General features: G+C 38.6%; 1 protein-coding gene across 1 annotated transcript; it reads left to right on the plus strand.

Moving 5' to 3' along the window:
- Positions 1-31,217: 31,217 nt before the first annotated feature.
- Positions 31,218-36,187, plus strand: LOC104899213 (phosphatidylinositol:ceramide inositolphosphotransferase 1). Its single transcript, XM_010686364.4, has 12 exons — positions 31,218-31,824; positions 31,942-32,031; positions 32,970-33,056; positions 33,137-33,205; positions 33,769-33,849; positions 34,428-34,499; positions 34,670-34,730; positions 34,827-34,929; positions 35,340-35,435; positions 35,531-35,577; positions 35,668-35,795; positions 35,885-36,187. The coding sequence occupies exons 1-12, from the start codon at positions 31,747-31,749 to the stop codon at positions 35,969-35,971; spliced, it is 999 nt and encodes a 332-aa protein (XP_010684666.1). The 5' UTR covers positions 31,218-31,746; the 3' UTR covers positions 35,972-36,187.
- The last annotated feature ends 24,761 nt before the right edge of the window (positions 36,188-60,948 follow it).

Below are 60,948 nucleotides of genomic sequence, written 5' to 3' on the forward strand. Positions count from 1 at the left end.
ATCTTTATTATTATTAGAGTTTTAGGTGCACCCAAAGTGAGTGAGTCGTTCCGTTATTATTCGCAAGTATCAAGAGCACGAGTTTTATTCAAAATGCTTTTCTTCATGGTGATTTAGTCGATGAAGTTTACATGAAACAACCTTATAGCTTTGTTCATCCTGATCTTTCCAATTTTATTTGCAAACTCACCAAAGCTATTTAAGGTCTGAACACGCTCCCCGAGACTGGTATCATCGGTTCAGTAGCTTTTAACTTTAGCAGGGCTTTTGATCTCTTGCTAGTCCGACACTTCCATGTTTATTTACCGTGGGAAAATTATTGTTTATCTTTTGTTATATGTTGATGGTATTATTGTCACTAGCAAATCCTCTTTTGTGATCACCAAAGTTATTTCTCTTCTTGTTACTCGATTTATTATGATAAACTTAATTAGGTGATCTTAATTATGTTTCGGGAGTTCGGGCCATAATGTAACACCCCTAGGTGTGTAGGAGTCCACTAGTAGATATTGTCCTATTTGGGCCCTAACCCGTAAGGATTTGCTTTGGTGCAGAACCAAAGTGCACCTTTATTATCGATATGCCCTTGTCGAGCCTAACAAAGATAATCCTTACTCGGTATCTCTAATTAAATAGAAGGGGCAAGCAAGGGTCGAATCCATAGAGAGACAAGATTAAACACCAATAAGCCAAAGTTAAATAAGCTAAGCAAGGGCATGATGATTAAAATTTGAGTCTATTATGTAATGAAAAGATTAACTAAAAAGACAAATAAATTAGACAATAAACAAGGGTTTAGGACAATATCAGGAGGACTAACATATGGGATTCATCGCTCAAATCAATCATAGAAGTCAACAAGCAAATAAGGGGAATCAAATAGCAATGGATTAAAAGGGTCATCTAATAAAACCCTAATTGCTCTTTTAAGCTTATAAGGGTTAATGTAGACACATAATCATGTCTCCCCATATAAGGACCCGATGATGAAATATATCTTCGACTTAATTGGTCCGGCACAAGGGCAGAGCAGTCTAAAAAGTCATTCAAAACCATTTCGAAAAGTGTTAAAGTCCTATTTTAAAGCCCAATTAATTATTCATGATATTAATTGTATTTTGAGCCTAGTTCTTTGAAAAGCCCAATTAATTGTTTAATAATAATTAATTGATTTATCCTGTAAAATCAATTTTCGAAATTAAAGGATACAAAAAATCTTTCACAACGCGTTTTCTAAAAAGCTGGAAAAGGCGCATCAAGAGCCAAGTGCAGGACCTTGCGCCCGGTGCACGTCTGTGCGTCAAGCACAGCTCTGTCCACCTATGTCATGTGCACTAATCTGCACTTGACACGTGGATTCATGACTCATTCAGAGTCCTGCGTCAAGCGCAGGTCTCTGCATGAAATGCGGAGTTTCTTTTTTATCTTTTTCAAAATCGCGTGCCACGTGTACGCTTTCTACTGGGCATGCCGCGTCATGCGCATGACACGTCAACCCGCGCCAGACGCAGCTGACGCGTGAGACGCAGTGTCTTTTCCCTATAAATAGGCCTGATTTCCGTACAGATTGAAGAACAGATTTTCATATAAACTCACTTCGAACTCGACGAACATATTACGAACCTCTCTATGAATTATACAACCTCCCTAAAAAACTCGTACGTTCAAATACAAACACATTCAAATCTACACTTTCAGACATTCAAATTTTCAGGCTTTGCGGTTGCTCGTCCTGAAGGTTATGAATCTCATAGACCCAAGACAGGGTATAATCTTGAGGGTCCTTGAATAAATTCTTTATTTTTATATTGAAGTTACTAACAGTTTTCTTTCATGATGTAGATCTTTAATATAGAATCGTTCTATTGTATATTCTAAACCTTTTTGCTTTCTTTTCATGCATTATTATATGTCTGCCTGATTATTCTATGCATATTATATGATTGTCCTGCTTTATTGCTTTTATCACCCACATGTTATTTATTGTTAATCAAGACCTAAAGAACTGTCTAATATTAATCAGATTAATTTGGACAACCCGCTAAGTTTTATGTAATAGTGATTGCATAATAACATATGACTAAAAATAGTTTTTTATGTGTTTCCTGAACCAACCTAGCCTAATTATTTTTAGGGTGCTTAAAACATTATTTGGTTATTTTATTGCGTAAAACTTGACATGAATCGGTATTAATTAGAAGCCATCAATGGGAAACACAGTTCCATATTGTGTTGTACCCTGACCCCCGAACTCAATCTTTGGTTCATTATGACCATTTATGGAGTCTAGACGGAAAAATCTACATTGAATAAGTCCCTAATTTGTCCCTCCGGTTTCCTATATCCAATGAGGTTTATGACTCTTCCTTTAAAGAATTGTTGGCCACTTCAAAATGTTTTCAATACAAAAACTTTTACAAAGTGGTAGTCAAATCTAATACGCGCTCATCTCGCTTAGGCGAAAAAAAACACGCCTACAGTTACATAAATTGATAATTATGGATTATTTTCATGCACCAAAACTCCAACTCAAGAACGTGAATAACAAGATGACTAATTAAACCTCTTAGCAAAAACCCCTATTTTCATGCAAGTTTAGCTAAGTGAACATATAGGGCATCAACTCTTGAATTTCATCATTCAATCCTTCATTAAAGCGACTAGTAGCATTTAAGTCTCTATGGAGGCCAATCCCAAAAGCTAACCATTAAAACTTCTATAAATCATTTAATTCCATTAACCAAAATAAATCCCGAAATGAAACTAAGAATTCATGACAATTATGAGGGTTTCACCCAGTATCCTAGGAAAAAACTACTCACTATTCATGAGATTCACAACACACAATAAATAGTTCAAAGTCATAAATGAGATAGAAATAGTAGAAATTCAAGCCAAACAAATAGAAAAGTATAAACAACAAGTATTGAAAGCTAGCAACAAAGTAGGAAAGAGAAAAGACAAGAGTGAGATAAAGAATCATACTAGAGATCCCCAATCTTCATGAGCATCCAATTTCAAACTTCAAGTTCCCAAATATTCTCTTCCAAAAGCTTCCAAATCTACTAAATAAGAGTAAAATAATCATAAAATTTAAGCAAAGTGGTGGGTTTTTAGTTAATGTCCTAAATCGGGTAAGAATGGGGCATCTACATGCTTTTATTTCCGTATGTAAAAAAATCTAGAAATAGCAGAAAAAATTAATGGAGCACCACTAGTGGAAAAATAAGGAAGGGCTGCGCTAAAAAAGGCCCTTAGGGCTGCGCTTTTTGACAGCAGCCCTTTCAATAGCAGCCCTTCACTTTTTAAGTAGGGTTGTGCTTTTCAAACGCAGCCCTTCACAACGGAGGAATGCGTTTTTAACAACAAATGCAGCCCTTCATGCTTAAAAGGGCTGCGTTTTTGGTCTAAAAATGCAGCCCTTTTGGACCCAAAAAATATAAAAAAAAAATATTTTTTTGCATTTTTTATGTCAAATTGACACAAAATCAATTCCAAACTGATAAAATTATAACAAAATCAGTACTCCTTGACACAAAATATATTATAAACAGTAAATATTATAAGTAAACAAATAAATTACAAAAAGAAAAATTGACACTGATAAAAACTAAATCTTGACAAATCATATAATGAACTTTAGATTCCAACAACAATAATAAATTTACAACCTTAAAAAAGAAATTTCATCTAAACTAAAAAATGAAAATAAATTAAATCTTGAAATGAAAATCGAAAGCTTTTAATTCCTTCAACTTCTTGACCTACACAGAAGAAGAATCAGCCATTGTTAGAACAAGCAAATTACAATACCACAGTTGAATAAACTTTGTACTCCTTAAACCTATGATTGGAGAGGAGCGAAAATATTCAAGAGAGAAATGAGAATATGATTGAAAAAATTTACAAAGCCTAAATCTAAACAAAAATCAACCAAAAATTAAAATTGAACGAAAAATCAAGAAGACAAAAATATAAATCGTTTCAGTCTAATTACACAGAAATAAAAATGCAAATAGATATGCGAATTAAAAATGAAAATAAAAATGCAAAAGGTTTTAACTCAGATATGGAACTAACGAGTTAAAAATGAAAAAAAATCGGTAATTAGTAAGAAAAAAAAAACTCAATTAAAATCGAGATCTTGAATTATCATAGAGGAAAAGCGCCACTCGCCTTTTCCTTCTTCGTATCTTCGTCTTCATTGCTTCACCTTCTTCATCTCTTTTCTTTATCTCTTCCTATTCATAGTCCCTTAGTTTCTTCCTTCTTCGTTTCGTCTTTTTCTCATGAGTTTCAGTAGATCTCGAAATTTCAGACGATGGTGGTTGTCAGTTTGCCGCTTTCAAAGAGAGGGGATGAGGGCTAAAAAAATGGGGAGAGGCAGGCGAACGCCGTTGTGAGAGAGGAGAGAGAGAATGAGATTGTGAGAGACGAGAGAGATTGAGAGAATGAGGGAGGGAGGGTTGGAGAAATGAACCCTAGCGCGCTTCTTTTAAGCCCAATGCGCTTCTTTTAAAAATAAAATAAAAAAAAGCCCATAAAGGGTTGCGCTTGTCCCAAAAAACGCAGCGCTTCTCTTTACAGTAGGGCTACGTTTTTTAGTCAAGCACAACCCTTTTTGTAAAAGGCTGCGCTTTTCTATAAAAACGCAGCCCTACAAGAAAGAAGGGCTGCGTTTTATTTAAAAGCGCAGCCCTATTGTATAGAAGGGCTGCGTAATGAAAGTGCAACCCTTCCAGCGCAGCCCTTCCTTTTTTTTCCCCTAGTGCACTCACTCCATGCAGAAATATGTCAGAGCTCGGGTGTAGGGGAATTGATTGTAGCACCGGCTCCATATAATCTAGAGTGCCCACTCCATAAAATTGATCCAACTTCTTGAGCTTCTACCTCCTTGGAAATAAACAGAGCGTCCGCTCCATACATAAATATGCTAGAACTGGGGTGTAGGGGAATGGATAGGAGCGCCCACTCCATATAGTCTAGAGCGCCCGCTCCATAAGAAATGCTCCAACTTTTTGAGCTTCTACCTCCATGAAAATAAAGGGGGTGCCCGCTCCATGTACTTGGTTTGATTCTCCTCTTAGGCTCTCAAATGACTTCTCCAAACGAGTTAGGGACGTAAGCTCTTCCTCAAATTCAGCTTTCCAATCTCTTTCTCTTTTAAGTCTTCTATGAAGCGTTAAAAATATTTGCAAGAAAGAGGGAACCATAACAAGGAGCAAAGTAGGGCCAAAATAGTTGGAAAAAGACCCTAAGTAAAAGTGTTGGCAAAATGAAGGAAAAATAATGAAAATAAAGAAATATATGTGCACAAAAATATGGTGGAAAATAGGCGCTAAAGTTATCAAACTCTCCCGAACTAATCACTTGCTTGTTCTCAAGCAAGGAAGCAATGATTAACTAAGAACTAAAACAATAAAAAAAATTATGGGAGAATATACGCCACCAACCAATTAAACTCAAAACAAGTCTGCAAAGCAAATATAACAAGCCGATTTTCATGAGCAAGGAAGGGGGTCGGGTTATGACATATTCTAAACTAAGGTGCGATCTCAATAATAGTCCAAACTCTTCTAATAGCATTAATGAGCTTCTCTAAAAACCACACAATTCAAAACCCTGGCCTCCCAATTATAGAATGAAAAATCATCATCCAAATCACCTTTCTAGCCTGTCACACTGAAGGGGTTCTCCTAATGTCGACACAAAATTATGTCTTCCTTTGAGTGCCCAATGATGAAACATACCATCGTCCTAATTGGTCCGGTTCAAAGGATGAGCAATCAAACAAGTTAAGCCCAAAAGCATTTTGGAAATATAAAGACAATTTATTAAATCCAAGCCCAATTTTAAAGGCCCAATTAATTATTCTTGATAATTAATTGTATTTTTAATATTTTAATATTTTAATATTTTAATATTTTAATATTTTAATATTTTAATATTTTAATATTTTAATATCTTAATATGAATTATTCTCGATAACTAATTTTTAAAGGATATTTCCAAAATCAGATTTTTATTCCTAAAGATAGTTGATTTCGAATTTCAAAGGATAAATTTCATCAAAAATAAAAAAGAATATTAAAACGATAAAAAATCGTCCACATCTAAGTTGCGTTTACGCAACATATTGCACGCGGAACGTCGATATCGTAAACAAAAAGGGAAAATGTTAAGCCAATGTGCGAGATGACATGTCGTGCGCCTAGTGCATAGCATGTGCTCCAGCGCACATATTTTTCTTATCTCTTTTAGTCGTTTTCGGTTTCCTTTACATATAAATAGATACTTATCTCTACAAAAAAAAAATCATTCTTTTTACATACGACTTCATCCATTTATAATACACAATTCAAAACATACCAACACTTACAACACTCATTCAAACACTTTGATATACATACAAACACATTAATACATTAAATCTCCACTCAAGTTTCAAGATTGTTGCTCTTGTAGATCGTTACATAAGACTTATGCGACAAAGGTATTATTCCGAAGGGTGAATTCCAATTCAATTCCTTTGTTACTAACAATTTACTTGTCACAATTAGAGGTGAACATGGGCCGCACCCGGCAATAGTGTCCCATTTCGGGCCAAATCCGCGGGCGGGTCTGGGGCTGAAAATTCGTGCCGGAAACCCGTAAATTCGCCGAGCCAAAATTTAGACTAGTTTTGTATATTTAAGTTGCCCATGGCCCAAAATTTTTACCCAAAAAATCAGGCCAGGTCCGATCGCGGGCTGAAAATTCATGTCAAAACCCTCCCATTTTCGGATCGGGTGCCATGTTGATCACCTCTAGTCACAATGTAGATCTTGTAGGAACTAACACCATTTTGTAAATTCTTCTCAAATATTCTCAAATATTATTACTTCTTTTCTATATATTATTCATATCCATATGCATGCCTATATGATTTAATGCTTTCATCAACACACATGTTTATTTTTGTTAATCAAAGACCTAAATAAATATTTCAATGCTAAATTCAGATAATTTGGACCATTGGATTATGTTCTTGATAATTTGATTGCATAATAACATATCACCCAGAAATTAGTCTGCTGTGAGTTTAAGAAATCGAAATAGATTAATTTATACATTGCATTAACATATTACTTAGTTGTCTAATTGCATAAATCTTGAAATGCATATGTATTAAGTAGAGGCCATCAATATATGGGTAAATTTGATTTCTCACCATATTCGTACCATCACCATCGAACTCAATTTTGGTTCATTGACCATTCATGGAGTCATGATGAGTAAATCTAAATTTGGATAAGAAACTAAATTGTTCGTACTATTTTTCAATATCCAATTAGGTTTATGAATCTTCCTTAAAAAACTTTGTGAATTTAACACTTTTGAACAAAACATTTACAATGAGGTTGTTCAATACACACTCATCCCACTTAATTAGGTGACATAAACACGCCTACGCCCATGCTAAGCATTTTGATTGAAAACAACAAATTATGTTTTTTTTGCTTAGTAATTTTTTTGAGAGAATGAAACAAGAGATAGCGGGTTAAGCCCTTGCTCTCTTCATGCGGTCAGGGTACCGACGAGATAGTCATGTTTCCGAGGCACAGTTTATGTTCACAGTGGGAAAAGCGTTAAGAGTTGGTACATTCATACCTAAGCTGCGATAATCCAAATCGCTACTAGGAGTTCTAATTCTATTTTCGAACTCCCACTTAAGCATGGGAATGCGCTAGATTTCGCGGTTACTAACCACCTTTATTTTGTATATCTCAACATTTCTCCCTCCCTATATATATATATATATATATATATATATATATATATATATATATATATTATATATATATATATATATATATATATATATATAATTATAATATATATATATATATATTATATAATATTATATATATATATATATATATATATCAAAACGATGCAAGGGAATTCTAGTGAGAGAAAGAGAAAGAAAAAGCGAAAAGGCAGTGCCCTCCGCAATTCATCTCCCTCCTGTCCCTTCTTCTTCCTTGTTACTTCCTTCATACGACCATAAAAATTGTTTTACCCCTTAAGTATTTTTCCTAATGATGGCCTTTTTTATTCTTCCAAGACTATTTCTCTTTTTTATTTTTACTTCCCTCCAATCCATTGTAAGTTCTATTGACTATCAATCTAGAAATAATATCAAACAATAATAGAATATCAAATAAGAAAGCAGGAAAGAACGCACTAGAACTTTTACGTGGAAACCCAAGAACTGGGAGAAAAACCACGAATATGCACTAGGAATCGATGAATTATCAAGAAAGATTACAAAAGCACTCAAGAACTCTCTCTAAAACTTTTTCTCTCTCAAATATGTGTTTAAAGATGAAGAATACATTAATGACGCAATTAGGGCACCTATTTATACCCCCACTAAAGAAAACCGCAAAAAAACGCGTTCTCGACAGGTGCGGGCGCACCAGTACTTGGTGCGAGCGCACCAGTAATTGGTGCGGGCGCACCAGGCCTCATATGCCGTCAGTTTCGTCAGTTCTTCGTAAAACAGTCATAACTTTCTTGTTTCTTACCGGAATTGGACATATGACCTGTCGTTAGAAAGCTCTCGGAACAAGCTATCACCTCCAATTTGAATCAGCTCAAAATCATTTATATATTGAAAGATATGTGCATTCAAAGTCAGCCTTATGTCCCAAATGACGTTTTCCTTCTACGCAACCTCATCTCCACACCCATACACCTCCATGAGCTCCATATCACGCCATATACCCAACAATCTCCCACTTGGAGATAGGTGTAAGTGAAGAAAATTTCATACCTTCATCATCCTCTCATTCATCTCAACTCCTACACACAACTCCTACACACAACTCCCACTGCAAAAGCAATCTCTAGTCGTGTCCAAATCATGTCATACCTCAAGCATTCCATGACATCACATCTCCTCTACACCAAGGAAAATAACATTGAAGTTTGCACTAACTCCAATACAAAAGATATCAAAGTCTACACCGACTTTAATTCTTAATAACTAACCTCCAAATCATTGCACCATCACTCCATGAACCTACACACCCTCCTACCCCGGAGGTCGGATCACCTTAGAGACAAGCACAACCAAATGAAGATCCCTTCCTACAACTAAGAAGATAACCACTTCCTCTCCAACCAAAGAAGCACATTGAAGTCTCATAAACTTCAATAAAACCAATTACCACCTAAGCCAAAGAAGCTTCTCATTGTTCTAAAAGCAAACTCACATTGCTCCCACTCGAACAATACATACACCCTTTGTTCCACTTAGGGTTTCCGGCACAACATGCTTGTGTGTCGTCCTTCACCTTTGTACGCTTAGCGGTCAATTTGCCATCGGGATACCGCTTCACCACGGTTCTCATCCCTTGGCCCACTATCGATAGTTTTCCGACCAAACGACACTTACATGAAGTTCTCATCCCAATCCGGACCCCTTTATTGTGCTCCCCATGGTGTAAAGTGTTCCACTCCTTGTCCCACGAGCTATGATCATGCTCCCTTGACAATCTTCCAAGAACCACCATCAAACACAACCTTGTAACCCGATGTAGCAAGTTGGGCTACGATATCAAGTTTTCTTCAACCTTGGGATAAACTTGACATTCTTCAACTCCAACGAGCCACCATGAGTGAGTTTCACACTCACATCACCTTTCCCCATGACTTCCACTCCTTGCCATCCGCAAGGTAGACCTTTTCAAGTTTTCCGGATTTGAAATTCCGAAACAACTCCTTGCATGGTGAGAAATGATGAGAAGAACTCGAATCCAAGACCCATGATCCTGAGCACCCAACCAACTATTCCTGATCATCCATGCTTACCATCAAAGCATCAGAATCGTATTCCGAAATCAAGTTAGTTGATGCATTTTCTTCGTCATCACTTTCTTGAACCTTCTTAATTCTTCCCTTTCCCATTCTCTTTCTTAGGAGAATCTCGCTTTAAATGTCCTTCATTACCACACCCCCAGCAAGTAACACTAGCCCTGCCTTTTGACTTACTCCGGTCCCCCTTTGACTCCGATTTTCCCTGAAAGTTCCTCCCTTTTCCCCTCCCTCTACCTTCTGCACTGTATGCTCCAGATGATTCTCCACTCTCCTTCCTTCGAATGCTCTCACTCAAAATCAGATCACGGACAACATCATAAACCAATTTTCTTTTACCAGAGAATTACTAACAGCAGTTACAACAGTTTCCCAAGCAGTAGGTAAAGAGGACAACAAAATTAGGGCTTTCACTTCATCCTCAAAGACAATATTAACCGAAGATAACTGACTTATTAATGAATTAAATTCATTAATATGTTCAGCAGCAGAACTACCATTATTCATCTCTAAATCAAACAAACAGCGCATCAGATATACCTTATTCATAGCCGAGGGCTTCTCATACATATCTGACAGTGCTTTGATAATCCGCCGTTGTTTTGATATCCTTGACATTGAACGCCACAGTCCGAGCCAATGTCAAACGCACCACCGCTAGTGCCTGCCTATCCAGTACTTCCACTTAGCCTCCTATCTCAGCAGGCTTTTCAGACAAAGGTTGATACAGATTTTTCTGATATAAGATGTCTTCTATTTGCATCTTCCAATATCCAAAATCTGTCCCATCAAACTTCTCAATTCTTATTTGAATCCTCCATTGTTAATTATTCTAGATCTAGACAATAATCAAACCTAGCTCTTGATACCACTTGTAAGTTCTATTGACTATCAATCTAGAAATAATAGCAAACAATAATAGAATATCAAATAAAAAGCAGGAAAGAACACACCAGAACTTTTACGTGGAAACCCAAGAACTGGGAGAAAAACCACGAATATGCACTAGGAATCGATGAATATTCAAGAAAGATTCAAAAAGCACTCAAGAACTCTCTCTAAGCTTTTTCTCTCTCAATATGTGTTTAAAGATGAAGAATACATTAATGACGCAATTAGGGCACCTATTTATACCCCCACTAAAGAAAACCACAAAAAAACGCGTTCTCGGCAGGTGCAGGCGCACCAGCCCCTGGTGCGGGCGCACCAGTACTTGGTGCGGGCGCACCAGGCCTCAGGTGCGGGCGCACCTGAGTCTTCTGCCGCCAGTTTCGTCAGTTCTTCGTAAAACAGTCATAACTTTCTCGTTTCTCACCGGAATTGGACATATGACCTATCGTTGGAAAGCTCTCGGAACAAGCTATCACCTCCAATTTGAATCACCTCAAAATCATTTATAGATTGAAAGATATGTGCATTCAAAGTCAGCCTTATGTCCCAAATGACGTTTTCCTTCTACGCAACCTCATCTCCACACCCATACACCTCCATGAGCTCCATATCACGCCATATACCCAACAATCCGCACTCTACCATTGTTATGGTGTGTTGATAGCTCAAGGAGTAATGATTTCACTTCAAGGGTTAAGATCCTGGCCTGCAGCGGATTCCTCGAGATAAGTGCAATTAAGAGTGTTTATGTGGCAAATTGGGCTGTTTCTCACCAAATTAACATTATGAAGTCTACAGCTATGGCCTACTGCTTTGCGTGGCCTTTGCCCTTCTCTGCTATCTTCTCACTCCTTCATCCGGCCAATCCAGGGAAGTTTCCTGCTTTTTCACACTTTTATTTTTATTTTTGCCTTAATGAACTTGGTTAACCCCCCCCCTTATTTGCTTAACTCTCCGGAGTTTAATTTGGCTTTTTCGTTTGTATGTTCCTCCCTCTCTGTTCTCTCTCTCCTTTCTCTCTATGGCCTTTCGTCTCCCTTACACTCACTCCCCTTGCCCCTCAGTACCCACTCTGGGTGGTGTGCCTTACCTTTTTTGCCATAGATATGTGGACTATAAATACCCACCCCTTGTAACTGTTCCGACCATCTACACCATCTTCCCCCAGGATTCCCTCTTGCATCTACCCTCCTCTTATTGCTTTCCTTTTTTCTACTCCCCTCTTGGTGTCCTCTCCCTCATGTCAGACGTGCCCCCTACTGATTCATACGCAAATGCCCTCAAATCCCCTCGTCACTGTAGAAGCCCCTACCTTAGATGAATCTACCCGCATTGCTCTCGAGGCATCTTGCCTCTTTGGGAAAATTTAGGGTGACCCAATCCCTTCTGCTGCCATTATTACCCGTCTTAGGCGTGATTGGTCCTTTATTACGGGAGATGTTTCTATCGTTACATCTCTAATGGTTGGTTTCTCATTAAGTTTGTTGATCCCATGGACAAAAATGAGGTCTGGGACAGGCGTCCTTGGTTAGTCCTCCTCCCTTGGAGACCTATGTTTCAACCCTTCCTTTGCTCTGTCACGTGTGTCGACCAATGAGTTAGGATTCCCTTCCTCCCTAACGAATATTGGTCTTGGCCTCACCTAGCTCAACCCTACCCATAAAATTGGATAGGTTTACTCTCCAAAATGATGATAAGGCCCAGTATGCAAGAGTTTGCCTTAATATCAGTATCTCTTCGCCTGTTCCTAGGTCCATCTCTATGGTCAGTGAGCATGGTTGCTCCAAGTTCTTCCTCACTTACAAGGGTATTCATGAAGTATGCCCACTATGTGGAGTCAAGGACCATGTTTTGTCTATGCCCCAAAAAACCTGTTGCTTGCTTGGGTTTCGTGGTTGCCAAGCTAGAAGCTAGCTCCTTAGACCCTCCCTCCCACTACTACATTTTGAAGCAATTGCAACGGTCAAATGCAACGCTTAATCATAATGCAACGGTCTATTGCAATGATGCATGCTAATGTAACGGTCTTTAAATCTATTGCAACGGTTTCTTAGTAACTGTTGCAATAGGGTATATATCGTGTTGCATAAGAGTATGAAATGAAACCCCTATTTATCTATTTTCCTTATCGTGAGATTGAATACCTAAGAAACCCAAACCCTTATTGTTTCATCCCTTTTCTCTCTCCTGGTGGCTCTCACTCCCCCCCTCCCCGTGTGATTATCTCTCTCGCCTGAGTTGCCACTTCGCCGGACCCATCTCAGAGCCACTTCACCTGCGCTCTTTGTCTTCTGCTTACCGGTGCTACTCGTGCGCTGCCACCGCCATAACTGTTGTTGTCGCCACTGCTCTACTGTAAGTTACGAATTTCTTAGTTTTCAGCTTAATTTTCTTGTTTTATTAGTTTCATCTGGTTTACTCCGATTTGAAAGGTTAGAAATTTTGCATTTTTTGTCATTGAATCATATAATTGTTGTAATTTAGGTATCTCAAGTCGGACAAGGCCATAAGTCTACCTTCATTCTCCTCTGTGCAAGGAACGGGTGACGCGTCCACGCTTGACGCCACCTCCACCTAGTCAGCCACCAATACTTTGGCTTTATCCGCTGGATGTCACCACTCATCTTCACAAGCCACAAACTACTCCAGAATTTTAAATTTAGGTAATCTAATTTTAACCGAAGTTAATTTCTTGTTGTTGAGTTGTTTTTTCTTTTAACTAGTTGTTAATTTGTTATCCTTAATCTTTATATATCAAGTTTTCAATCTCTAAAAAAGTGATTGTAATGTATCAATTCAGATTTATATATAATTAGTTCCTGCCAAAAAAAAAAAAAGAATTGATAATTAAGGGTTCAATTCTAATTGGTTGCCAAATGAGACTTGATGATGAAAATGTAGGATGTCTCACTTAGTTCAAGACCTTGTCTCTTGAGTCTTGACGATGTGCCCAGATGCCATCTTATTCACACTATGGAATGAGTCCAGAACTTTGTGTGTTAAAAGCTTAAGATGTTCTTGTTATATAAGAACTGAAGTATGTATAGACGTGGAAAAAATCAGTGATCATATATGGCTCACTGTTTAGTGAGAGATAATAGATCTTTCCATGAACCTATTTTATAAGTTCGTTAACTGTTTCTGCTATATTCTGTAGTTGGAGATTAAATGTGGCATCTATGCTTTTGATCTTGTACTAGTTTCTATTTCTAATTCATTCTTAGCTAACAAATACATATGGATATATTCAGGTGGTTATTGGTGTACTACTTCCAACTAGCATTCCACTTTGATATATCTTAGAAAATGTAGGCCAAAGATGTCACCAGCTTATTAATATATACTTCAAATTTCCTGGCAGCCATTAAGTTTGATTACAGTGTATAATGCTTTGTTTTGGATAAGTTGAAGAGTTAAAATAGATGCCTAAATCATTTACTAATTTTCTTGTTTTTTAATACGTTTAAGAACTTGGCCACCTAAATATGCTACTAAGTTACACTCCATCCAAAATATTTATGAGCTTAATTTTAGTCATGTTCCAGCAAGAAACTAAGAAATATCAGGCTAATGAGAAACTAGTCAAAATTATTAAAATAAAATAGCACCCCTTCCTTGAAATTAAAAAAAGAATCATGTTTAGTCTCCTAAAAATAATCACCAGGTCGCATCACTGATTGATTATGAAGTGTATTCTAAAAGAAGGTGATACAAGCTGTTAATTTGTTCCAAAAACTTAGTTTTATAAATTTATACTTAATTTTATTTTTAGGTGAATACATAACTTTATGCAACCTTTTGAGAACAACCCTCTCATCTTTCATATATTTTGCCTATGTTAGTGAATTATATGCTTTAGGTTTCTAGCATGATTAAAAAATAACAAACAAACGATTGATAGAAATTTTTGTTATACTTAAATAACTTTGACACCTTTTTTTTTAAAGAACGCTTTATCTAAGACAATCTCCATTTGATTTGGCACCTTTATGTTTCTTGAAGATTTGATTTTGGTTTTATAATAGGACAACTATGTTTAAAGAACTTAATCACAAGCGTTTGATTTTTACTAATTTGATTAAATTTAAATTTGCAGGTCGACATAAATGAACAAATGGAACGCCACATTCAAGAAAACTAGTTACTTGTAGGAAGGCATGGAAGCACTTTAGATGGAGAGTGATTTATTGGAGCATTTTACATGTAGAAGTTCTCTTGAAGAGAATTGAGGAAACCATAAATTTTATATAGTTTTTAGTTAATTGACTTTTGTAATAATGTATTTCGTAAATTTGTTCATGGGCTCATGATTATTGTATACACAATTCCTCTTCAGTGTATAAAATTTCAAAATAAATTTATGAATATATAATTTTATGTACATATCAATGTATTACTACTAGTCTACTATGGTGTTGGAGTTGCATTAGCTACGGAGGCATTGCGATAGGTGTCACGATGAGGCATATTATTAGTATTAGAGGCGTTGTAATAGCTATACGATGATGTTGCAATATATATGGAGGTGTTGAATTAGATGCCAAAATGGGACACAATATGAGTACTAGGGCGTTGCAATAGCTATTGGAGGGCGTTGCCATAGGCATAGAGGCGTTGTATTAGGCTCTGTAGCTAATGCAACATATATTTACACCTATTGCAACAAGTTTTTGGTAGCCGTTACAATAGGCCTAAAATCCGTTGCAATAGGTCTAATGCAACGGCAGCAACAGCAACGGTTGTTCAACCGTTGCAATAGCTCTATTGCAATGGTTTTGGGCTCTATTGCAACGATTTTCAGGGGTTGCATTAGGTCATTTATGTAGTAGTGTCCCCTTCCACCGTGGACTCTAATTGGCTTTTTGTTAAGCCTCAAAGACATGGTGAACCTCGAATACAGTCTTTCAGGGGTCGTCGCCCTTACCGACGCTTCTCGGGTACCCCTCGCCTGACTCCCCATGGTATTGCCCATGTAGATGATGCAAATTTCCCTCAGCTTTCCTCCCCCCTACCGCTCCTTTGCTCCATCTAGCTAATGCTTTCGACTCCTTAGCCGAGTTCCAAATTTCTGGTGACAATGCCATTCACCTAAATCCTCCTGTAACATCTCTCTCTCCTGCAAATGTTGATACCTCCACCCTCCCTGAGTTCTTGGAGGATGATGATGACGAGCTGGATGATGACTTCATTAAAGCTCTTGCAGCAATTCACCAATCGCCGTCTGTTGGGTTTGATGTGGACATGACGGAGATCCTCTCTTCGTGTTGTAGCCCTACCGCCGATGATAGCCCCGGTTCTTTTAAAGACAGCCTCAAGCGCAGGAGAAAGCAGGATTCTGATGCCCCCTCCTCTCCCTAATTATCTCTTTTATGATAAGTGTTTCTTTTTATTTCAGTAATTAACTCTCTGCCTTTGCTCACTGTCCTAATGAATATGGGCCCTTTGAGCTCCCTCCTCATTCCCACTGTAAGTACTGACTGGGCTTTTACGCCCCGGATGTTAAGCGTCTGCTATGAAAGTTTGTGTTGGGCCTTTCCCATCAAAAAGTCGGACCCCTATGGTCACTATTTTTGCTGTAAATGTTGGGCTTCCCGAAGCTTTGTTATGCTACACCATTCATTTTATGAAGATACTTAGTATTGGATCATGCCCCAATTATTTACGACTCCAAGGTCACTCACAATAATTCTCTCGACCATTTAAATTTCAAAATTATTGGTCTCTAGATAAAACCTCGCATAATATTGTGCGCAAAGAATGGGCACAACGCATTAGAGGCTCCCGTATTTTCGCATACAACATAAACTATAAGTCGTATTAAGGAGCACCTCAAACGATGGTCAAAGTTCAATATGGGCATTCTAATAATAAGCTCATCCAAAATGATGACAAGATTAAAGAAATAGAGCAATGGATTTGGGACCAGCCTCTTAATCCAACTCTTCAACAACACCTTACTCGACTAATCACCCAAAGAGAAAAGCTCTTGCTTTTTCGTCAAAAATATTGGGCCAATGTTTCCAGAAAAACTTGGCTTACCCAAGGGGACCGTAATTCAAGATTTTTCCATCATAAGATGAAGAAAAAGATATCCCACTCTACTATTTATCGACTTCGTTCTGACTTGGAATTATGGATTGACTCGCCTGAAGAGCTCAAACTTCTCCTCCATGACGCCTTTAAAGCTCGATTTCGCTTATCAGTTTTCAATAGAAATATTGACCTTAGCTTTGTTAAACCCATTGTCTCGCCAGACGATATTTTAGCCCTTACTGCTCCTTTTTCTACTGAGGAGATAAAAGCAGCCTTCTTTGATATGAACCCTCACAAAGCCCCAGGGTTGGATGGTTTTGGTGCCCTTTTTTTCCAAGCTTATTGGCCTTATATCGAGAATGACATATGCCTAGCAATCCGGAGTTTCTTCTTCCATGGGAAGCTCCCTCCTGCCTTAAATCACACAATCATAGCCCTCATCCCAAAAAAACCTAACCCTGAAACTCTCAACCACTACCGCCCGATTAGTCTCGTCAACACTCTATATAAAGCTATCTCCAAGCTTCTCGTGTCACGTTTATGCCCGATTCTCAAATCTAACATTAGTCCCTTACAAAATGCTTTCACCCCTGATAGATCCATCCATGATAACATGCTTATTGTCCAAGAAATAACGAACATTTTTCAAAAATCGTCCTCCAAAGTGGGATGGTGTGCCCTCAAACTAGACATGAAGAAAGCATATGACCGCCTGGAATGGGACTTCCTTTGGCAAGTCCTAAGTTCCATGGGTTTCCCCCCTTAATGGATTTCTTGGATAAAAGAATGTGTCACTAATGTTTCATACTCAGTCAAATTAAATGGAGAAACCACCAAGTGGTTCAAGCCAGAAAAAGGACTAAGGCAAGGGGACCCTCTCTCACAATACCTCTACACTTTATGTATGGATGTTCTCATTCAAAAGCTAATATCCGAGAGTGCGAAGCCAAACTTCGGTCTTGGCATCAAATTATGCCCCAGAGGCACGCGAATCCTATGTTTAATGTTTGCCGATGATAGTTTTGTCATTTGCGAAGCCACCTCCACAACATGCACCAACCTCAAAACCATCCTCGATGACTTCTGTGCCTTATCAGGTCAACTTGTTAATTTTCACAAGTCTTCTCTTGTATTGTCTCAAAGAATACCAAACTCAAAAAAAGCTTCAATTGCTGGTCATTTTAACATGACCACGCATGGCCACCTCGACCGCTACCTTGGAATGTTCTTTTCCTCCTTTCGCCCCCTCAAAAGGGATCTTCAACACATTCTTGAAAAAACGCAAACTCGTATTCAGCAATGGGAAGCTGGCTTCCTATCCAAAGCAGGACGACTAACCCTCGTTCAATCAAATCTTTAAACTCTTCCGGCTAACTCCTACTCCTCAACCCTCCTTCCTATGGACATCAGTAAACAAATCGACACTGTAACAGCCCAGAATTTCAAAGCGGAAACGAAAGAAATAATAATAGTATTAATAGGACGATGGCGGAAACATCGTCTTCTGGGAATGTCACTACTACAAGAAATGCGACTATATAACTAAGTGATAACCAACGTAAGTAAATAGTATAAACAAATTAAATTAATTAGAGTAATAACAAAAAGAGAAAACTAACTCTTCAACTAACTAAAAGTCTAGGCCTAAAACACCTAGCTTTTTAATGCTCACAACTCAACTCGAGCCCAAAACCAAAGGAGAAACCCATCAACATAACCTGCAAAATATACAACAACTTCCACAATCAGTGGGTAGTAACTAGCAGTCCTCCCAGCTCAAATAGAAACAGATAATAAACTTAAAGAAATTAGAAGCAACATCAAAGAACACATTATCAAGATACCGTACTCAGTACGAGGTACAATATTCATAAGCAACCGACCGTACTCACTTTGTGGTACAAATTATCATAAGCAACCGACCGTACTCACTACGAGGTACAATTGACAACCATGCAACAAATGCGGTCCACAAGCTCAAACATAACAGACCATACCGCCTGTGAGTAGACTCATTGGACCATACCGCCCAAGGCCTACGTTGCATATTCGAGGAACCATATCGCCCTTTTCGAATAGCTATAATCTACGGATCATACCACCCGTAGTAACCAATGGACCATACCGCCCACGATTTAGTAACCAAAGCCTAGGACCATACCGCCCTTAGGTTAGCGAGCATAAATTTCTAGGACCATATCGCCCTTAGAATAATCAAACACAAACTCCTAGGACCATGCCGCCCTTAGGATCATCGCACAATTTCCTAGAACCATACCGTTCTTAGGATCACATATATCTAGAACCATACCATTCTTAGAATCAGCTAACACAAGTTCCTAGAACCATATCGTTCATACGGTCAATCAAACACAAATTCCTAGGACCATACCATCCGTAGGATCAATCCAACTCAACCAAATACGATGTATACACGACAAGGTATACGCAAGATCCATCTACTCCAACATTCAATTGTATACACGACAAGGTACACAAGCAAAATTCATCTAATCCAACATTCAAATGTATACACATCAAGGTATACAAGCAAATCAAATCTAACTAACCAACCAGGTTCAATCGTTATTTATACAACAAAGCATAAGCCATCAACACACTCCAAACTAAACAACCATAGGCCACCCAACAACATAGGGCACATACCCTTAATGTAACACTTAAGTCGACCAAACAATACTCAAACACCCTTGGTATACATATCTAAGACCATTCAAGCAAAGGTACACAAGCTGTAGACCAAAAGGAAACAAAAACGCAACAGCATGACTCAAGAGGCAGACCCCTCGTCGCGAGGTGCGACGAGCATCGCGGGTCGCGACAGCCAGCCGTCGCGAGTCGCGAGCAGCCGACTGCCGTGGCCTGCGAGTTTCGCTCGTTCGCCCACAACAACTCCTTCGAGGCTTGCTCCAGCCATCCACGCCAACTCCAACCTCCCTTATGTCCACACTTACACCAAACACCTTCGTAACATTCATGACTCACCAACAACAACAACAACAACAAACTCCATCAACAACAACAACGACAATAACAATAACGACAATAACAGCAACAACAGTCTCCAACACCAACAACAACGACAATAACAACAACAACAACGACAATAACAAGAACAACAAACCCCAACACCAACAACAACAACAGTTCAACAACAAACTCCATCAATCACCACAATGACAACCAAGAGTCCAAGACACAACCAAGCAATTCAACCCAAAAGCACAACCACAACAACAACAAGGATACAACTAATCAACAAAACTTAACAAGATGATCATAGTAGAAATCCAAGGTATGAAAACAACACCAACAACCATGAAACTACATGTAACTTCAATCATAAAATCCTCTAAGTTCCACCTAGCATGATACTACGTTCTCTAAAGCGATTCTAACAACCTAAGTTCACAATCTATTCTCTATCGAACTAGAATAACGCTAGTTACCTTTTTCTTGAACGTTAAAAACTCTTATTTTGTACTGCTCTGTTCCGACCTTGATTCCCAGTGATTAAAAGCTCGGATTCCAGATCGCTCCGGTCAAATTAGATAACAAGATATTATCAATGTTTTGTCCAAATTTGAAGACGATCCAACGGTTAGATCTCCGGCTATGGTTATTTTCGTGAAGGTGCGACAAGGAACAAAAACCGGATGACCCGTCTGATTGCAACGAAAACTGCAGTCGCGTCTTCCTCTTTCTTCAAAAACAAATTATACCACGAACAAGATGTTTCCGAGTAGATAGATTTTGACTACTCACACGCTCAATTTGGATAAGAAACGAAGGAGATATGATGCAAAGAAAATGGGTGTGCAGAAATGGACGAAAACCGAGAAGAGAGAAGAACTCTTTCTCTTCCTCTCTAATGGTTGGACGAGAATGGGGGTTACAATGCAGCAGCCTCATCTGATAAATAAGCTTATAAAGCAAAGGTTTAAAGGTGATTATGAAGGTGAATTAATAGGGAATTAAATAGGGAGTTACAAGAGGCTCAAAGGTTAGCTTCATAAGCACGCACCAAACTCTTCATCCTCCACAACATAATTGCTAATTTTTGGCTAGCATGACACGCCACATGCAATGCAACATTTCATCACCCAATTAGTCGGTCCAACAACGTTACAAAAATGCTATGCGATAAAACCGGATTCTAAACACCCAAATAAATAACGAAACTAATATAACAACTTAAAATAAATATCTAACAACTTAAAATAAATATATATAAATATATCACAACATATAAATATACTACCTCCGTTCTCTTTTAGTTGCAACGTTTGACAAATTGCACTATTCATGTTCTCTTATTTGACCACATTTATTGATTTATATGTTAAACAAAATATAGTCATGTGGGTCTTGTTTGATTCGTTTCGATGTAAGCTTTCATAATATCAAATTTTTATAATTTTTACTTACATACAATTAGAGATAAAACGATTTGAAATTGTACATTGGCAAGCGTGAAAGTCAAAATGTTGCAACTAAATAAAAACAAAGGTAGTATATACACATTTTCATAACATGTTCCAAAATAATTCAAATAATAAATTAATTATTTTTATGAAAAGGAAAAATACCATTTTAAAATAAACAAACACCAAAAAAATAAAGGGTCAAAATTACGGGGTGTTACAGACACAATCCATAGACAATTTTTTTGGAGACAAATAAAGATAGAAATAGTACCCCTCTTATTAGCTGGACCAAAATTTGCCAACCAAAGAGCCAGGGCGGCCTCGGCTTACGAAGAACCCATCCACTAAATCAAGCATTCCTAGCTAAACTGGGCTGACAACTCCTTTCCAATCATGATAGTCTATGGACAAAACTAATAAAAGAAAAGTACCTCCATCGTTACTCTTTTTTTTACTACATACCAAAACCTACAAATTCAGCTATTTGGAAAAAAATTCTAGCACAACGCGATATCCTGAGAAAAGGAATTAGATGGAAAATTGGTAATGGCCAGGATATCTTGTTCTGGGTTGACAACTGGGCCCTTCACGGGGACCTTGCTACAGCTATCAATGCTGACCCCAACATTATCGATCTAGACCTCAAAGTGGCTTGCTTCATTAAGCCTGATCACTCATGGGACATACAACGCCTCCAACACATTGTCCCAACCTATATACTTTCCATTATCAAAGGTATTCCCCTCCCCACCTCGAATTTGAATAACTTCCCAATTTGGGGTCCTACGCCCTCTAGCAATTTTTCAGTCAAATCTGCAACTTGGCTGGCTCACAACATTCCTCCTAAACCTCCATGGCCTTTTAAATGGATGTGGAACTTAGATATCCCTCCTAAACTTCAAATTTTTCTATGGCAATTATGCCATAACAGTATAGGTGTGCGGAGCATACTCAAAAAGCGTAACATTATTCCATCTGACTTATGCCTTACCTGCCATAAGAATAGCGAGTCCATAGATCACCTATTTATTGATTGTGGTCTCTCAAAGTCCTTATGGCTCTCCCCCCAAACTCAGGACTGGCTACATTTATCCTTCCCGCCTTACCCCCAAAGCCTTCTCTCATCTCTGCAATCATACAAATCTCATGCCTCCATATCTAAAATCCCCTTCCTCTTATGGAGTATTTGGAAGGAACGAAATGCAATTATCTTCTCCAATGAGTCACGGTGTCATAACAGGATTTTTCAACGAGCTAAATTTAACCACTTCCAATGAAAAACTAGAACTCTTATTGATCAGTTCCATTCTCGACGCTCTCCCTTCAAGGGAGCACTATCCCCCTCCCATTACCCCCATCATCCATCCATCCTTGTTGCGTGGAGCCCGCCACCCACTTCCTTCTTCAAACTCAACTTCGATGGTTCCGTAAGAAGGGCCTCCGCAGTGGCTGGGTTCATCATCAAAGATCATGAGGGTCGTGCAGTGCATGCAATGTCCTATAACCTTGGCAACACATCTGTTGCTGTGGCCGAAGCCTCTGCTCTCCACAAGGGCATCCTTTTTGCCATTCAACATAACGTCCACAACATTCATATTGAAGGGGACAACCTGCTAGTGATCAATGCAGTCAAAGGCTTATGGACCGCTCCTTGGCAAATCCACAATATCATCACGGACATTCAAATTATTCTCCGTCAGTTCGACTCTTTGCAAATAACCCAACATCTTCCGGGAAGCCAACAGAGCGACAGATTGGATTGCTAATGTCGGTCACCTAGTTCTAGATTCTTTCTCTATAAACTTGTGTAATGCTCCAACGTTATCTAATATTCTTGTTACTGATGCATTAGGGGTTTCCCTCGAGCGGAGGGTCTCTTAATGCTTTTTTTCCTTACCTATATACACATACATATACACATACATATACACATACATACACACATACATATACACATACATACACACATACATACACATATACATATACACACATAGGGCTGGCAATGGGTCGGGTTGGGTCAAGATCAGGTTGGGTTGGTGGGTTGAGAATCCCTTGACCCAACCTGACCTGTTAACTTAAACGGGTTGAAACTTACAACCCAATCCAACCTTATGATAAACGGGTCAACCTTCAGATCGACCCGTTTAATTTTTGTCGTGTTTTTTCTAGAAAAAAAAAATAAAACAACATAATTTGTTTGCAAATAACAGTAGGCAAAAAATTAAAATTAAGTCATTACATAATAATTATATATATTGTTCAAAATCAACATGACTTTTGTTCAAAATCAACACAAATGTTCAAAATTAACATCATTACAACTTGGTAAGCAATTGTTCAACCTTAAGTGTAATGACTAAGTCATAATAAGCAAGAGTAGTAGAATACAAATTTTTGTAGGGGTTTTTTAGCTTGTTTTTTCATAAATGGGTTAGGTGGGTCAAAATCAGGTCGGAATTTTCAACTTGACCCAACCCATTTAATTAAACGGGTTGGGTCAGGTCAACCCATTTAATTAAACGGGTTCAAAATTTTGACCCAACCCATTATTAATGGGTTGGGTTCGGGTTAGGTTGGCGGGATGGGTAATATTTTGCCAGCTCTATACACACACATACACATACACATACACATACACATACACATACACATACACATACACATACACATACACATACACATACACATACACATACACATACATACACATACACATACACATACACATACACATACACATACACATACACATACACATACACATACACATACACATATACATATACTATAACGCCCCGACAAATTACATAACCTTAATCGTCAGCGGAAGCATAACTTAATCCTGTGGGTTATGGCCTCTAAATCAAGCAAATGAACATCATTAGGCAATAGATATTACCCATAAATACAGAGTATTCTAGATAACCCAAATATATACAAAGTCGCTTCAACTCAGCCTTCCTGGATCATCCTTGACATAACTGATCCTGAGCTATCTTTATAATACCTGAATGATTTCATAAAAATAGAGAAAAGAGAAAACACAAAAATAACCTAAAATGAGTTTAAAACTCAGTAATTTCACTCTAGCCCGTAAAACGGTTTTTAGTTCGTAAACATTTTCATACACAGACATATATCACATCATATTGGTAATTGTTCGGAAATACTATCAAAAACCATCATTTGTGAATAGTCTGCTGACAAGGAACATTTGCGTGACCATAGTTCATTGGCAAGTACATGCTTTGGACATAGCATTAACTTTATCATATGACCCTTTTGGTCTGTGTTCATTCGTATATCGTAACATAATTCCTCCACCTGTAACTTGCCCATTTGCTAGTTCAGCTCATAATGCCAAGCTAGCAGAACCATCCACTTTTCCAAACTTGCATATGTTCATATTTCCGAATAACACCCATAAATGATGAGAACTAGGTTTCATAAATCATAACATCATTGCTCATAGTGTACATATCCATCATTGAATCATATCATATTTCATCATGCCACATCAACATTGTAAAACATAATCAGATCACATAATCATCATCACATACTCGTATTCATGCGCAAGAGCACATATAAAACATCACATATAACATATACATGCATACACATATTTGCTGGACATGAAAGGTTACCTCGAACGTTATTCCCTTTCTTACTCCTTAAGTATCGTCATAACTAGCCTCCAAGAATCGTCATACATGTTTCCCCCTCAAAATTATAACAGCATGGCCCATAATCAAAAATCATCCACTAAACAACCAAATTATTCTTACTTAACCCATCTTCAATTTTATAACTCCATAATGTCCTAATAACCTATGATTTAATTACTCAGACGAAACTAAGCAAGAGATTAATAGGTCGATTCATTTAAATCTCTTTGATTTGTAATACTTAAGACATTTTGTTTAGAAATGCCATCAACATTACTTGATGAAAATTATTTAACATAAGCCATTTATAACCATTTCCTGTATTAAAAAGAAAATATTTAGTATAACATAACTTAATCATAAGAAGAAAATAACCCAATTAAAAGAGTTAAACTAAGTATCTTAATTAAACTAATTAAATCAATTTAGTCTTTCATTAGCCCAACAAGTCAAAGAATATCATGAATTAGGTAGTTTAATTAGGCAAATCAGTTTTAGTTTAACTCCATTAGCCCATTGATTAACTATGTGGCTCAACTAACACTACAAAAATCAGAATTAAGCCCAAATATCATACATGCAACACTTAGATTAAGTTGGTTTGACTAATGTAACCAGATTTTAGGCCCAACTTAGATTGATTAGCTAAAGGTAGTAATTGGGCTTGTCTCATGATACTTTAAATCTGATTTTTAGAGGGAAGATTAAAAGGAAGAGAGGTGTAGTACCTCTGCTCACTTGGAGCATGGACGAACAACACCGGAAAGGAGCTCCGGTTAACTCTGGCGAGCAAAAGCACGGGAGGTCGGCGGCAGAAACCGCCCAGCTTCGGCGTCGACCTTCGAAACTCCGACAGAAAGCAGTAGCAGCGAGCGAAGGGAAGAGGAGAGAGAGAGAGCTGCGACGACATCACAGGTAGATAGCAGCTCAGCAGAACAACAACAGGGGAGGGGGTCGCGTCGCGGTGGAGCTGCAGTGGTGCAGCGCATCTGGGCGGCACTCCGGTTGTGCAACGTACCAAGCAGGTGGTGCACCGGTGTTGGTGGGTTAGTGCCGTGAAGAAAGAGGTGTGAAAGAAAGAAGAAATTTTCTGGTTTTTGTGTTGTTGAACTTGTGATTTTCGAGGCTTAGTGCATGCATTCTTATAGCTGAGTTTTATCAGACAAGAAAGGAGGTGGAAAGATGATGAGTGGTGGTTCATTTAAGGGGAGGTTAGAGTAGGGGACAAAGTGGGTGGTGGGTGTTGACCGTGGGTTTTAGAAAAGCTGAACAACAGCTCCCTTCATTCATTTTTCTTTCTCATTTACTTTGGATGTCAAAAAGTCAACTTTGCTATTTTTAAGTATTTTAACTTTGACTTTTATCTAAACATTAAAGAGATAAACTACATTGTAAATAAAATCATTTATCATAATTTGAATCGCTTTTCCTAATAACTAAAGTAAATATTTATTTTAGAAAATAATCTTAACCATAATCATTTTAAAGAAAATTAGAATGTAATTACGCTAATAAACATAATTAGTAATTAATAAAACGACATTAAAGTTCGGGATATTACATACACATACACATACACATATGTATATATATCTATATGTATGTATATATGTATATGTATATCTGTAGAGTACAGGGTTGTTGCTTATAGAATATACTTTGGATATTCGCCATCCTACTGAGTTACGCTTTGTCATTTGTCTCATGGTTCATTTGTATTGTTATAATGTGTCTGGCCCCTATATGATTATCAATCCGTTTCAGCATTATCGCAGCAAACACGTACACATTACTATTGACTACTATGTTGTACGAGAGTGTGTTGCTCATTGTGACCTAATTGTTCGTTATGTTTCTACTTACCATTTTACGAAGAGTCTGTCTGTTCAACATTTTGAGTTTTCGCATTTCGATTTGAACGTGGTTTCCTTTGCACGGATTGAGGGGGTGTAATAGAAGCTAGCTAAAGGTCAAAATTAAAATACGGTGGAAACCTTAATTTTATCAATAATAGAGTGGTAGGGCTCCCCAAAAATATGAGCGGTTCCATTATTATTCACATAAGCTAAGGAAAAATTGAGAGTCACCCTAAGAGAGTTATTGTTTTTATACTTTTCTATGGACAACTTCTAAATTGAAATTGTGGAATGATTTTGGCTTTAAGCTGAAAAATGAGCTACATGAAGAACTTGACAATTGTACTATAATTGTTGCATGTGGCCTACATGCGTAGGATTAATTTAATGGTATTTAAAGTGAGATAAAATATTTTTCCATTATAAGATAGCTCAAAATATGTGTTATATAAAATTAATGACAAAATCAATCTCAACACCAAAAACTATAGTGTGAGTGCAACCAGTGCCACCAACCTTGATTAGTAGGCAGAACATCACAAATTGTTAGCCTTGATGCAGCGAGTGTCATAAATGATATCGAAATTCCCTTTTCTTGCCAGTAATGTGGAATAAGTAATTATTTTGTTTTTGATTTTTCCCTTTCTTCTTTCATTTATGCTATTTTTTTCTTAATTAAAAGAAAGAGTAAAGTGAGCATGTGTTGGGAGAAGTTAGTTTTGGCTTCATTTACGACACTTGTTGCACCAAGACCAATTGTTTGTGATATTTTGACTACCAATCGAAGTTGGTGGTGTTGGATGCACTCATGCCATAAATTATTGTGTTGAGACAATTTTGCCAAAATTAATTTGTCTTAATTTCTCTAATTTTTAAAAATATAGGTCTAATATATTTCAACATGGTACCTAATTAGAGTTTATGTATCTCCAAATAATATATATACAGTTGCCTTATATCTTAATGGTATAAACATGTCTCTTAAACTTGCTTCTCATGTACTCCCTTTATTTTTAAAAGAATTTTTTTACTTTATGTTTGGATTTGCTTATAAAATATTGGTGTACTTTACTTGTTCTTTATCTAGTAAATATCCGTCCCCTTTCCACACGATCCGAGTATTATAATTATGGTTCTTGACCCCGCAACCGGTTCCGAGATCGAGTGCGAAAAACTAAGGGTGTGCAAAAGACCGAGACCGTAATTTGGTTCGGTCCATACTGGTGGATTTCGATCCGGTCCCCGATCATAAATTATGGATAGATTCTGGTTTGGTTTCGTGTAAAATCCCGGAGTGGACCAGAATCCATAATTTTTTAAAAAAAAACAATTCGCTGCCTGCATGACTCAATACTTCTGTCCATCACAACAAAACTAAGAAACACTAAGTTTCCTTCATTATCTCACCCTCCTTTCCTCTTCTCTCTCCTAAACACCCTAAATTCCTCTTCTTTCTCAGCCACGACGGCACGCGAGACCACTGCCACCGCATTCCATCATTCACCGCAGAAGTGACGCGAGACCATCATCTGACATCCGTCTAACACTGATGAGGCAAATAAGGGTAAATTCCTCTTCTCTCTTTTGTATTTTTCGTTCATGCATGTTATTTGCAATTCTATTATGTTTTTTTTTTTAATCCTTATTTATTCATTAATTTCAACGGTTTTTTAACAAAGTACTCACAAGTTTTCAAAAAATTCACCAGTTACCCTCGAACTTTTGAAAATTCACCAGTTACCCTCGAACTTTTGAAAATTCACCGAGTAACCCTAAGTTTCATGCTAATACATCAAACTGCCCTTAATGACTAATGATAGTTAGCTCCATTAGTCATTAACCCTAATTTTTTGTTTTAAATCCAAATTAACCCCTAACTCTAAACCCTAACCCTAACCCCTAACCACCAGTCCACCACCTGAACCCTAACTCCACCACATCCCCCATCCTCGCTGCCCCCACCCCATCCCCCCACCTTTGCAGCCCTCACCCCTGCATTAACTCACGCTTCCCCCAACCTCTTCGAAAATCCGCAACCTACCCACCCCATTTGATTTCGCAACCCCCTACTCTACGCAAGTTATCGGATCCCAAAAGCACACAACGACTTCTTTACCACCTCAAAGAACCCAAGGAGGAGATCTTTGTCTCGAAACCCCCACCCTCAAATATCAAAAAGTTGCGATGGATACCCCTAAATTTGGGAAAAGCAGAGCTGCCGTTGTCCCTGACAGTCCAAACTAGTCAGACATTCAGGTTGAAGAAGCGAAAATTGAAGGGGTGTAGGGAGGGGCTGCGGAAATCGAAGGGGGTGGGGGGAAGGTGGTGGTTGTTAGGGTTCAGGTGGTAGACTGGTTGTTAGAGGTAGGGTGAGGGTCAGGAGTTAGGGTTAAGGGTTAGAGGTTGGGAGATTTAGGTTTAAAACAAAAAATAATGGTTAATTACTAAAGGAGTTAACCACATTTAGTAATTAAAGGCATTGGATGTATTAACATGAAACTCGGGGGGTACCCAATGAAATTTCTGAAAACTACGGGGTATTTGGTGGAAAAATCGTAATTTCAATTTTCGAGTGTTTGTTTTCATTAATTTCAAATCCTTATTTAAATTTGTTTTCATTAATTTCAAATCCTTATTTAAATTTGTTGCATCGTGAAAAAAAAAGAAACAAATCCATTTCGGTCCAAATATGCACCGGACCAGAATTTGCAATCCAAAAATTTTAGGAATTTCGTTCTCGGTCCATTCCTGTCCCGGTCCATTTCGATTCCGGTCCGATTCTGAACTGATGCACAATCCTAGGCAGGATAATATCTATATGACTGGGAATTTTTTTTAAAGAGGTTGATATATGTAAAGTATGTGAGTTGAGAAACGGCATTAAAGTAACCATTAAAGTTTTCTTTCTCTCTCCTCTCAAACTTTCTCTGCCTTCTCTCTAAAACAGCGCTCCTCACCATAACCCTAGGAACTCGCCGGAGGTCCGGCGCCGCGAAGGATTCCGGCGGGTTCTCCGGCGAGTTCCTCTTCATTTCAATTGTTTTTTTCGTCTCTCTGCGTCTTTAGTCTTCTGGTCCTAGTTGTGGACTTCCCCCTCCCCCCTCCCTCCTCCCCTCTTTTCGTGATATTTAAAACTAGATCTGGGCTTCCCCTTCCCCTCTGCTGTCCCGGTTTCGTTTTTAGCAGTATAGGTTTGGTCTTTAGCATCCTTGCCGTCGCGTAGCCCACCTCACAGCTCGAAGGTATGGTCGGTGTTTACTTCTCCGCGTGCGTCATTAGAGTGTCTTAGTCGTTAGAGTTAGTTCCCCTCCTTGTCCCCTAGTAAGTGGTGTTTGAAGTTTTAGGTTGTAGCTTTCCCTTTCCCGATCCCCTGTTAGTCCTGGTAGTTGTAAGTCATAAGCTCCCCCTCCCCGTTCCCCCCCTAGTGTGAGACTTAGAGGTTAGTGTCCCCTTCCCCGTCCCCCGCTAGTGTTAATTGTTGGTTTGTCTGGCTCGCAGTGAAGTTTGTCTTGCAATTTTCTGATCGTTAAACGGCGTTGTTATCGGCATAGTATTATGTTCTGGGATTATATCATTTGTCTTGTTTATGTTCCTAGTTTAAGCTTTAGTTTAGATCTCTTCAGATCCAGTTATGAAGTTGTAGGGGTTCAAGTATTGGGTAAAATGAGAGGCAATGGCTCCATTAATCTTGTTATGATTCGATCTTCTAGATTAGAATTGTCGTGGTGGGGTCTTCGGATCCGTAGTTTGGGTGAATTATTTTATTATAATTCACCCCAAGTTCATGTGATGACTTTCAAAGTGAAAGTCATCACACTCAAAAAATGCATCTTGTGGGAGGCCCTCCAAATCAATTTGGGGCAAGTTTCGACCTCCACCCTTTTAGAGTTTTAGTCTCGTGAGACTAAACTCTCGCTACCCTCGAAGCAGGGTCTGAAGTTACCAATGGATGTAGCTTCTTTGTTACTTTATTCAGTACGATCCCAGGAAGCCGCTTCTGTTCAAGGACCGCCTTGGGAACTGCGACAAGCTATTTCTGAAGATTGTATGGGTGTCATCTCTCAGCAGGTTTCCGGTCATATCGTGTCTTCTTCAAGACTTTGTCCACAACTCCCCCTATCATTGTTTGTGCTAAATTTAAGTAGGCATGGATATGTAATAAGTTATGTTTGTTTCTTAGAATATGTACGAAAAGAAGCTCGTCTAGCTTCAATTTGCTTTGTTTTATGTTCGGTTGTACTACCGCTAGGATGTACTTCCAATTTTACTTAATGCAAATTTTACCCGTTGTCAAAAAAAAAAAAAAAAAAAAAAAAAAGAAACGGCATGTTTAAAGATGTTTCAAATAATGGCAAGTAATTACCCAAACATTAAAATTTGAAAACTCTGGAGTCTGGAGCCCACTCTAAAACTTTTTTTTAATCCTTGTTGACCACGACCTCTATCCTGCAGTTTTCTCTTTCTTGACCCAACCCTCAAATTCCAATTTTGAAAAGCTTTGATATTTCTTTCTCACTTCTCATTAAAAAGCCTCCTTTTTTTGCCAATTCAACTGTCTCTCCGTGTTCAACTCGCGTTCAAGCCAGCCACAGGTGACGAATCCAACTTCTTCTTTTCTAGAGAGAGAAATTCAAACAAAATAGAGGAAGGGATAAAAAGGTGAACAACGTGAGCGAGAGAGAGAGATTCATCCTCAATTATACAGTGAGAATATTATAATTAATCGAAAATACTAAATTTTTTTGTTCAATCTCAAATTTTGATTTAAGTTTTTAATTACTTGACGGAAGTTAGGGTTTTTAGTATTCTTCGCCTTTTAATCTTCAATTTTCATCTTTGTTTCCTTCAATTCTGGTGTTCAGCGATCGATTTGATTTGATTTGGTTTGATTATCGAAGTTTTTTTTAAGCATCTCGAATTTCTGAGATTCTTGAGCAAATTTGGACAAAAAACTGGAAATTTTTCGAATGATGTTGACATTATTCGATGCGTTGTAAAGTAATATGGCCTTGGATTTCTATTGCTTACAAAATGTCGCTTTACATCGGTCGCGAAGCTTCAAAGGTGTCTTTCTCTCTCTCTCCTCTTTTCATCTTGTTGATTAGCTTGCTTGGAAGGTGATTTTCATCTCCAATTTTAGGGAGTTTTGATTAATTTGGTTGATTTTATCGTGTTATGAAGCTATGGAAGAGATTTTGTGCGGAGGTATCTACAGAAATTCAACTTCTCGCAGAAAATTGGAAGTACATTCTAGGAGGACTCGTTTTTCAGGTTTTTTTTATAACTTTTTACTTGATTAAATTTTTGATATATTTTTTAAATTGAATTTCTTTTGATGCAGATGTTGGTTGATTACAATCAACTGCAAAACTACTTGATTTTAGATATATTGATGAATTGATGCCTCCAGTTAGGCCTTGATGAAAACAAATATTTCGGCCAAATTGTCTCTTGATAGTGAACTGCTGTATATGGTGATGGCATGATGATTGTTCTATGTGGATTGAACTGAGAAACTTTGAAGCTCTAGAAAACTCGGTTTTTTATTTTTTATTTTGTGAGGAAATTATTTTCAAATATTTTGCATGTTTGAAGCTGGTAGATTTTGGTAAGAAGTCATAAGCCTTGAACAGAATTTTAGATATTTGAAGACAATGTAGTATGTTTTTGGAGGATAAATATCTCATACTAAGTATAATTAGGTGTTCTCTTGCAGAATTTTCGAGGTTGCATGATCTCCCAGGACTGTATACTAAATATCTCATGCTAAGAAAATTAGTACTTAATCTACTTTGGTTGAAAATCCTTAAAGAATAAAAAGAAAAAAAATTCTGTGAGAAAGAGAATATATTTAAAAGACTTTAGATTGAAAAAGTGTTTAGAAATATCTGTAGTTTTATGAGCTCAATCTAAATGGGACATTGAAAGCAAATCATACTTGTACTGTAGATACTACAAGGATCAGGTAAACTACAGTTTTAATGGCCTATGTTGCTGTCAAACATATTTCATCATTGATCATGTTTCGCCTTAAAATGAAATGTCGATTGTTGTTTCCTTGGTGTTTTGCATGGTGGTTTACTTTGAAACGCAGGGACTTTTCTCGAAAGTGAAAAGTGAAAAGTGGGGGGCTATTTTTTTTACAATTAGTATTTTTTTTTCCAACTTGCTTTATTATCTAAATTGTGAAATCACTCTTTCTTTGACAGTATATACATGGTTTGGCTGCCCGAGGCGTTCATTATATACATCGTCCTGGTCCAACACTTCAGGATGCTGGCTTCTTCCTTCTTCCTGTATGTTAAAAACCCAAACTATTGATTAGTCTCTTCTTCTTATTTTTGATATACTTAGCACTCAAAATTCATGACTGCAGGAGCTTGGACGAGACAAAGCTTACATTAGTGAGACCGTTTTTACTTCCATCTTTATATCATTTGTCCTGGTAAGTTTATTTTTATGTACTACACCCTGTTTCTTCTTGTAGCAACTAATGTACTATGCATGAAATATTTCATGGCAGTTTTTCAATATAAGTGTTATTTTCGAGCTATATACATGATGATTTTAATTGTAAACCAAAGAAGATTTCTAATTGTTGGCAAGATTTGAATTTAGCTGAGTAAGTAGGTATATTGTCTACTAAAAATAGTTAATCTGAGTCACTTATGGTGTTGATGCTTTATACTGATTATATTGCTGAACTGACTTGTACATCAACACGCTTGAATCTTTCATATTATTTGGCTCTCTTGCTCAATGACTCATAGTATCGGAGAAGACCTTTTTTGCAATTGGACAACGGCTGTCCAGGGATCATTACTTATAATTTTGAATTGGTTTCTACTGGCAACTTCTTTTTGTTTGTACTAGCAAATGCCAATAACTTGTTTTGAAGCTTTTGGATCCACTGTTCAGTTTTCTGATCTCCGTTTAACATTGTTGTCTTGTCTCTTTTTAAGCTTTGGTTGTTTGTCATTCTAATAACGTAATATATTCCTTTTGCAGTGGACTTTTCATCCATTCATTTTCAAAAGTAAAAGGATCTACACAGTTCTGGTGTGGTGCAGGGTCCTTGCTTTTCTAGTTGTAAGTGCTTTTCTCTTTGACTGCAGTTTTTTTCCCTTCCATGAATAGACTTTGTGGATTATCATGTGTAGAGGGGTTTGAGAGAAGGTCAATTTATTATCTATGAATTGAAAGTTAAGTACAATTAATGTCATAGGTAGCTGGCTAGTTGTTGAGGGTGAATTATCTGGTGGAATTTGGATGCCTTTCAGTTTTTGATTATATCCGAACTCATAGCAATAACAATGAAATATATTTTAGTTGAACCATTGTCTGCATTCAGCTTGTTGAAGCTTTTAATCTGTATCCACTTCGACTTTGAATTTTGTGCTGCATTGGGTTTGCGGGTTGTACATGTAATGAGATAGTGAGAGAAGCAGCATTCTATCACACTCAGATATGGTGTTATTTTCTGACTGTGGACTTTCTGAAAGTAGTTGCGTCTTTATTTCTGCGTAATTGCGTATGCATGTAGTTCTAGTAAATCTGTTGCCGCAAATTTTATCGTGCTTACTATCAAACAAACTGTTTTCCAATGTCTTAAATGGTTTATGCTACCTGAATTTTTAAATGATATTGTTGTTATGGTCTTTCTTCAGGCGTCGCAGTTTCTTAGGATCATCACATTTTATTCTACACAGCTTCCTGGTCCAAACTACCATTGTCGTGAGGTAAATCATTTTGAGTTTCCTAGTTAAAGTAGAGTAATATATGCTCTCTTTTCTTCCCCATGTCTTTTATCATTTGTTTTCAGATCAGTTACATATCCTTCTTTCTGCTCATATCATAAGTATCCTTGTTTGATTTCGTATTCTGAACAAAGTGATGGCTATGCACACAGGGTTCAAAACTTGCTACTCTTCCCCCGCCACACAGTGCATTTGAGGTCCTTTTGATTAACTGTAAGTTGCTAGCTTTGAGACTTTTAGCTTACCTGAATCCAGATGTGTCGCAATTTTATGCAATTTAATGCTCAATTTGGCCTGTCCAACTTGCAGTTCCTCGAGGGGTTCTCTATGGCTGTGGCGACCTCATTTTTTCATCGCATATGATCTTTACACTTGTGTTCATTAGGACATATCACAAATATGGCACTAAGAGGTAAATTTTATGAACATAGTATTTATTTAGAGACCTATGATCTTGTTTTTTAGCCAAACTCTAGCATGACAGACTAGCATAGAAGGAAATATTGAAGACTATAACCTTATTCTTTCACTTTAAAGAAAGTATTAAGGAAAAGTAACAACTAACAAGTCCTGGTAAGCTCAGATATAAGGGCAAGTTTGTTTTACAACAAAAGTTACGCTCATATAAGTTTGCTTTAGTTCTAATGATTCAGGTGAAACAAACGGAGTCTATGTTTTCAATCTCATTTCAGATGGCAGTGTTTTCATGACATTATGAAATGACATCTCTGTCTTGCTTTCTGGCTTTGAGTTTCTTTCATCGTTATGATGCCTGCTTATCTGTCAGCTTTTTTTGACAAAACATCTTCACGTTCAATTCAGGTGGATTAAGCAATTGGGTTGGCTACTTGCTGTGTTCCAAAGCTTATTGATTATTGCTTCTCGCAAACATTATACAGTGGATGTTGTTGTTGCGTGGTATGAATAATGGTTTTTTATTAATAATCATCGGAATCCTGTTTGTATTAGAAAATTCCGCAGTAATGTAATTAGAAACGAATGTTTGCTTGCAGGTATGCGGTCAATCTGGTTGTTTTCTTTGTTGACAAGAACCTTCCTGGTCAGTGGCGATCCATGAACTCGGGTCTACTTGAAACATTTGTTTTTTCTCTTGCGTCATTTGTTAAGTTGGGTTGTTATGGTATTGCAGAAATTCCTGACCGGTCAAGTGTCGGTGCATCTCTCTTGCTACCCGTGAGCAACAAAGACAAGGATAGCTGGAACAAGGAGGAAAACCACAAGCTCTTGAATGGGAACTCTGTGGATCCCATGGATAGGGTATGCCGATCCTTTCAATCCAGATTTTGTTGACTTTGGGTATGATGTATTTTGCTGATCGTTGTTCTCGTTACTTTGAAATTATGCAGAGGCAAAGAAATGGAATGAACGGCAAGATTATGGAAGATGGACTTGCAGTTCACAGTCACAGTGAAAGTGCAATTAATGGCGCATAAATCTACCGAGAAATTAACAATTGCATATGGTCGACTCGAATCTATGCTTGGAGTTTCGATGGATGCTCGTCTGGATATATATCATATTTTCAAATGGAATGAAATTTTGGTCACTGGTTTTAAGCATTTGCCTCGTCTTGTAGATTTTTGTTATGTATAAAAATTTCAATTCTCAAAATATTTCAGTTAGATTAGTTAAAGAAAATATTTAGAATCCTCGTGGTGTTATTGGTCAGTGATTAGTCAGTGGCTCAGTGCATAGATCATAGCGCTGCAGTTGTCTGGTATGTTGTGCAGTATGCATGTGGGAGTATCTGGCGAATCTATTTTAAAAGGACTAGCAAAATTTTCCCATTCTGAACATAAAAAGGGCCAACAATTATCTATCTGACAAAAAACCTTTTTCAAATTAAACGAAATTTACAACAATTTGAAATCAATGAAAATTCCATCTCAACAAGTTGTCTTGTAAGATAAAGTTAATATTGATTTAAATAGGAAGTTTCCTATATTTTCTAATAGAAGTATTTATTCATTAGTTGAAAATTAGATATCTATTTTATGTCGATGAGTCTGTCTCTTGTAGAAAATGAATCTTTAGTATGGCACGTCAACTGCAGCCCCACCACGCGAATTTTTTGTGGCCAGCATGCATGTCTTCTTCAAGTAATTCTTTACATGCTGTCTGTATATTGACCAAGCAACCATGTAAGAGCACATGCAAACACCCCTGCTCTCTCTCTCACCACTGTTCTAGTTCTGGCGTGAGTTGTTAATCGACTTTGTGAATGACTGGGCTTTTACAGAACATTAACGCTGGCGTTGTCGATCAGTCGACGTAGCTCTTTCCCTTATTGACATGTTTGCCTTTTGAAATCACATGCCCCCGAACACTCCCTGCTTCTCTTGTCAATTGGTGCCAAGAAATGTACTGTTACATTGTACACTTTCTCGAGAAACACTCGTTTTCTACCCGTGTGACGTGGAGAGTAGTATCGAACATTTTAAGGGGGTAACAATAGCTCTTACAATTGGTAACGAAAATAGAAACAAAATGTTCAAAAGAAAGAAATTTAATTGGTGTGCTACCTCTTGCAAATGGTACTTTTTTTAAGTATCATTATGTAGCTTTAATAGTATCAATTAGAAGAGATTGGTACCAATCTATGTGATATTACCAATTTAGTATCTATTGCCTAATAGATGCTAATGAAGACTCTACTTTCCCTTTTCTGTTTGTTCTATTGGTGTTAAGTTACTTTTTTTTGTCTTTAGTTGGGTAGAGTTGATAAGAGAGAGGAAAAAAAAAGGGTGGTGTCAAATCACAAATTTGGTGAATTTAAGATTAAAAGGATGTATTCTCCTTCTAAGTTTTAATGTGAAATAATATTTCAGAAACGTGCTAAATAAGACAAATGAAAAGAGACAAGAAGAGTAATATCCTGATCGAAGAAATCATTTTGATTTCAAGAAATTCAAATAGGCCCCTTCAATTAGAAATTGGAGTTGGCTCAAGTGGTGATCTTTTTCATCTTCCCTATCAAGGTAAATGGTTCAATTCATACCCCAAGCATTTGCTTGGGGTTTAGGAAGGAGGAGGTGTTGGGGGGTATCTGGCTTGTAATGAGCCTCTGGATGGGGACCCTATGCGAGGACAACCCAAAGGAATTTTTCTTACCAACTTAATAAAATAAAATAAAATAGGCCCCTTCAATGAAATAAAAAATAAAAAGTTCAAATGGGCTGATTTTTTAAGGCCTTAAATTATGTTTTCTTTTCTTTACAAGTTACTGGAACACCTCCATGTTTGAGAACTAGTTGTTATTGTCTGTTAACATTGTGTAGTATAGCGATGTGTTTTCAACAAGATATTTGTTTTAACAGGTTGCCAAATAAAATCAAACATAGTTTGCAAATTATCTTTTGATCAATGGCAAGCGGATGAATAGTCCGTGGGGATTCATTCATAGTTCCATAATTTATGACTTTATACAGTTAGTATATGATTGAAGTTTTTGAAACAACGGTTTTTTTGACATGATACCCATATAAAATTTTAAAATTCATGGGGTACCCCTATAGTTTCAAAAATGCACCAGGTACCCCTACTGTTTAGATGAAATACCCTTAATGGCTAACACCATAAAGTTTATGTTAAGTTTAGAGCCAGATATACCTAATTATATCATATAATCACTAATTAACCTAGTTATTGCATGAAATACAATTACAATAAATACTAAAAAGGAAAAATTAGCCTTCCTTCCACCCCACCCCACCCATCACTACTGTTGAACTCCCTATTGAGAACCACCCCCACCCTGAAAACAGTCGGAATCCCTCTCCCCCACCCTTGAAAACCTCTCACCACCCCCTAAAAACTACTTCCACCCCTTTAGCAACCCCACACACACCTCAAAATAAGCCCCCATCCCTTTATGAAACCCTACTTTTTTCGATTTCTTCAACCTTCATTCTCTCTCCTACTTCACTTGCTCATTCCATCCACGATAACCCTAATTTTACAGAAAGTCCACCGACGGAGATCCTCGATGAGATTTCGACGTGCTACGGATGCGGAGGAGCTTTGCCGCACTTGATTTCAGACATGTTGGTTTCCAATGTCTGTGAGCGAAGTTTTCATTTCGAGCGCACTGGACTTTCGCCGACTTCGTTGCTTTAGCATGAGGACTGGGTGTGCATGTGGGGTTTTGAATAAGCTGGTGTCTTGAAAGGAAGGAGGCCAGAGGTGTTAGATTTCTTGTTATTCGCCGCCGAGTGAGGGTTTCAGAAGGGTAAGGCCATTGGTTGGGGTGGTGGGTGGGTGAGGGTTTTAAAGGTTGGGCCATGGGTTCAGGTGGAGGTTTTTGAGGGTTGGGGAGAGGGATTCCGGCCCTTTTTCGGGAAGGGGGGGGGGAGGTGTGAATATGTGTAGGCAGTTCGGCTGTAGTAAAGAGGTGGTGGAGGGAGTGGAGGTGCTGGAGTGGAAAGATGGTTTTTTTTTTTCTCTTTAGTAAGTTTTACGGTGTTTTCACCATATACCCCTAACGATTTTTTTTTGCACCAAATACCCTTGCAAGTTTTCAAATTCACTATATACCCTTGACCTTTTAGAAAATACAACAAATTACCTTTATCACTAATGGCGTTAGACTTTTATTAGTCATTAATTCCTAATTCCCCTTTAACCCTAATTAACTAACCTAAACACAAACCTATCCTAACTCTAACCCTAACCCCTAACCCCCAACCACCATCCCCGCAGCCTCCCTTCCCCCCACCACCCCCGAAGCCCCCTCCCCATCCCTTGTAACCCCCTCTTCGCATACCTGCAACCCCCTCACCCCTCCCAAAACCCCGCAGCCCCCCTCCCCGCGAGTCACTTTCTCTAAGCTTCTTCAGTAGTGAGTTTCCTCATTTTGAAGTGGTGGTTGGGTGGTTAGGGTTAATTAGGGGTTAGGGTTAGGGATAGATAAATATAGATTTAGATGATCTAATTAGGGGGTTAGAAGGGGGGATTAGGGGTTAATGACTAACGAACATTAACACCGTTAGTCACTAAGAGCAAGTGAATGTATTTTTTAAAAAGTGAAGGGCATACGGTGAATTTGAAAACTCGAAAGGGTATATGGTGCAAAAAGAAATTTGTCAGGGGTATATGGTGAAAAAATTGTAATTATTATAATTTTATTTGATGCAGAAATTAGGTTAATTAGGGATTATATGAAATAATTAGGTTAATTTAGCTCTGAACTTAACGTTTGCGTTGAGGGGATTTCATGCATTTTATCCAAACAGTAGGGGTACCCTGGTGCATTTTTGAAACTATAGGGGTACCCCATGAATTTTAAATTCCATAGGGATACTATGTTAAATAGCTGTTGAAACAACTAGTTGATTTTATTAGCAAATTAATATCAAAATATTTGCTAGTCCGTTATATGCGCTTGGTCCATCTCTTACCATCTCTATTTTCCTCAAATTGATGAACTCAAGTCAAGCTTGAGTTAGAATAAAGCTATGACTCATTGGATTTTTGAATAGCTCACTAGTTGTTTCGTATCATTCACACCCCTCTCTAAAAAAACAAAAACAAAATATTGCAATAGATGTTAAAACAAATGCTACTTTAAACACCATCTTTGAGTTATCGATTGAGCAAAATAAATTCTACAAGTACTATGGAACTTATTATATCATAATAATGAAGGAATATGTCCTTAGACATCCCAAAAATTACTATATATAGATAGGGATTAAGGTATGAAGATAATAAACTTCATTATTTTAATAATAATATTTTCTTGCTAAAAATATATATGATTATTAGGACAATATATATTTATTGGGCCTATAACTAAAATATATTAATCCTATGACGTCACACATTGTAGCACAAGTTAGAAAAAAATCCAAATCCATTAAGGATTAGGGTTGGGCCGGCCATAAGGGGAATATTAGGAGAATTAGTTCTCCTAACTTGCCTATGACTCTTTTATTATATATAGGATGTAATATAAGGGTTTAGGCATGACATTCATTAAGAATAATCTTTTCACAAAAGAGAGAACTTCAAAAACCCTAATCTCCTCTCCCCTAAACCGGCGCCTAGAGATGTAAATGGATCGGGTTCGGGGAGGGTGGAGCGTCACCCGCATCCACCCACTCCACCCGATCCATCCATCACCTGCATCCATCTCCTCCCGAATCCATCCATCCATTTGTAACCGGGTTAAACGGATGGATCGGGTGATTAACGGGTGAAATTAAATAGTATTAGGAGAAGAAAGAAAAATTACTAACAAGAACCACTAATCCATTTATATAATTCTACTTACTATGTAAAATCGTCTCCAAACTAACCCTAATCCACATTATTAACATTTATATACTTATATTATCATCTTGTAACTTTTGGGCTATAGATTAATAAAGCTATAAAAATGAAACAACCCAAATTTTTTTTAAAAAACATATTTTTTACTTTAAACGGGTGACGGATCGGGTGGTAAACGGGTGATGGGTCGGGTTATGGATGAAAAAATATCACCGGAACCCGACCTGCATCCATCACTCAGATTATCCGTCACCCGGCTATCATCCGTTTAAATCGGGTTTTTCACCCACTTAATAAACAGGGTGGAGCGGATGGTCGGGTGATCCATTGGATATTGCCATCTCTACCGGCGCCTGTACCATCAAAAGGAAGATAATTTCCTCTCTTCCGTTCTAGCAAACGTTCATATCCAATTGGTGCTCGTGGACTGATTAGAGGAGCCATACTTGGGGCTGTTAGATCTTCGAAGCTTGCATACAATAGAAAAGTCATGCTAGTAAGGTTTGATATTAAATCCCAATTGAATGATTCATCTATTTGATTATGTTTGAGATCTTATGATAGATGTTAGGAAATTATTTCCTGAAATTCCGCTATACATGCATTTATATATTCCTACAATGGTATCAATTTTGCCTAATTCATTATATTCATATGATCATGTTATTGTATGTAAAGTTATTATTTTTATGCAATTAAGGGAAGATTTATTTATAGCTTAAATTTGCATATTTGATATTAATTAATTGGAAATTATAAATAATTGATTTATTTTGTCATTTATGCTCAAATAATTTTATAAAGGCATGAATTTTTTATATTATGTACGAAATAGAATGGTTAATTCACTCCAAAATTTTTGGATTTTTATGAATATATGTGTTAGATTTAAAATTATTTAGGGCTTAGTTTCATTAACCATTGAAATAATTTGTTAACAATTAAATATTTGATTTTTAATTCATTAAATAAATCTAATGTTCATCACAAACATAGATCAAACACAATTTCATAGCTGAAAATAATTTTTGAATTTTTTCCACTAATTTGCAAATTTTTATGATATTATTTATGAATTTAGATAATTTTTATGTTTAATTTGATTATTCACAATTTAAGTATACAAATTAAAATATTTGATTTTATTTGTTATGATGATTCAGTAGATCACCCTAAAGATTATTTCAATTTTTTTGAATTTTAATTGTTAATATTCTAAATTTTTTGGATATAGTTTGATTTTTGCCCTAATTTTGGATTATTGTTTGATTTAATGTTTAATAGATATTATTAACTCAAATGTAATCTCAACAAATCTAAAAAAAGTTGTTTAAGATTTGTTGATTAATTCAAAAATTTCTGCCAAAATTCTCGAAATTTATAATGCCTAATGATCAAATCTCTTAAATCTTTAATTAATTGTTGAATAAAGATAAATTTAATTTATATGTAATTGCTGCATAAAAATTAAAAGGAAGACAACCACCATAACTGTTGGCTTCACCTAAGACGGCGAAGCCACAATATAGGAAGGAGGCAAACGGTAAGGGCGACAGTCAAGCACAATGCATGTTGGACGTGCGCAGCCGTGAACTGTTGTAAGTGCTTGTGGCTTTGCTGTCGGCGCCGGCTGGTGGCTGTGATTGTCGGCAAGTTCTGGGGTGTTGCGACAAGAGCATCCGACCAGTGGTCTTCTTTAGGGGTGGTGGTTGGTGTCGTAGTGGCTGGTGTAAACCATCATGTTTGTGAGGTGAAGGGTGGTCGGTTGTTGGATGGTTACCTTGTGCTACCAGTCAACAGTTAACATTAAAAAAATCTGTTCGGGAAAAATGTGATTTTCTGAAGTTGAGCATGGATACAAAAGTTTCCTATTATGCAAATTTGTAATAGTGATTTTGCCATGTTTAAATGAATAACTGAATTAAAATAATATAGTTTTATAGATAATTTCTATCTTAAGTTTGTTAAGTTTTATAATTATTATGGAAAGTTATACCTGCTTATTAATTGTTAATAAGTAAATAGTTTTTATTTATTTTATTTTGATATTATAAATGCGTGGATGTTTAATGTAATATGTTTGATATTATATTTTTCACATTATGACTAGTAGGGTCCAAATTAGGATAGTAAATACGATCTACAAATCGTTAAATTTGAAAATTAAATACTATCTGCAAATCGTTTGTATTTTTGTAACTTTAAATTTTCGTTATTTATTAAATTCAAATTAAGTAATCAAGCAGGAGGGTCCAAGGAGTTTCAAGGATGGTGATCCATGGAGATTCAAGGGAAGATTTATGAAGATTCGTTATATTCCTAAGATGAAGGGCCATACTAGATCATTTTAATAATTGCATTTATTAATTTTAGCATTTATTTTATTTAAATGCTTGCTTCCAAGTTTGTATGTGGTTAGTTAATATATGTGATCACTGTTAAATGACCATATTAGTAAACTTAGGTCCCTGAAAAGTAATATTGAGTTTTAATTGCTTTTCCAAATAATACATATAAAACTTTAGATCATGAGTAATAGGTTCTACCAAAGCAGGGTGTTGCTCATAATTCCGGGGATAGTAAGGTAGGTTTTTTGAAACTTACATGTCAATGTTTAGTTTAACTCAACAACATCATTAAAAGATAAAGTTTTGGGTTTTGAAGCTAAGAGAAAAGAGTAAACAAAGACTTGCTAACATGTCCATCAAGAACTGTAATTAGTTATAATTAGTAAAGTGTTTACTTACCTCAACTACTACAAATTGAAGGCAAGGCCAAAGTTCGTTTTATTGTAGTGAGAGGGGATCTTGGTTAGGTCTTTATACAATAGGGGACTTTCATTTAAATAAAGGGTGGTAGTTAATGAATTTTTTTTTAATTGTTGCTTTCTTGATAAACATTGATTGAATCTTGTTTTATTCTTTTATCGTAGTCATCATGTCTAGTTATATGGTGTAGCTTAGCTTGGGAAAGTTACAACCCAACTGGGAAGGGCCATACCGTGTGACCTCGATAGTCCGCCCAGGCACCTATCTACTCGAAGACCAAGATGGACGTCCTCTGCCTCAACCATGGAACGCGGACAACCTTCGTAAATTCTATGTTTAAATTGGTTTGTCCCTCGAGTTTGGGGGCATACCATATAGGCACTTATGATCATCTTGTAAGGCACTGAAACATGTGTCCCACTTATTTTGTAAGGTACTCAAAAACGTGCCGATCGATTTAAAATTGCCTTTTCAGGCGTCATCTATAACAAAGTTACCTTTTGAAGAGAAACTTGGTCTATATAAAAAACGTTAGAACCCCTCGAGTTGCCTGGGGCTCATTAGCCCCTGAGCAACCTCGAGCGAGGTCTCTGAAGCACCTCGGGCTGCCTGGGGCTCATTAGCCCCTGAGCAACCTCGAGCGAGGTGTATGAAACCCCTCGAGTTGCCTTGGGCTCATTGGCCCCTGAAGAACCCTCGAGAGAGATCTTTGAAGCCCTTCGAGTTGCCTGGGGCTCATTGGCCCCTGGGAAACCTTGAGTAAGGTCTATGAAACCGCTCAAGTTGTGCAAGTATCAGAAAATTCAAGAAAAAGCAAGTAAAAACTCGAAGGACAAACCAATGAGAAAAGCAGGAGTTTTATTCCATTAATGATAGTACAAACTATCGAAGTCACTACAATACCAGTCCAAAGAAAAACTTAGATCAAACAAGAAAGCCTAAGGGTACAATGTTTACCCTAGTAGGAGACGTAAGAAAAAGAAGAGCCTGGGGAGAAGGAAGAGAAAAACGAAGAGCAAGAAGATAAGAAGAAGAGCCATGGCTCATCCCTCGAGATTGGCCGAACGAGGAGCTTGTTCCTCGACCGGCCCCTCCTCTAGGGAAAGCGCCTTGACGCCCTCCTCAACCTCGCCCCAAGGAAGGCTGGGGGCAAGCTTCTCGAGAACCAGCCGCACTTTGCGGAGAGCTTCGGTCTGCCCCAATCTAGGAGGCTTGTAGGGAGGCATCCTCGAGGAAGGTCCTTCCCTCCTCAGACTCTTTCCAGTCAAGGACCACGGCCTCCCGGCACTCTCGAGCCTTGGCAATGGCCTCCTCAGCACTCTTTCGAGTTTTCTCAATCTTCTCCTCAGCCCTCTTGCAGTCATTGACCGCAGCCCTGTGCCTCTTGCTGGCAGAGTCCCTTTGTTTAAGGGCGATGTCGCGGGCTTGCTCCAATTATGTCTTCTTCTCCTCGAATGCTGTAATAGCCTATATTTTAAGCAGGTTTAATAACGACTTTATAAATGAGATTTGATAAGTATAATAGCTTATATTTTCAGACACGTTTTAGTCAAAGTTAGCTATGTTCATATTAGTAAAGAAATTACTTTGAGAATTATTATTATCGTCTAAATTAAGTTCCAAGCACAAATAAGTTAGTATGGATTTTATATAATAGAGATATTGAGTTAAGTTTAAGCTTTGAAATAAAGGAAACCCTTTTTAATTACAATTTATCTCTCTCACTCATGTCATCTACTCTAGATGCTAAAGCATCACTCTCTCTTCTTCATAACTTTCAATCAATGCCAAAGTGTATTTTCCCATAAATTAATTTTCTCTTCAATATTCAGTTAATTACCCAAGTGTTGAGAATTGGGAGAAACCCAAACCAAAATAAAAACCCCAAACAATAATTTTCTCTCTCCTCTGATTTTATACCCCGTACTGTGCATGCTCAATTTCTGCATTTTGGAGTCGAAATTTGCCAAAACTTATTGAATCAAAGTTGTAGATCTCGAAAAGTTATTGAACTTAGACCCAAAAATCACTTGATTTGGAGTTCGGAGATATGAGTTATGGTCTTTGTAAGTTTGGTGTTCTATCTCCATTTCTCTCTCCTTGTTTTTATTCCGACAATCTGTTTCCCAATTATCTACAACATGCAATCAATTTTGCTCTTTGTTGCTGAATAAAGTTGTAGATCACTTCGAGCTAATGAATTTGGGCAAAAAATCACTTGATTTGGAGTTCGGAGCTATGAGTTATGGTTTTGTAAGTTTGGTGTTCCTATCTTCATTTCTCTCTCCTTTTTATTCCGACAATCTGTTTCCTCAATTATCTACAACATGCAATCCAATTTTGCTCTTTGTTGCTGAATAAAGTTGTAGATCACTTCGAGCTAATGAATTTGGACAAAAAATCGCTCAATTCGGAGTTCGACTAGAGTTACGCCTCACACAAGTTCAGCACTGCTGCTGTACTTGTGTTCGCTGCTGTCGTGGTTGGCTTGTTTGCCATGTTGTCATTGCTAACTTGTTGCCTTGTTGCTGTCATTGTTGATATTCCTTTCCATATGAAGGTATAAGCTAATTTTTCTTAATTCCTCATCTCCTTTGATTCCAATTCAAGTGTGGTGCAATTGGATTTTATATTTGATTTTAGAAATAAACTTGGTTCAAATTTTGTTATTGATTAGCAAATATAGTTATGATAAAAGTTAAAAGTTTGTTCAACTTAAAGATTAAATATTTCCTATTTATTTAATGGGTTGGATTGAGGCTTATAATTTGTATTTATATTTCTTAAGTTAGTTTATGAAATCAAATTTCAATAAGCCATGTTGTTTGATAGTATCCTCTATCTGTGAATTAGAATGAGGTTAATTGGAGTTAGAGATTGATATAGTGAAGTGGATTAGTAGAATGGTTTGTAAATAAGGAGTGTGGGTCGTTCATGAGAGAGGTTAGAAGGTATGAGAAAGTTAATTTCTTTATCTAATTGGTAGTAAGGATGTTAATTGTTGTTCATATTGTTGTGAGGTGATTGTTGGAGATTGATAAAGAATTTGGAAATGTTGGAATCTTGAAGATTATTATGGAATTGAGCATTCTTTGGGGAAAATGAAAGAGGTACACACATGTTTTCTTCCTTTTTTCAATATATTATTGATATTTTGATTGACTATATAAACTATATAAGCTGATCTTGATATGTTTTCATAAGTTAAACTTATGTTGTATTTAAATGTGATTTGTGTACTATATGGTTTCTGAAATACATGTTTATGAGTTTTAAGACAAAGGTAGACTAAATCGCATGTTAAGTTCTATTGGCTATAAGATATATTGTTTTGAAACTCAATAGTATAAATTTGTTTGATGAACCAGTTTTGTGATATGAATAAGGCATGTACATTTGGTTCTAAATGAGAGTTTCACTATATTTTCAATAGTTATAAGTTTGATTCTATGAGTTCAGTGAGTTATATTAGGGGAATGGATAAGGTTATGAAGCTCAATTAAATTTCAGAAAAGAGTTCGTATATATATGGTTATAAATGTATAAACTTTATAAGAACATAATACCTGAAGTTGTTGAGAACCTCGGTATCACATCTTGGTAACATTAATTCTTGTTCAAGTTTCGTGTATGAATTTTTAAGAAATCAATTATGATGTTTGATTACCCATTTCGAAATACATGCATTAGAGGTTGGAAGATATGGGTTTGGAGTTGTGGTTGTAATTTCAGAGTACGCTATAACATGAGTTCTGGAGGACTATTATTTGAGTACGGAAATATACATGTAGTAAACTATGAACTAGAATAGTATGAACTATTATTATAAGGAGAAATAAGTTCAGATTAAAAAGTTACATTATGTCATAGAAGGATAGCAACAAGGACTATTTGAGGAATTTGGTTTTGTAATATTGAAAGTTATGTCAAAGTAGTTGTGGGACAAATTAGTAGATCGAAGAATTATGTTTGAGAATGTTAGTTATTATTGAAAAGTGGAGTTGGGTGATTGTGTAAGTTTTGGAGTGCCAACGTCAATTAATGGGTAGTTGTCGATATAAAAATTATATGGTTCTTAAAGATCAGACGACTATAAAAGTATATATATTGGAAGAATATATATATATATATATATATTTATATATATATATATATGAAATGAGAAACACTCAAAGTTGTAACATAGAGTTAAATAAATGGTTTTGTAATAGTGATATCATATAAAAGGTTGGAGTGGTGGTTTTGGGAAGTATCAGACACTAATTTGGTTATGTTGACTAGTCGAGGGAAGTGATACTGAGTTTGGAAAACTTCTATTATGGTATCAATGAGGAGTGCAAAAGAGCTTAGGAGTCTTATTTTCTAATTGGAGAAGTAAAAATAGGAGATGGGAATGTGGAAAGTATATAAATGATATGTAGAAAAGTCAAGTTAGATATCTAATTATTTGGAAGTGAATTTTGGAAGTTCAACATTAATCTAAGCGTTAATAGAGTGGTTACAATAGCTATGTGAGTCCAAGAGATGTTATAACCAAAATAAGTAATTGAGACGAATTATTAAATATTGAGGAGTAAGATCTAATGTGAAGGTCAATAAGGAATAAAGGATCAAGATATGAGTGTTTAAAAGAATATGAAATAGAGAAGTATAACTTACAGTATTTAAGTTATGAAAGGTCATATCTGGAATTGGATTAAGTAAGAAAGTTTAAAGTATAATTTTCTATTTAAGATAAGTAAGATTATGTAAATGAATATTGGGAAAGAAAAAAATATAAAACTAGATAATAGAGAGCATGGTAATTAAAGTTATATAATGACAATACGAAGCATATGGTGTTAAGGCTAATATGAGCTTTCAGTACAAAACATGGGACGTATGGTTGTGAATAAAATTAAGAAGGATGAGGACAACGAGTTGAGTATTGGAATGGAGTGAGATATTTTGACTTGTCATAGTAATTGTGGGTGATTTATGACAATGTAATAAGGTTATATTCTGGCAATGAAAGTTCATGTATTGGGAATAAGAAAACCTTTAAGGGGAAAATTCATATCATGAGAATTTTGGAATGATATAGTTTAGATGCTATAATGTTAAAGACGGAAGTCCAGGTACAAAGAGAAACTATTATGATGAAGGAATTCCAAATCATGTTAGAGGATACTCTATAGTCTACAAGTAAAACATTACAGATTAATCGCACGAGCTTAGAATTGGGTCTCGAAATAGTTAATTATCTTATGAGTCTTTGAGAATCATATTTTTACTTTTGTTTATGTTAGGATCGATTGCGGAGAGACATTTGATTTGAATACGTTTTAAGTATATTACTTCCTTGAAAGGAATATATTGAGGTAAGTGAGATTATTTGAATTCGAGTTTGTGTTATTATAAGATTATGAGGTTCAGTATTTTGGATATGTTAATACATTTCAACTTTGTTTTGTTTACGGACGGAGGTTTAAGTCGTTAATACACTTTGGAATTGATACGCGATACGAATTAAGAACAAGAGTATAATAAGTTTGGAAGATATAAGTTTGTTTATTGGAAAATAAGCATTATGATTTAGCGATTGTTTTATGGGAAAGTAAACAGAAATTAATAGACGAGATGCTCAATATGTGTTATGGAGCGGTATTGTTCCTTTGAGTAGTCATGATCCAAAGGTTATTGAGGTTATGTTCATTTTAAGTTCAGTATTTTTGTTTCTGTAATTATTTTGTCAAAAGTTCCAAATTCTTGTTAACTCACCCCTTTTGATAAAGTTTAAATGAGCACACTAAGTGCCTATACGACTTGTACAAGATTATATCCTTATATCTTTACACGTAACTAATATGTGAAATTGTTAACGTAAAACAAAAGATTTCAAAAGAAGATCCAAGTCTTGCAATGATTAGCAACACCATAGTAGTGGTGATTATTTTTCCTCTTCATGGATAAATATGTGTTCTTTGAAGCACGTGTGGTATTGATAAACTGTGCATTTAAACTATTTATGTAAATAATCTATGGATACAAGTGGGTAAAGGCCGATACCAAATAAGGTACGGTATGAACAACAACCCTTGGAGGATGGGTGATCTCTTTTCGAACCCTCGCTGGGTGGGTGAAGTCCAGCAGATAATAAAAATGGGACATGTCCTGGTTAAGGCTTGCAAGCACAAATATTTAAACGGTGGGGTGACGACCGGCCTCCATTAGCTTAGAGACAGTCGGCTCCTTGAGTAAGGAACCCCTCTCTATTCGTGTTCGCTTTACCCAATAAAATTAAATGCTATAGACCCGAAGGGTTTTTGAATGATCTAATTGGTGATCTTCATGATAAAAATTCTTACGTTAATACGATTGTGCAAGGATAGAAATCCTGAAATTTTTAAGCAAGTACTTTACTTGTGAAACATGCCGAATTTCTAGCATGAATTGTATACGAATGGTCTTAAGCCACCAAAATGAGGTTTTGGGATGAGCTTATGTATTTCTAACTATTTGATTTTAAGTATTTTTGAAGTTTGGGAATGTTCCACTTGATTAATAATAAACCGCACAACTATATTTTAAGCCACTAAAATGAATTTCTGGTTGGACAGTGTGTGTACTCAGTTTTTCTGATTTTGTTCTTGGAACCTGTCCTGGTGGGGGCAGAGTTCATTGTTAGTGATCTTCCAGGTTCGTGCGTGGAAAACTCGGAATGGAGTAAAGGAAGAATTTAGGTATCAAGGTTATAGTGAGATGTAATGGTTCAGAGTTTGTATTAGGGTTATATAACCTTGTTTGTGAAGAAATTATTATAGTGCTTTAGAAGTCGAGCAAGGTATAATTGTAATATGTTATTGGTTATTGAGGATGTGTTGTGGGCCCTGACCCACAAGTCCAGGATCGTGTATTGAAGGTTTTATTCCGCTTCGAGTAAATAATTAATTCGAGGCTATTAAGTGTTGATTGTGTTTTGTGTATCTTAATTGTGATTAGTTAGCAGCTCGGAAGTGCGGACTGTTACAAAGGCTTTCGAGGAATTGGCCATCGATTCTTGGGCCTCCGAAAGCCGCATCTCGGCCAGGCGCAGGCGGGAGACGAGAGCCTGCCTCTCATCCCAAGACATCTCCCCAGATGCAGTCCCGGAGGATATTCCAGGAAGAGACCTTCGAGCCAGGGCCAGCACCCTGATCGACAGCTGGAAAGGAAAGAGAGGTGTTAGCAAACATAAAGCTACAAATCAAAGCAACTATGCATGAACCAGGAAAATCATCTTACCTTGGTCATGGTCGCCTTGACGACCTCGACCTCCTGACCGTCGGGCGATAGACACCCCCTTTCGTCCAACTCCGTCACCAAATGCTCCGAAGCCTTGTCGAAGCGTGCAGCCATCTCGGCCCTCGAGAGAGCTGAGAATGGTAATCTCATAGCCTCCTCAACCAGGGGCTCCTTCTTCTTCGAAGTCGTCGCAACCACAACGGCACTCGAGGTAGCAGGAGCCGAGGGGGCGGGAAGGTCCTCGACTTTGATCAAGGCCGACTCCTCGGCCTTCACCTCCTTCGGCTCTACTTTAGGAGCCGGCAAGATTGAAGGCTGTCTTCCCCCGTCAAGGGAAGGATCAGCCTCGAGCTTCACCACGGGGGCTCCCGTGGTTGCTCCCAGTGACGAGGAGCCCAAGCCCGCCTTCGCCAGCCTTTGACGCTTGGCCGCTCGAAGAGCCTCGGCAGTTATCAAAGGAGAAGACATTGGCAGTCGAAGTTTAGTAAGGAAGGGAGATAAGTTTTAGAGAGAGAAGAAGAGGAAGAAGAATTGTGAAATCTCCTAGGGCTAATTGTCCGTACTTATAAGCGAAAACCCACTACAAATCCCCAGAAAAGCATTAATTGCCCCTCTCTAGCGGGCTCCCACGTGGCAAGGCCTAGGAGGAGGCCTCGCGTAACCTATACGCGCACCGGTCAACGCCCGTTGACATCCAACCTCGAAACCCGTGGGCATCGAACAACACGCTACATCGAGTAACACAAGATTAAGCAAGAAAAGATTGAGCAAGGGATGAGCAAGAAATGAATCTTCATTTTCATTAATGAACCAAAATAAATCCTAATAGCCGCTAAGGGCTTGGCTAAAAATGAATCTTCATTTCTACCAAAAGGAGTCACTTAGGATGCCTCGCAGGGCGTGACTAGATACAAAAGAAAAAGACTACCACTAAGAGGCATGGACCTAGTCAGAGCTGCTCGAGGGTCCACTCTCGGAAGTCTCAGATACAGCTTCGACGTCCTCGCTGCCCAAGGAGCCATCACTCGAGGCTGCTTGGTCATTCGAGCTCTCGGGGACCACCTCTTCCTGAACTCCCGGCTCCGCTGAGGCTTGAGGGTTCCCAACTTGTTGAGACCCCCAACCCATAAAATCGGAAACGTCAATGGCGTCATCAACCTCGAGCGCAGGACTGGCCTCATTGCCTTCGTGGAAAGCAGCATCAACAGAAATGTTGTACTCTGCTTCGATCGGAGACCAGCTCGCTTGAGGATACACCATCCTGAAAGTTTCCCGGAGCCTATCTACAGCCTCTCGAGCCGCCACTTCAGTTGCCTCGAGACCCATGTCAGCCACAAACTCCAGACCAGACTTCGAGGTTTTCCACTCCTCGATGATCTCGTCTCGTTTGCGTTGGACGCTATCTCTTTGGCTCGTCAGGTCCTTAATCCTTTTTTCAAAGGCAGCTTTTTCAATAGCCCACGCTGCCCTCTCATCTTCGAGGCTCTTTTTCAGTACCTCGATCTCCTTGGCTTGTTCCTCGGCCAACTTAGTTTTCTCCTTCAAGCCCTCTCGAAGCTTGCGGAAGCCGGCAGTATGTCGATGACTCATTACCGCCATACGAATCGAGTGCTGAGGAAAACAAACAATGTTAGGGAAATATTAGTGCAAACAAAACAACCAAGCCTAGAAGAAATTCTAACTTACGTCAATCCAGGACGAGTGGAGTTGCTCGACTTCCTCCTCCTCTGTCAGACCCCGGATCAACGTCTGATCAGGCCTCGAGACGAGTCTCTTGGCCAATGAATCAAAGAGGTCGGCTTTTTCAGGAGTCGACTTCTGTGTGAAGTCTCGAAGGTCCTCCTCGGTCTCCACCGCCTTCCTCTTCTTCACAAGGGGAAGCGTTTCCGCTTGGGCCAAAGAATCCTCGGTCTCTGAGGTTGCAGTCGATTTCCCCTTGGCCCTCGAAGCCTCCCTTGCTGCTCAAGGGATGTCTTCCACATCCACAACTCTCCTCTTGGCATCCCCTCGAGAAGTGATGATGGCAGACCTCGTTGGAGGGCGGACCTTCAGCCTTTTCGAAAGATCCTGAGGGAAAGAAAGGTGAGATGTAGCAAGCACACTAAGCAAAAGATAAATCAAACAAAAAGTTACCTTCGGGGCTCAGGGACCTTGATGTCGCCTTTCGACAGCTTCATCTTAAGCTGCTCCTAAACCCGTTGGTTGGCGGTTAAACGTTTCTGCATCTCCTCGTCAAGTTCTTGGCGAGCTATGACTGCAAAGGCAAAGTAAAATGGTTAGTATATTTAACATAAAAAGGAGATCGAGGGCCTTAAACATACAAAGTCCCTACCTTGGGGATAGGCAGGGCTTATCCCCATTGTGGACAAGACGTGCTCGTTGCTCAGGTCATCCACGGCAGGGTTCCAGTATTGAGGCACTTGTTTCTTGTCCCCCCTTTCAAGGACAGTAAGACACTGGCAGTAAATGGCGACCCGAGCCTCGTCCTTCGACATGGGAGGCACTGATCTGTTCATCCGTAGGTTGGGGCCCTCGACCAAAGGAACCATTGGGAAATCCCACGACACAGCTCGATATACGTAAAGGAATTCAGTACGAAAGTGTTGTTGGTTCGAAGGCATAGTACCCACAACCTTGTAAGGAAAGCGGGCCTGGAAGCTCCACCAGCCCTCTCCATTCGGGCTTGAGGACATGACAACCAATGGCTAGGAACCCAACCATCGAGCCCACACTGTTGGGCATAAGTTGACACAGGGTCAGGCCATAGGAATTCAGCACCTCGACTATGAAAGGGTCTACAGGGAATCTCAGCCCCACCTCGAGGTAAGCCTTGTATACTGTTATACAGCCCGTTGGAGGAGTGCAGACCGTCTCCACGGGCTCCGGAATGTAAAGAGCGTAGGGGTGCCTGATGAAGTATGAGCTCTCGAGGAATCGGAGATTCTCCGACAAAAAATCCATAAACGGTCCTCGATTGTGGAAGTGGGCTATTCCCTTTGGCAGAGTAACATTTTCCTCACTTCTACCACTAGTGCTCGCGGTAAGGGATCGAGCAATCGTAACAAGATGAGGGGGATTGTCTAACTCCCCCTCCCCACCAGAAAGCACGGATAGCCCGTCACTCGAATATGGTAGGGCGTCGGGGACCTGAGTAGGGTCCAAGCAATCAAAAGCCGCGGACACCATAGGGATCCCTCCGATGAGTATCCCGTCGAACAAAGGTTCTAGAATGGGAGGAGGGGTCCCCGAGCTAGAAGAAGCTCTCCCTAGGTCCATCGATGGGGGACTCCACTCAAAGCGGTCCATAAGGGTAATAAAAAGGAAAAGAAAAGAGATCGTACCTTGTTAAAAGAGCACGCCCTCGAAATCCGTATGCAGCGTGAGAAGAAGCTATCGATCTTCAGGGCTCTCGAGATCGTAAGGAAGGGAGGGGAGGAAAATTCTCAAAAGGATCAGAGCGAAACACAAATGAGACAAAATAATAGTGCCCGTCTTTACTTATATAAACCGCCTGAAAAGGACGGTTTATCTTCCGACGGACTCCAAACCACCTCAAGATGCCACGTCATTGGGCCCCCTCAAAAGCCCAAAAGGTGCTAGCCTCTTGGACCAATGCCTCCCTGCTCCCCAAGGGTTTGACTAGCGTCGAGCTCGACCCAATTATAATACGGTTATTCCCTCGTGAAAACCCCTCTTCATCGGAGCTCTAACTCCCTGGGCCAATTGCGCCCAGAAGGAGGCCAAAGACCTACTCCTAGGCACCTCACCCCGATCGAGTGAGGGATATCTCGGTCGATACCACCGCTGAGATCAGCGCCCGTCAAGTGCTACGGCGTCATACCCCTCGAGGTGAACCAGGGACGCCTGGGAAACCCCGAGCGAGGCCACTTCCCCGAGCTATTCGAGGCTCATCAGCCTTAAATAGCCTCGAGCGATGACTCGGAACTCCTTCAAGTTACACAAACCCGGTCGATAAATTCGAACGAAGTCTCTGAATCCCCTCGAGTTGCCTAGGGCTCATTGGCCCCTGGGCAGCCGCGAGCGAGGTCCATAAATCCCCTCGAGTTGCCTGGTGTGGGCAGCCTCGAGCGAGGTCCATAAATCCCCTCGAGTTGCCTGGGGCTCATTGGCCCCTAGGCAGCCAGCCTCGAGCAAGGTCCATAAATTCCCTCGAGTTGCCTGGGGCTCATTGGCCCCCGGGCAGTCACGAGCGAGGTCCATAAATCCCCTCGAGTTGCCTGGGGCTCATTAGCCCCTGGGCAGCCTCGAGCGAGGTCCATAAATCCCCTCGATTTGCCTGGGGCTCATTGGCCCCTGGGCAGCCTCGAGCGAGGTCCATAAATCCCCCCGAGTTGCCTGGGGCTCATTGGCCCTTGGGCAGCCTCGAGCGAAGTCCATAAATCTCCTCGAGTTGCCTGGGGCTCATTGGCCCCCGGGCAGTCTCGAGCGAGGTCCATAAATCCTCTCGAGTTGCCTGGGGCTCATTAACCCCTGGGCAGCCTCGAGCGAGGTCCATAAATCCCCTCGATTTGCCTGGGGCTCATTGGCCCCTGGGCAGCCTCGAGCGAGGCCCATAAATCTCCTCGAGTTGCCTCGGGCTCATTGGCCCCCGGGCAGTCTCGAGCGAGGCCCATAAATCTCCTCGAGTTGCCTAGGGCTCATTGGCCCCCGCGCAGTCTCGAGCGAGGTCCATAAATCTCCTCGAGTTGCCTGGGGCTCATTGGCCCTCGGGCAGTCTTGAGCGAGGCCCATAAATCTCTTCGAGTTGCCTGGGGCTCATTCGCCCCCGGGCAGTCTCGAGCGAGGCCCATAAATCTCCTCGAGTTGCCTGGGGCTCATTGGCCCCCGGGCAGTCTCGAGCGAGGTCCATAAATCTCCTCGAGTTGCCTGGGGGCTCATTGGCCCCTGGGCAACCTCGAGAGAGGTCCATAAATCTCCTCGAGTTATCTGGGGCTCATTGGCCCCTGGGCAGCCTCGAGCGAGGTCCATAAATCCCCTCAAGTTGCCTGTGGCTCATTGGCCCCTGGACAGCCTCGAGCGAGGTCCATAAATCCCCCGAGTTGCCTAGGGCTCATTGGCCCCTGGGCAGCCTCGAGCGAAGTCCATAAATCTCCTCGAGTTACCTGAGGCTCATTGGCCCCCAGGCAGTCTCGAGCGAGGCCCATAAATCTCCTCGAGTTGCCTGGGGCTCATTGGCCCCCAGACAGTCTCGAGCGAGGCCCATAAATCTCCTCGAGTTGCCTAGGGCTCATTGGCCCCCGCGCAGTCTCGAGCGAGGTCCATAAATCTCCTCGAGTTGCCTGGGGGCTCATTGGCCCCTAGGCAACCTCGAGAGAGGTCCATAAATCCCCTCGAGTTACCTGGGGCTCATTGGCCCCTGGGGCAACCTCGATCAAGGTCCCTAATCCCCTCGAGTTACCTGGGGATCATTGGCCCCTGGGAGACCTCGAGGGAAGATTCTGAAACGCCTCGAGGGCAGATCCTAAGAAGCCTCGAGCCAGGCCTCAAAACTCCCTCGAATAGACGCAGGGTCCATCAAAGTTCGCCCATATCCACAGTAGAGCATCAGTCCAATGGTTTCCGCAAAACACACGTTGGCGTCCAGGGCCCTCTCCGTATGTTTCGCGTGGGGCTAATGTTTGGGCCAAATCATATCTGATGGGCCATTAGATTATTCAAATCTCTAAGCCTCCTTTACCAGTGTGGAAGCCCTCAGTGGGACCCACCTGCCTTAAATTTCGTGCCAGCATGGCAGGGACAATCTTCACTATTTTCAATGCCTATAAATACTGGGCAGATCCCCATTTATTGAGGTACGCAATCCCACACAATACACTTGGCAACCTCAATTAATACAGATCAACTGACTTGATCGTCGGAGGGGCGATCCCGGATCCACCCCCAGGGTAGTCTAACTCTCGTTCTGTGCAGGTTTCCAGATAGTCTCCGAGCATCGGGCCTCCATCAACCTTGATCTCGATTGCGTCCCAAAACTTTCGTCCCAAAACTTTTAAGGGTTTATTTTTCAAAAATCATGCAATTACTTATCATGTCATTGCGTCAATTTTTCTACACTTGATAAAAAAAAGTTACGAAAAGTAACAATTCGGGGAATCGCCCGTGATACTCACTAGTTTTAATTGGAAGGAGTGTTCATGCCACCAAACATCACCTATGCCAGCTAAGCATATAAGTCCTAGTCATGCTAGCTTCTCACTAATGCGGCAATCTAGGCCTTGTCATCTAGATGTAATGACATCGGTATTAGCAAAGACAAAATTGTCGACTAAGATAAATTAAGATTGGGAAGTGGAATTTTGAAAGAGAACCATGGTAATACATATTTTGTACGTAGAATAAGAGTACAGTTTTTTTAAGAGGTGTCAAAAATTGGGCCGACTCGCAGGTGAACCTGCATGCGATCCATACTTAGCCTGTTCTAAGCCGAGAGTGATCAGTTAGAAAGCTGACTCATTCCGACCCAGCGTACACCCGAGCTTAGTTATTGAACTCATGGAATTGGTAACCCAACCTCATGTGGACCGACCCAGGTTGGACCCATGCCCTGTTGCACCCGTGAACGACCTAGACCCAACCTGTTTCCGACCCAAAACTAACCCGCACCCAACTTTACCCACCAATGACCCAGATATCACCCAACCCAATTGTGACCCACCCAGTTATCACCCAACCCGGTTGTAACCCAACCTAGTCATTACCTGATCTAGTTGTGACCCAACCCAGTTATCACCTTAATCCGTTACCACCGACCCAAAACTATTCGGACCCAACTTTACTATGTTATACTTTTATTTTGTATAATTAGACTTTCTTTCCATTGACCAGGATCGTCTATTGGGGTGTGCAAAGACACCAACAACATAGGGACCATCTTGTAGACGACCCAAAAGTCTAAATTGCTAGTCATATTATTCAAATTTGAGCTTTTTTTACGATAATAAGATAATAATGCTTATTTTATGATATATATTAATCTCATTTTAACAATTTATGCATAATAGTTTTATATATAGGACCCAACTTTATAATTAGCACAGGATCCCCAAATTTTTTAAGACGGACTTGCCATTGATTTATCTTTTATATTTTAAAATTGAGATTTGATAATACGTAAGTTGTTGGTTAAAATGTAAAAATACTTAATCTTTGTCTCATTGATGATTATATTCTATATTAATATGATTTAAGTATTAGCATTTAATGGCATTTAATATTGTAATTCAATAACTGTAAGAATTTGGGTCGTTTGCAACTTTGCTTACGGTTTTGAAGTTGATGCTTTGATGTTTTGAACTATGCAAAACAAATCTTATTAACTACTCAAGAACATACACAACAAGAATCCGCGCTTTTAGCTTCTGAATTTTAACGTCCACCTAAAAAACAGACGGTAAAATCGAATTTACCGTCCGCTGGCTGTCCGACGGTAAATACCGTCCGTTTTTACTAATTTGCGGTCCGCCTATGTTAACAGATACTAATTACCGTCTGCTCCTTAAGTTTACCGTCTGATATACAGACGGTAAAAGCATTAAAATTTAAAAAATATATATTAAACATTTACCGTCCGCTTTTTTATTTTTACCGTCCGCTAAAACGGACGGTAAAAAGGTCGTCAAATCTGTTCAAACAAACAAGTGGGTTGTTAATCCCTTGATATATATATTTGTTTCCCTTGTCACTCTCTCTGTTCCTCAAATGCCGCTTCAGGCCTTCTCTCTCTCTCTAATTCTCTAAATTCTAAGTTTCACCCTCTCTCTCTCTCTTCAATCTTCTGACCCCAAACTCTCTGAAACGCTTCTCAAACTCATCCTTTAAACCCAAACGCCAGGTGATTTTCGTTTTTCTGGTTATTTTCATTTTTCTTGGTTTTAATTTTCGGCTTTATGGGTTTTGATTTTCATCTTTGTGGATTTTGATTTTCATCTTTGTGGGTTTTGGTTTTCATTTTTGTGGGTAAAATTTAGGTTTTTAGATCTATAAGTTCGTTCATTTCGTTTGTTTTTGGGTATCCCGATTTTGACCGGGTAGGGTTGGGGTTTTTTTTTGTTGCGGCGGCTAGGGTTTTGCAATTTTGGGGTGTCGGTGGTTAGGGTAAGGGGGCTGGGGTTGTGCTGGGCTGGGCTTTTGGTGGGTATTTGGTGGGGTTTTTTTGAGGGGTTCGTTGAGGGTTACGGATTGGGCTTTCGAGGTATGGTTTTCAGGGTTATAGGATGGTGGTTATGGGGATATGGGTTATTTGCTCGGGGTATGGGTTCGGGGATCTGGGATATGGGTTATTTGCTCGGGGTATGGGTTTCGGGGGTAGCTGGTTAGGGTTGCGGCCTTGCGGGATTTGGGTTGGTCGGGTGGAATGTGCTAGTATGAATTTTTTTTTTTATTTTTGATTTATGATTTTTGTATGATTTATGATTTTTTGTATGATTTACACAAGTATATGCTTTTTTATTTATGATTTATTATGAATGCTTTTTTATTTTTGAATGTTTTGTATATGATTTTTGTTCTTATTTTTGATTTATGTACAGTATAAGATTTATGACACTGTTTCTTTTTTTTTTTTTTACCAGATTGGAAAGATGGAAGAAGCAAAGATTGAAGAGAGATTTTTTAGTTACTTTATTGATTAAATTAATTTTGTAATTTATCACAAATTTTAATGTTTATTTCTATTTATATTGTAATTGATTTAAAACTGTATTAATAATTGTTGTAATTACTCTTATTGCAATTAATAATAATTATTTTTTCCTTTAAAATCTATTGGATTAAGACAAATAACACTATTGTTGGTTATTTATTAAATAAATTAGTTACTTAATATTTTTGAAAGATTGAAAAAAATCAATTACTAATATTAACAAAAAAATAAAAAAATCAAACAAAATAAATGTTGTCTGAACAAAGTATCTGACATTAGCAGACTTTTAAGGTCATAAAAAACAAAATAGAAGTACATGAATATTGGAATTAGCAGAGATGGAATTACCGTCTGATACTTGGACATTAGCGTCCGAGTCTAAAGACGGATGCTAATTAGCGTCCGATTCTAAAGACGGACGCTAATTAGTGTCCGACTCTAAAGTCGGATGTTAATTAGCGTCCGTCTTTAGAATCGGACGCTAATTTTGAAATTTCGGACGCCAAATTTTTAGCGTCCAACGAAGAATTAGCGACTAGGGGTTTTGCATCAGCCTTTAGCGTCCGTTGACGGACGCTAATTGATTTAGCATCCGATCCCGCGTTTTTAGCGTCCGATTTTGGCGGACGGAAAAGCGTGACATTCTTGTTGTGATAGGAACTACTTTTGCAACTTTGCATGTTTGATTTGGGAGTTTACATTTACGGTTTACCTTGATAATTAAACTGAAAAATATATTGAATTTGAAGGGACTAAAGGAATAAAGAGAACGAAACAACTAAATTGAATTCTGATATTGGAGAAAATAAGACAAGTAAATTAGGAAATAGAGAAAACTCTTATATTCATATACTTTAATGTTTACAAAATTTCATATACTTACAGATGAATAATTTAAATATCAAAATGAGTAAATAAAGTCTAAACTCTAAAATGTCTAATACTATAATTATAACAATAGACCACCAGCACCAGCTGCAGCAAACCAGTAACAGACCACCACCGGCAGCAGCAGCAACAAAACACCGGCAGCAGCAGCAATAACAACAATAACACAAACAGACCATCACCACCACCACCATCAACAGACCAGCAGCAACAACAACAACAACAACAACAACAGATGGTAGAAAACACCAAAAAAAACTCCAAAGAAAAATATAAATCGGTTTATAAGTGTCAATTATAAAAAAGTAAATATTGCAATGATAACAAAATTAAATTTACTTTTAAAATCAGTAATGGCTCTTAGGTACACAACTTAACCTCGTCATCGAGCACCCAACTATAATTGACAACACAGCTTCACAACACAATAAAGCCATCAAAAGTGACACGAGTATCCACAAATTTTTGTCTTTTAAACAATACCAAAATTATTTTTACCAATCAAGTGCATATCATGTCCAATAAAACAAAAGAAAGGTAGCTCCACATCATGACACTT

The sequence above is a fragment of the Beta vulgaris genome, chromosome 7 (assembly GCF_026745355.1).
Source record: "Beta vulgaris subsp. vulgaris cultivar EL10 chromosome 7, EL10.2, whole genome shotgun sequence".
Lineage (NCBI taxonomy): Eukaryota > Viridiplantae > Streptophyta > Magnoliopsida > Caryophyllales > Amaranthaceae > Beta > Beta vulgaris.

What these genes read in the sequence shown, in the direction of transcription:
- LOC104899213 (XM_010686364.4), top strand. Translation starts at nt 31,747, where the DNA reads ATGCGTTGTAAAGTAATATGGCCTTGGATTTCTATTGCTTACAAAATG. An exon ending in TGAGGTCCTTTTGATTAACT is followed by an intron (nt 34,731 to 34,826) that starts GTAAGTTGCTAG and finishes TCCAACTTGCAG; the next exon opens with TTCCTCGAGGGGTTCTCTAT. An exon ending in CTGTGGATCCCATGGATAGG is followed by an intron (nt 35,796 to 35,884) that starts GTATGCCGATCC and finishes GAAATTATGCAG; the next exon opens with AGGCAAAGAAATGGAATGAA.